At 44.9% G+C, this 60,948-nt stretch overlaps 2 protein-coding genes and 1 pseudogene across 5 annotated transcripts; 1 reads left to right on the top strand and 2 right to left on the bottom strand.

Moving 5' to 3' along the window:
* Nucleotides 1-9,190: 9,190 nt before the first annotated feature.
* Nucleotides 9,191-11,829, bottom strand: Rnf223 (ring finger protein 223). The gene is made up of 2 exons (XM_051173959.1): nt 11,484-11,829; nt 9,191-10,179 (listed from the first exon to the last, which is right to left on the bottom strand). Exon 2 carries the CDS (start codon nt 10,168-10,170, stop codon nt 9,403-9,405), a length of 768 nt encoding a protein of 255 aa, XP_051029916.1. The 5' UTR covers nt 10,171-10,179; nt 11,484-11,829; the 3' UTR covers nt 9,191-9,402.
* Nucleotides 11,830-15,139: 3,310 nt separating this feature from the next.
* On the bottom strand, nt 15,140-26,861 carry CUNH1orf159 (chromosome unknown C1orf159 homolog). Of its 4 annotated transcripts, XM_051173834.1 has the most exons (8): nt 26,772-26,861; nt 24,103-24,178; nt 20,619-20,714; nt 20,265-20,330; nt 18,808-18,942; nt 18,472-18,497; nt 18,350-18,380; nt 15,140-17,109 (listed from the first exon to the last, which is right to left on the bottom strand). In XM_051173834.1, exons 1-8 carry the CDS (start codon nt 26,841-26,843, stop codon nt 17,012-17,014), a joined length of 600 nt encoding a protein of 199 aa, XP_051029791.1. In that variant the 5' UTR covers nt 26,844-26,861; the 3' UTR covers nt 15,140-17,011. The 4 variants fall into 4 exon arrangements, with proteins under 4 accessions (XP_051029791.1, XP_051029795.1, XP_051029792.1 ...); XM_051173838.1 differs by lacking the exon at nt 18,808-18,942; XM_051173835.1 differs by lacking the exon at nt 20,265-20,330.
* A 22,115-nt stretch (nt 26,862-48,976) lies between these two features.
* Nucleotides 48,977-49,871, top strand: LOC127213451 (40S ribosomal protein S25-like; annotated as a pseudogene).
* Nucleotides 49,872-60,948: the final 11,077 nt, after the last annotated feature.

Below are 60,948 nucleotides of genomic sequence, written 5' to 3'. Positions count from 1 at the left end.
GAGATTGAGAGTACTGACTGCTCTTCCAGACATCCTGAGTTCAATTCCCAGCAACCACATGGTGGCTCACAACCATAAGATCTTGTGCTCTCTTCTGGCATGTAGGCATACATGCAGATAGACTACTACACATAATAAATCTTTTTTTAAAAATGTCCTAAATTGAACTGCAAATAATTTTCTGTGTGTGTGTATATGTGTGGGGGGAAAATGTGTTACATATATGTAGATCTACATACATATATAAATATGCATGCTTCAACCCACAGGGTATTGTAAGATTCTATATGACATTTTTGTTTTTCACGATAGGATCTCACTATGTAGCCTTGGCTGTCCTGGGACTCACAATGTAGATCAAGCTGACCTGCCTCTGCCTCCCAAGTGGTGGGATTAAAGGCACACACCACACTGGTCCTGCTCTCTTTCCTGATTTCTTTCTGCTCTCTCTTTTCCCTCTCTCTTTCCTGCTGTTCCCCTGTCTCTGTGTCTCTTTACCTCTTTTCTCTTCTCCATCCCCCCCCTTTCTAATAAAACTCACAAAAAAAAAAAAAACCCCAACAACAACAACAAAACAAAAACAAAAGTCATGCACCACTATGCTTGGTGTCTGGCTACATAATGCCTTAAGTAGAAGCAAGCTGGGAATTTTGCTCCATCCTTTTATTTCACATTTCCATTTTGATTATTAAAGGTTGTCTGGGACTTGATGAACTATTTTGTGCTGTGTATATCACTGCTTTATAACTTTTTTTTTTTTGGCATTTTTGAGACAAGATTTCTCTGTATTGTTTATTGTTTTGGAACCTATCCTGGAACTAGTTCTGTGGACCAGGCTGGCCTGGAATTCACAGAAATCTGCCTGCCTCTGAGTGTGTTTTGGTATTTCAAGACAAGGTTTCTCTGCATAGCTTTGGCTGTCCTGGAACTCGCTCTGTAGGCTAGAAGACCTCAAACTCAGGTCCACTTCCTCTGCCTCCTACGTGCTGGGATTAAAGACAGGTGTCACCACGCCCAGATATATATATATATATATTTACTTATTATAGATACAGAGTTCTGCCAGCATGCCAGAAGAGGGCACCAGATCTCATTATAAATGGTCTGAGCCATGTGGTTGCTGGGAATTGAGCTCAGAACCTCTGGAAGAGCAGCCAGAGCTCTTAATGTCTGGGCTATCTCTCTAGCCCCTTATATGTTATTTTTTAAGGTGAACTCATGTTATGGTTTTGTAAATGTCTGTTATAATGGACAGGAATAAAGTCACTTATTTGAGAGCTTAAAAATGAACAAATTTCATTATTCTCATTGTTTTTTTTACATATTGTTTAGCTAGTTATTAGGGATAACCTTGCAAGCAGAGCCTGAGAAGTTTCTTTGACCCTTGAGTTCTTCCACAAATCCTGCCATTGTGGTCTTATTTTATCCTGGAGGATGTTCTTTCTATTTCTTATCTCATGCCTATAGTTTTCCAAAGTTATGTGGCCACATCTGAGTCAGGAGTTGTACTTGAGAAAAGAATTGCAGATCATCTGTCTCTGACATCTCACCCTTCTGATTTTGTAGTGTTATGGTGGCATAATAATTTTTCTTGTACAGTTGATCCTCTCTGGATTCTTTGAATGACGAGACAACATATTAAAAATAATAAAAAAATAGCAGCTATTAATCAGGATTTTAGTAACTTGAACATGTAAAATATTAAAGAGATTGAGATGTTGTAAGGTACTTTGCAATTCATCTGCAAACTGTTGGTCAGAAATTATTGACAGATGAGAATGTTCTAATGAATGTATTTCTTTTTTTTCCCCCACCTCCCAATGAATATATTTCTTTCTTATTTTTATTTATTTATTTCTGGGTTTTGGAGACAAGGTTTCTCTGTGTAGCCCTGACTGCCCAGGCTGACTTTGAACTTGGAGATCTACTTACAATGCCTCCTGAGTTCTGGGATTAAAGGAGTGTGCTACTACCACCCAGCTATGAATATATTCATTTTTTTAAAGATTGATTGATTGATTGATTAAAGGAGTGTGCTACTACCACCCAGCTATGAATATATTCATTTTTTTTAAAGATTGATTGATTGATTAAAGGAGTGTGCTACTACCACCCAGCTATGAATATATTCATTTTTTTAAAGATTGATTGATTGATTGATTGATGATTGATTGATTGATTGATTGATTGATGCCTGCATTCCAGAAGAAGGCACCAAATCTCATTGTTGTAAGCCACCATGTGGTTGCTGGGAATTGAACTCAGGACCTCTGGAAGAGTAGCCAGTGCTCTCAACTTCTGAGTCATCTTTCCAGCCCCTGAATATATTTCCTTCCTTCATTCCTTCCTTCCTTTCGTTTTTTTTTTGTGTTTTGTTTTGTGTTTTGTTTTTTGTTTGCTTTTCAAGACAAGGTTTCTCTGTGCAGCCTTGGAGCCTGTCCTGGAACTTGTTCTGTAGACCAGGCTAGCCTTAAACTCACAGAGATCTGCCTGTGTCTGGCAGCATTTATATTTTCTGAAACCCGTTCTTCTTTTAGTTTATAGGAATCCGTATAATGGAGGGTTGTTTTAATATCTTAAATGTAGTGTTGAACGTACTATTTGTTAGGTCTGAAGTGGGTCCCAAAAATGGCAATGTTGGTGACAGTGTCCTAAACAGAACTCTGACTAGATAAGCAGAAGGATTAGTGTTGGATAAATAGAAGCCTAAATTCAGCGTTCCTCAGGAATCTTGAAAGATGTATTTCTGTTTACCAGGAAAGGCTTACAGTCAACTATATTGGGCAAAGGTATGTCCTTCCCGGTTAATCTGAGAATCCTGCATCAGTTCAAAGACACCCACACTGCTGACCGTCATATAAAACCCACTTTTTTCCCTACCAAATTGCTGCTCCCTATTCTATTCTCAGAGACAGCGTGGCAGTTTTGTTCCCCCCCAATAAACTTCTCTTTCTACCCATGGAGTGGCCCATTTCAGTGGTTTCACTGTGCCTCTGCTTACAATATTAATGCATTGAGTAATGTGACAAAAAATACATGAAATATGGTACAGGGTGTAGTGTAATGAAAAGAAGTTTGGTAAATGGGGTAAGAATAAAAAGTGACATGAAAAGCCAGATGGTGGTGGTGCACACCTTTAGTCCCAGCACTTGGAAGATAGAGGCCATCTTGATCTACAGAGTTCCAGGACGGCCAGGGCTACACAGAGGAACACTGTCTGGGGTAGGAGGGGGGGGAATAATATGAAGTAATATAAAGTTTACGTGCAGTTGAAATTCAGGATAATGTCCCTTTTTTGTTGTCTTCTGGTATCAGTTCACAGTATGACTTTACTAGTCCTGTTGGGATCCAGAGGAAGCATAAATGTCTGGGCTCCAATTTATGAAGGGAAGGGACCTAGACATTGGCTAGGTACTTGGGTGAGTTTACATAAAACTATGAAGTTGGATAAAACTTCATGTTTCTTGTGATGTTCTTTTTCCTTGTTCCTCTTCCTCCTCTCCCTCCTCTTCCTCCTCTTTCTGTAAAGAGTTAGTAAAAAACAATCTTAGTAGCAACGGCATGGTAGTTTTGAGTTTGCTTTTTTCACTGAAATCTGTTTGTGAGTTTACATATCTCAGCAGAAAGCCTATTAATGCTAAGAAAAGGCAAGGCCTGATGTTATTTATATTTGAAACATTTAGAGACCTTGTCAGAATTTGTATTTCCACCACTGAAAGAAATAAAGTGGTAGCAATCTCTTCATTATCTTATCTTTTTATAGCTTATTGCAGAAAATTAGCAAAGTCCATAAAGAGCTCTGTAGGTTTTTGTTAGTGAGAGAAGCCCCTAAGTGTGTCAAAATCAGGGACTTGTATTTATTTATTTATTATCTGTTTGCTTGTTTGTTTGTTTGAAGCTCATATGGCTGTTGATGAGCTCCATTGTTTGTTGTTTTTTTTATTAACCTATTGAGCCTCAGTTTTGAGACTTTCCTTTGTTTTGTTCTGTTTTTGTTTTTGTTTTTTTTTTTTTTTCAAAGCAGAGTTTTTCTGTATTGTTTTGGAGACTGTCCTGAAACTCACTCTGTAGACCAGGCTGGCCTCAAACTCACAGAGATCCACCTGCCTCTGCCTCCCAAGTGCTGGGATTAAAGTCATGGCATGCTGTCAAAGCCTCCTCATTGCCACCACCTGGCAAAAATTTACAAGTTGGTTGTAAGGAGGGTAATTCTGTCTCTGGGCACTCCTGTGAAGTCTGGTTTAGCCCTTACCTTAGACCTTATTTCAGCCATTCTTTGGACTTCAAAATTACTTTTTCTTCTTTTTAGTCTTGGTCACTTTTATCTGAACTAAAGGTTTCATGCTGGGTTGCTGAGGGAAGACAAGGAATTTTAATTTTCCCAGGAGTTTGTTGGTCCCTGGAGGGTATCTTAGCTTTGTCTCACAAGGCCTCCAAACCATCAGTATTCCAAATTCTAAAAATTTTTACAGGAATCATTCGCCTTGCTCATGTATTCATTCTATAGTTATTTCTGTTTGTAGGGAGCATGAAGCCAGACAGGCAGATGCCTGGCTGGAAGGAAATTAGGAAAGTGAGCATAGGCTTGTTACCCAACTACTAGAGGTAAGAAAGAAGAAGAGTGTGTATGTGTGGCAGAGTTTGATAAGCAGGTATTTAAGGACCAGCTCAGGCCTGAGAAACAGAGCCCACCATGACTGTCTGAAGGATACATCCTGGAAACTCTCCTCCATCTGATAAGCCAGTCCACTAAGCTGAAAGCTGCCTGATCTGATACCAGACATCAAGACCAGAGACCTGAGTGGACTCGCTGCTTGAATCCTGAGGAATCTTGAAGGCATCTCAAGCTGTGGCCCTGTGCCGGCTGGACAGGTATCCCAGTTGTGAGCCTAGTACCTCTGGTCCCTAGGACTTTGCTTCTGCTTGTGTATTTTGCTCTGATATAAGTGTGAAGTAAAATATATACTCAAAACCAACTTGCTGAGTCTGTCATTCCTCTCAGGTTAAAACCCGGTAAGTGCTCCTGACACTATTATCTGATAGTTCTTAGCATCTAATGTTCTCTCTTTTGTAAACTATGGATTATGCTCAATAATAGGGTCTATATATTGATCTAAATCATATTTATTCATTTTAATTCATCTTCAACATTTGATTAAGAAGCTGGGTGTGGTGGCACATACCTTTTATCCCAGCACTCAGTAGCAGGCTGATCTCTGTGAGTTTGAGGCCCCCCTGGCCTACTGAGTGAGTTCTAGGACAGCCAGGACATAGTTATATAGAGAAACCTTGTCTCAGAAAACGAAGAAGGAAGAGGAGAAGAAAAAGAAGCAGCAGCAGCAGCTGGGTGTGATATTACACAAGTTTTTTTTTCTTATTTTATATATCGATCCCAGTTCCCTCTCCCTCCCTCCCATGCCCCCCCCCCACTCCTCTGGTCCTATTCCCCACCCACTCCACAGGGAGGGTGATGCCTTCCAGGAGGGAATCATTAAAATCTGTCAAGTCATTTGAAGTAGGGGCTAATGCTCCCAAAGTCCTTTCATGCACCAGGGATCCATCCTGGTTCCACTGTCAGAGATCCCTTAGACTGCCCAGGCCTTCTAACTGAGACCCATGTTTAGGGGGTCTGAGTTGGTACAATGCTGGTTTCCCAGCTATCAGTCTGGGGGGGGTTCCACTAGCTCCCCCTTGTTCAGGTCAGCTGTCTCTGTGGGTTTCTGTAGCCTGGACTTGACCCCTTTTCTTATTATCACTCCTCCCTCTCTGCAACTGGATTCCAGGAGTTCTGCTCAGTGTTTAGCTGTGGGTGTCTGCTTCTGTTTCCATCAGCTACTAGATGAGGGCTCTATGATGGCATATAAGTTAGTTATCAATCTCATTATCAGGGAAGGGCATTTAAGGTAGCCTCTTCAATGTTGCTCAGATTGTTAGTTGGCATCATTCTTGTAGGTCTCTGGACATTTCTCTAGAGTCAGTTTTCTCTTCAAACCAATAATGGCTCCCTCTATTATGATATCTCTTTTTTTGTTCTCATCTATTCGTCCCCTGACTCATCCTTTCTAGTCCCACATGTTCTCCTCTCCCCTTCTCTTTCTCCTAACTCCCTCTCCACTCACTGCCCCCCTCCCCCATGGTACACAACTTTAGTCCCAGCATTTGGGAGGCAGAGACAGCAAATTTCCATGAGTTTAGCCTGGTCTAAATAGGGAACTCCAAGACAGTAGAAAGAGACACCCTGTCTCAAACAAAAACAAAAACATGCTTAAGTAAAGAGACATAGTGTTTCCAAACACTTTCTGATATCCCCATTCTCAAGTACTTACCTGTTTCAAGTCAGGGTAAGTGTCCTGGTAATACATGGAGACCCTTTTTTCCCTTGGTCATCCAGTTCCCAGTGAAGAAGTCAGGTCAACATGGGCCAATGTGGAAAACGAGGGCTGGCCCCTTTAAGAAGGACTGCTCCTTGCTCTTAGGGTTTTCTACCACCCCCACACTAGCAGATAACAACATTGGTACCACAGAGAAGCAGTTAAAGTGAGTGAGATGAGGGAAACTTTTCTATAAACCCAAGGTGATATCTGAGCTTTTAGGGTGGTCCATCAACAGTCCCTCTAAGTGATCACTTGTGGCTCATCTCCGTGTCCATCCACAAAGGTCCCAGCAATGCGTATTTCTCATCCGTGAACTCCACAACCGAGCACCAGGCTCCAGCTCAAGCCCTGGCACTGCGAAGCACTGGTGGTACTTTAGCGGACTCCACTAAGGCTGAAGAAGTCCAACTGGAGCCCGCCGACATCCTCAGCTTCCTGGAGGCGATGAACCTGTTTCAGGGCTGCGAGTCAAAGCCAGAAATAGTGTGTAGTGTACCTCAGGTGTGACCGGGGGAATGGGCCACCGGGATCCTTATGGGTCCAACAAGCTGCCAGTGGCTCTCATTGGACCGGTATCGCTCACACCAACAGCATCATCTAATACGCAGACTCCTGAGCCTCACAGCATAACCCCTACTAATTAGAGACCTCTTCCCTCTTCTGTCCCATGAATCCACCTCAGGACTCACCTTTGTCCGCTGGGTATTTCCCCAAAGAGCCACCTTTCTCTCTGGGTTCCGCCTCCTCCCTGACCCCACCCCGGCACCCCGTTCCTCCTCGCCTCTCTTTGAGTCACCATTTAGGTCACGCCCATCTAGCCTGCCCTTGCCGGGCCTCTCCCTCCACCCCCCTCCCCCGCCCAACTCTATATTCCCCTTGTTTGGACTAACACATTGACTTCTGGAATAATAAGCAACGACCACCACCGGTTCAGATTGAGGCTGGCTCAGGAAGGCTTGCAACTTGATGCCCGCCGCAGCGATAATACAAGGTCTGAAGCTGCTACTGTGAGAACAGGTTGGGAGGGGAGGCGCCAGCATGCAAAGGTGAACTGGCACCAAGTCCCTTCTACAGAGTGAGCACTGAGAATATTTGAATGGAGGCTTGGAGTTAGCTATAGCCCCAACCTCAGCAGTACCTGCAGCCTGTGGCAATTTGGGTGCCTGGGGAGTCTCGACGGGGATCAGGACCGGGTGCCAGAAGAACCTGGGCTCTACAGGTGGCAAGGGAACCCTGGGGTACCCCTTTCTGACTAGTCTTGACTAGCATCCTAGGAATCTGCTCCTCAGTCCAGATATGCCAGGGTTCCAGCAGCGGGAGGAGCATTTGTAGATCTCCGTGTCGTGGCCAGGTTCCTGGTACCCAGCTGAAATGTGGCAACAGGATTGTGACAAGTGACTACACGTGGACCTGTGCGAGTAGATCTGTGTGTGCCACAATTCCAGACACTGTGTGGTCCTGTGTGTGACCTTAGCGACAAGGATAGGGATAATCTGAGCCTGATTTGATCTGTACTTTAATCTAGCTTCCTTGTGCCCTGTCTTTAACCCTACATGCTTCAGGGTGGTCTGGGATCTCATCCTTGTGGTGACTCAACGTTGTTTTGGTCATAGTGGATAAGGCTTGTGGAATGATGGCACATGTGAATGTGAGATGCTCATGTGACCATATAGGCATTCTCACATGCTTGGCCCTCCCAGTGACATGGGTGTGGCCCCAAATGTGTGCATCACTGTGTGACAAGATGCAATGTCACTAACCCATGGGACATCAAAGAACCAGTCCCCATCACAGGTGGTCTGTGGCTTTGTGGCAACTGGTAAAGTTCTCTCAGTTCTGTATCTATTGGCACCAGGGCCTAAGGTGTATTGGGTGTTATGTGTCTTCCCCTATTCCCCCCACCCTCCGCCCCAGCAGCTGGACCCAGATTCTCTAGGACCTACCTAAACTTCCTGCTTGCCCTAGCCAAAGGCTCAGCTGGTTAGAACAGGAAGTACCTGGGCTTTGGGGTGAGAGGTGAAGAGGCTGAGACCTGCCCAAGCTGGAACTGGCCTGGGCTCTCCTGGCCATACTCAACCTGGTAACATAGAATTCTTAGAGCTAATGGCAGAACCTGAATGGATGTGAGTTGGGCAGAGATCCTTATGACATTAAACTTTGATGTTTCAGTATCCAGGCTGGCCCAAAGAAGGCTAAGGATCTTCTGGAAAGGTCCTATGGTCTACAGGTTTTCAGGCTACCTACTAGTTCTCAGCTTCATGGGGTTGGATAGCCGCCAAGTCAAGAGTTGTCCTCACCCTTCTGAAGCCAGGAAAAGATGAGTGTTGGTTCCTGCCCACCTCCCCAACTGTCCCAAGTTGGTCCTACTGTGATCCAGTCAGGATACCTGGGTGGAGGCTGAGTTGTGGGGATGCGGAGTGGGAGACTTTCTAACAATACAAACTGAATGGTGGGGGATGGAGAGACAGAACATAGAGAAACAATATTCATACAAAATAATTTATTTAAAATGTACCATTCACAATGGCCAGAGACAGCTGGCCAGTCGCTGCTACAGCATGGGCAGAGACATCTTGCTCTTTCATTTTCACTCTTATTAAGAGAACTAGCTGCTCAGCATCCCCACCAAGGGGAAAGGTCCAACCCTTCCCAGAGAAAGGAGGGATACTGGTAAAATGTCTTATGAAAGGAAGGGGATGCAAAATAAATGAATAAATTTAATTCAACAAAAAGAATTTTTTTTTTTTTTGGCAATTCAGTGTGTCAGAGGCCTGACCAGACACTCCTGGGTTCCTTTCCCCATCCGTCAGAGGGTCAGAGGGCAGTTTCTGGGGCTCTTAGAAGCCTGCATTTCTTAGAGGCTTTGAAGACCCTTTTGTCCCCATTGGCACCTAGCCCTAGAGAGTGAGGGACACATATGTGTCCTTGGTTCTGGGGGACCAACTTCCAAAGCCGTGTTCTTGACCTATGTAGGTCAGGATCCATCCATGGAGCAAGTGGGATAGCTGGCCTGGCCCAAGTGTTGACCCTAGTTGTTGCCTAGAGGTCCAAGAAAGAGGGCATTGGTAATGGGGGTGACAGTGGCAGTGGCTGAAGGTGGCCGGTTAATGCAGCGCAGATTTCCAGTCTTGAGTGCACACTGCACAGGCCAGAGTACCACACAAAATAGCATCAGCAACAGCACAGACACCAGTGCTACACGACGCCAGTCTCCAAATCGCGCCCAACAGCGGGCCAGATAACCTTGGTTGGGTTCAGGATCCTGGACAGGTGCAGGTAGGGTGGGCTCAGGTGGTTTGCTCAGGCCTACATCCACACACACAAAGTCATTGGCCTCTTGGCCAGAAGTGGTGGGCAAGGGGCGGCAACATAGTTTGGTGCCCTCAAGCCACACAGGCTCCTCCTTCTGTAGGTGCACTGGCATCTTGGCCTGTAGCTGTCGACTGGTGCGCAGTGCAGGAGCCCCAGCAGCAGGTACAGTTGTAGGCTGCCGGCAGAATGGGCAGGGCACAGCTTCTCTGCCAGGACGGCCTGCAGGCTGGGCAGCCGCCAGCCTAGCCAAACACTCAAGGCAGAAGACATGAGTGCAGGAGAGCTCCTTGGGCGTCTTGAAGATGTTGTCATAGCCTGAGAAACAGATGGAACACTCCAGTGGGGAGGCCACCTTCTCTGAGCCAGGAGTACCGGGGGATCTGGGGCTGCCAACTGTGCCAGGAGACCTGGGCACTGTGGCTGTGCAGCTGCTCTGGCGGGAGGGTGGCATAGCTGTATGCCACACCCGCTGGCTTGATGACATGATTCTGAGCTGTGGAACAGAGACAGGCCATCATGAGCTGCTTTTTCTGTTAAGCCAGCCTGTCATACCTCCTCTTCTCTTCCCCAGCATCAGACCCAAAGATTCCAATGACAGACACTATCCACCAGTAAGTACCTCCAAAAACTGTAACCTGTCCTCTTGCATTCATTACAAGGCCAACAATTCCATGGTCAGTCTAGATGGGTTTCAAGAACAGAGGCCATGTGCTAGACATGAAGCTGTACACTTGTTGCCCATCCTTACTCATGCTGATGATGAGAGTGGCCCACTGCCACTGCTATTTATATCTGTGCTCTGCAAGGCTGAACCCATGCCATGGAATACTTACAGCTCCATATGGAGAAGGCGACTTCAAGGTGGAGTAACTTAGCTAGCTAGGGTCTTCTGGACCAGAGCCAATTAGAAGCTGGGCCCTTGCAAGCTCATGAGCTACTTGTGGCTCTGGAACAGGTGGAAGGGGTTTGAATTTGGTCCTACTATGGGTCCCTGATTTGTATGGCATACATCTGAGTTGCCAGCAGATATGTAAGGATTCTGGGGTCTTTGGAACAGCTGGGTCCATAAGGCTCTGAGAAACAGGGAGGGCCTTAGTAGGGGCCTAATAATTTTTTTTTAACAGCTGTATCCTGGAATCATGGGCCAGCTTGTTTGTAGGGATAGGGACAAATGCCAGAGGCCAGGAATTAAATATGCTCCTTAGCAATGCCCACACACACACTTGAGCAGATAGACAGGCACACACATACACACATACATACACACACACCTGCCCTGTTTTGTCAATATCAAGAATCATATAGTTGCCTGTCAAGGAGAAGGTGGGATATAGAAGATCCAGACCTTCTTTGACAGCTCACCCCACTAGTATTGTTCATTAACCTCCTGTAGGCTACTTCAAGAACCATAGGCATCCTCACCAGAGAAGAGTATTTTACCACAAAAGTCTTGGCCTTATAATCCATGAGGCCCAGCAGCTACAGCAGATGACCCCTCTCCCTGCCTCACTGGTCAACCCCAAAAGTGTGAGTAAGAAGAATGGCTCAATGATTGCTGAATCATCACTGGGTCTATGTGAATCATCTGACATCACTGTGACATCATGAGGGCCCCAACCTTCTGGCATTCAGTGTCACCACTTCCTGGATGCAGCAGTGGTCTTGACAAGGTCTATCCTCCCCTGACCTATGCTGCTTGTAGGTCTGGTTCCTTGGCACAAGGCCTCACCTTCCATGAAGGGACCTCACCCTGAGACTGCATAGGTGAAAGGTGAGTACAGGCTGAGCTGGCCTTACCTGGTAGCTGAGAGTCAGCAGTTGCTGGGCATGGTCCTCTTCATCAGCCACAGCAAAGCTCTGTGCCTCTAGGCTGACCAGCTCTAGCAGAGTTTCTTCCTCCTCTTCAGTTCTAGCCCAGCCTCCGCTCCACCTGGTAGGTGTTCCTCCACAGGCCAGCAGTCAAACCTTCTTGTGGCACCGGTCTAGCTGGTGTGCCTCTTCTGTGTGTATGTGGGAATGGGAGGTAGGATGTATGTGTTCATCCAGGAGCAGGCTGACTGTGACAGTGTGAATTCTCAGGCCATGAGCTCTGAAGCAGGGTTATTTATACCCTCCAGGTGATGGCAGCTGGGGGTGTGGCCCTGAACACTAGAGATTGGCTGGTCTCTCCCTGGCAGGCCCTGAGTGGGTGGGGAGCCAGGGAAAGGGTTAGTCAGGATGGGTCTAGGATCAGAACAGGGCTCTGGTCTTAGGACTCCAGGCTGAGAGCAGATGCTCAGGTATTCAAAGCCCCTCTCTGTTGGAAAGCAAGTGTGCCCATCTCGTCCCAAGTGTACTCAGAAGGGATCCTTCAATGAGCCTAGCACACACTTAGACACAGCCCCATCTACCTATGTCCACCAATGTCCTGACCCTTGTTCTCCCATTTCACCTATATTCTCACAATTGCTTCATGCAAAACCCTCATCTGCTGCTGCTTCAGAACACTACTGCCTTTGGGAACCTCCTTGTCCTGGAGTGCAGGAAGTAGGGGTCAGAGGTCATGGCTAGTCAGGCCTGGGCAACCACCTGGATGGTGGGCCAAGTTGGTACAGACCTTTAATCCCTTAATTTAAATTTTGAAGGCAGTGGCAGATGGAACTCTGAGTTTCAGGCCAGTCTGGTATACAGAACTATTTCCAGAACAGCTAAGGCTACACAGAGAAACCCTGTCTTGAAAATCAAATAATAATGATGATGATGATGATGATGATGACCCAGGCTGGCTACCTGTAGACTATGGGTACCTGCGTGAGCACCATTTGTTCCACACTCCAGGAAGGAAGCTCCTAGCCTGTAGGTGTTCTTGGAAAGATGGCATCTCAAGAAACTTTGATCAGGTGACATAGAAGAAAGTGTTCAAAGGAGTTGGTGGGCAAGGAGCATCTAGGGGCAGGGAGTGCCACACTGGAGTGGGGTGGACTGGAGACTGTGAGCAGTAGCACAGGCAGCTACTGGCCCCCCAGGTCCATTGGGCTGAGATATTCTTGCTGACCAGAATTAATAACGCTGGTGGTCTTTTCTCTTCCCCATCCACTTTGGTCAGGCCAGGTTCTTCCCTGTCTCTGAGGTTTAGTTTTCTTCTGGCCAAGCACAGTGAATTGTGGGGTCCTGATATGGGAGCTCTCTATTGCTAGGACAGACCTCATCATGTTGGGAGGAATGGCTGCCTTTAGGTATTCAACTACCCGAAAGTACCCATGGACCACCCAATGGTCCAGATCCGCAGAAGCTGCCACAATTTTGCTCCTAGATATTTTTATGATCAAAGCCAACTTTGAAGGGAGCTAAGATATGGGGGAGGGGGTTTGTGGGAACCTGGGGATGATGTCCTATCAGAGGAAAGGGGCCTGAGCTTTGAAAGAATTGAGGCTCTCCTACCTAATTCCATGAGTGCTAGTAATCAAAAATGGGGCCCAGGTAATTACAGGCTCAAGGGAAAATAGAGGTCCAGAGAGCAGGTGGGTATCTAAGGAGGGAGATGAAGTCTTTGAAGGGTTCAGGATTGTAGAGGGTATAAGTAAGGGTGCTAAGGAGGAAAAGCTGCTACGGGCCCAGTCCAAGTGTTCTGTGTAGAGTATGACTCTGTGTCACATGCTACCTTTAGGAAGCTGGAGTCTCAGATGTTCTAGGAACAATCTTCAGAGGGCTCCTGGGAATATCCAAGCTCTGAGGTCACCAAGGCTACCCAGTGAACAGTCAATGTCCAGAGGCAAGTATGCTGTGAGGACTTAGGAATCTCCTAGGCCTGACCTCAGGAGAGTCAACTCCCTGCTGACAGAGGGACTAGGACTTGGAGGAGCTCCAGCCAGTACAGGAAGAACTTAGACTACACTGTCAAGGGCAGTAAATGGGGTCCATCTTGACCCTATCCTAACCAGCAGGCAAGTGACAGAAATCACCAAGCAAGTGATGTGTACATCAACATACTACTATCGTTGAGCATATGTATGCATTTGTTTTAGCATGTCCCCACAAGGCCAACCTTATTTCTTATCTCCTCACTCTGGGCCTCACATCCCTAGGATTAGCTTACTCACCCAATCCTTACCAAAGAGGTCATAGCCTCTCAGTAGTGCTCCCAAACCTACCCTGACTACGGTGCTCACCACCAAAGCCGTGGACCTGGCTGCAAGTCCCTGACTAGGGAGACTAGGTATTACTAGTGTATGAGGTCTTTTAAGACCAGGACCTTTTTTAGGTTCAGTCTTAGGCCCACCTCTCATCTCTGCTGCCTGGTGCTAGTCCTCTGCTGGCTAGTCTGCTATTTCCCAAACAATGGATATGGGAGGCTGCCTGCATATTCTTATTTGGTACTAGTTGCCCTATGGTCTGAACTCCTCCTGAGGTCTCAGCTGGTAGCTGAGTAGAAACTGGTTTCCCCACAAATAGGGTGAACATGGGTGCTGAGATGGAACAGGTAGACTCGGGTAGGGGGTGCCACTGGGTTTGGCATTTTGCCTCACATTTTAGGGCTGGATGTAGACCTGGTCTCATACTGTTTGGACATAGATGCCCTGACCAATGGTGTCCTTCTGTACCCAGTAGTGAGGACAAAGTCCCCAAAGTCCTATCTGAAAGACTCTTGTTTAGTACCATCTGGTGGGTTTGTCCTGTATCAGTTCTTCCAGTGCTTGTGACCAAGCAGGACCAACCCTGTCCTATCACTTTAGGGGTCCTTGGCCTGGCCTACCTCCTAATGCTCTTGTTGGTCCTTTCTTGTCCCACCCATCCTTAATGAGCTGGCTCTGGAACACTTCCAGTGCTGCCCAGTAAAAATCACTGAGCATATGAAGGAATGAGGTTGTAGGGACCAGAAAGTGGAGGGGTGGGAAATGGGTGACACATGGTAGTGGCTAGAATAATCTGAGGTTTCCACTTTGGAGTGCTTGGGCACTGGCTACTCAGGAGGAGCTGGGAGAGGAACAATCTGTGGTCCCAGACACTTTCTCATGCTGCCTTCCCTTGTTGCTGCCAATGTCCCTTTCCAATTCTCATTAGAAATCACACTGGGGAACCCTAGGCCTTAAGGTGCTTATGTTGGCTAGAGCTGCCAACCCTGCTTTAGGCCCTAGGGTGTCAAGCTGCTGAAAAAGAATGCTGGGTCAGACATCCTGCTGCTTATACTATTTCACATCCTGTCCCCTGGGCAAGGTCTTTGGTTTCAGAACAAAGAATCTGTGTCTAGAAGCCTACACCTTAGCTTGACATATCTTACTCCCCAGCACTATCTGAAATACGGCCAAGCATAGAGGGATGCTCTTTGGATGCCAAACTCCATTTCAGGGTTTAGCAGATGTTTTGGGCCACAGTTCTCTAACCAGTATATAAAGAGAGCTACAGAAGGTACAAAGCAAGAGCAGTGTCTTAGTCAGTGTTCTGTTGCTAAGAAGAGACACCATGACCTCAGCAACTCTTAATAAAGGAAAGCATTTAATTGGGACTCTTACTGTTTCAAAGGTAGTTCATTATCAGCATGGCTGAAAGCATGGTGACACACAGGCAGACATGGTACTGGAGAAGGAGCTGAGTTTCTATATCCAGACCCACAGGCAACAGCTAGAGCTTTTGAAACCCTAAAGCCCACCCCAGTGACATACCTCCTCCAACAAGGCCACACCTCCTAATTCATCTCAAGCATTCAGGTATACAAGCCCATGGGAGGGCATTCTTATTCAAACCACTACAGACAAGACTTCTAGAATCCCTATGCACTCATTTTGCATTCCTCCACTAGCCAGCAGACAAACATCTCCACATCTACTCATGGGCTTTGAGTGAGACCACCAAGCTGAACTCAGGTGGACAGCATAGAGGGTCCTGTTTTCCCTAAGGGTGACTTAGATCCATAAACTGTCAGTGGACCCCATAAAACTAGTGATGAATCTGTTGTTTTGCTTGTTTGTTTTTAAGACAGGATTTCTTTGTATAGCTCTGATTATTCTAGAATTTGCTTTGTAGAACAGACTGAAGTCATAGAAATCCACCTGCCTCTGCCTCCCAAGTGCTGGGATTAAAGGCGTGCACCACCACACAGAACTACATCTGTAATTTTATCTGCAGGACCATGGCACATGTGATTGGCAAGCTATCTCAAGTCCTAAGGAGCTTGGTAGTCACTTCATATAAGACAGCGTTCTGAACTGGCAAGGTCACAGATAGGGATGGACTGTGTTGTAATGCCAGTCTCACCAGACAACAGATGGCAGGTCCTGGATCCTGCTGAGGGGCCCCTCTTTGCTTCTCTGACTCCCTGTCCACTGAGCATGGCAATGGGGCAGTTGGCCCACACACATTGAATAGATGACACTTGGGGTAGGTAATAAGGCTAGAGGAGAGAAGATCTAGTTTAGTTTACTTGGTCCAGCTTTAAATCACTGCTCCTACCTTAGCCACTGGTTCAAGTCTGGGAAAGTAAGCTCATGTCCCTGTTAGTAAGATCAGATGTGGGCCAGATGTTGAAGAAGATGCTAGAGACCCTTGACCCATAGAGGGAGGGTGGCATTGGTTAACAGGGTACCTTCTTACACAGAAGCATATGGCCAATGCCACCACTCACACTAGCAGCTCACAGGCACTGCTTCTGGATGCTTGGAACAGCAAGGATAGGACCACTGACAAGCATACACTCACAAACTCAATGACACAAGTGACCTGCAAGTGTTCAGATATGGAGGCCTTGTGGGCAAACATTTCACTTTGTGTACCCAGGTATGTCCCTGGGACACTAGGTTCTGCTGGTATCTGGAATCAGGAAACCCAAGATACTCAAGTCTGCAACTCTCAGAAATGTGTGCCTTGGGGGTCAGCAGATAAATTAGCAGACCAATGATGGAGCATCCTATCTCTGGTACCAGTTTTCAGGTTGTTTTCTCCACTGTCTGGGCCTTTGTTTCATTCTTCTTAGCATTGTGGTGATAGAGTCCTGTCTAACAGTGGGCTCCACTCGGTGGCCTCCAGAAGTTTTGACCATTTGAATCAGGCCTGTGTTGTAGCTGTTACAGATGTTGGAACTTTGTTGTGACTCCTGAGGGGTCCAGACTCCGACTTGTTCTTGAGTCTCCAAGTCTCACAAACAGATGGTTAGTCCTGTTAAACCACACAGTAAGGGTGGGACAGAAGATCTCATGACATGGAGGTTACCCCCCCCCCAGCATTTGTATGTATCTGTCATTGGGAGCCAATTCTGGCCTATCTTAAGCCCCAGGCCCTGTCTTTGTTGAGCTCACTGGAGGGGAGCCTTGGGTCTCCAATGCTGTGCTGTGAAGACTCAGTTGACCTCCAGGTCAGACGTTGCTGATGTGGGCCTCCACTGTGGAGAAGGCAGAAGGATCCCTAGTCTTGTCTGGGTGCTGCTCACGTCTGATGTATCTTGGTTTCCTCACTGAAATGGGGTTAGAGATAAGCTGAATCAGAAACAGGTAAAGTTCAGGTCTTTGCCAGTACTATAGGCTCCCAGGAGCATAGTGAACAGCCACAGGGCACAAAGCCCATGTCATTCTAACAAGGAAGTGATTCTCATTAGGCTCTACTTGTGCAAAGGCAGTTTCTTCTGATGGAGGCATCCATGAGCTCAGCTGATTCTTATCAGATCCCCAGGGCCTGAATCAGAGCGCAGCTACTCCTTAATACTGAAGCATAGACTATCCCTGCATTATGCTCTATGGGGAGTTGGATGTCTAAAGACAGGGTCACATCCCGAGCTTTGAAAATTATGAACATAACCATAATTTTAAAAAAGACTGTGCAAATATAATTCTATTAGGATAGGTAAGATCATCCTAGATTAACCAGGTAGGCTCTAAATCCAATGACTATTATCCTCTTCAGAGGGAAAGAGCGACATGGATGATATGGCCACAAAGCCACAGGAGGTATGAGATACTAGGAGCTGGAAGAGACATGAGGGATTCCCCATCCACCAGGCCTTGGAATACATGTCTCTCACGTCAACATCTTGATTTCTAATTTCAGGCTCCAAAAACTATCAAGGGATACACTTTTCTTGAAGTGGCTAGTATGTGCATTTTGCTGTATGGTGGTACAGGTCACTGACAACACCTGTAAGGTGCTCAGGGGCAAGGCTGCTTTAGAGAACTTGAGACAGGTTGGAACAAAGTGGAAGAGAGAGACACTGCCACTGGTGTAGTCTAGACCTCTGCACAGTGAAGACAATGAGACAGGGTGGGGTAAGAAGTTAAATAAATCTGCTCTGGGGCTCACAGCTGTGTAACTACAGGCCAGTCAACCTCTCTGTGCTCATGGCCTCTTCTACACAGTGGGTTACAATTGTTCAGACAGGTCTGGCAGCGAAAGGCTCAAGAACTGACAACTCTCAAGCACTGCTAGACTTAGATATGACGACAGAAGAAGTAGGAAGTCTGGCCCTAAGCTGAGGAGGGAAAACAGCATGGAAACTACGTAGCTGATGGAAAAGAAGAGGAGTCATGTCTGCTGAGCACCTGTCCTTGCCCCTGCCTTATGGAACAGCCTATTAGAATGTGTGAAGGCAGGTCAGGTCCCTGAGAGGGACCTTCATGGGGATAAAACCATAGAATATGCTTTGAAGACTGGTCCACAGTAAACCCTTCCACCCAACTCCCATAACATGCTGAAAACTGTACCTGACGACTGTGGCAGGGGGACCATCGCAGCCTTAAAAAGAGAAAGGCAAAGTGAGACTTGGATGGCCTGGCACAGGTACACACAGCCCAGGTTGCTCAGCCTAGTTGGGTAGGTTACTTACTGTTTCACCAGGCTGCAGGACAGGGGCTGGGGAAGAAAACAACATGTCACTCTGCTGCCCAGCAGCTGCCTCAGCTCTGAGTGCCCTGAGCACCTGGAGCCTGGACAGCTGCTCAGCCACATCTCTTACCTTGGGAACTCTAAGCAGCAGGGCCCAGACTCACATTCTCAGCCATAAGAGCATCCAAAGGCCCTCTGTGTTGGTGAGTCTGGGCACAGTGGAGTCCCTGTGCCTGTTCTGTACCCACTGGGGACCATCTATACCATGAGTGGGGATAAACACTGGACAGTACCCTTGAGGTTAGGCAGGTGGAAACTTAGCCACAGGAGGAAGTACCTCTGTCTCTCCTGTAGAAAACCTCAGGAAGTTTACTGGAGCGCTTGAGGTAGAAGAACCCAGCCACAGAGAGGATGAGGCCTGTGCTGATGAAGAGTGTCCCCAGGAAGAGGGAAGCAGCCACATGAGGACCCCCTGCAGGCAAACCAACAGCTGCCAGGAGAGCCTGGGTCTTGGGGGATAGATGTCCAGTGCTCCCTGCTTAATCCCTGGGGTCCTCCATTCCCTAAACATACCTGAGCCTCTACTAGGCACCAGCCACATGTCAGAGTGAGGGCTCTGTACTCAGGCTCCTCCACAAGCCCAACACACCTAGCCACAAGACAAGGGATATCATACTGCCCACTCTCTCCTGGCCCAGGCTAATTCCAGGCTCTAGAAGTATCAGGCCCTGGGCTCTCTCAAATAGAATGGCCTCAGTCTCTTGGAGTGAGAATCAAGCCTCCAGCTTGGCAGCAGGTACTGCATCTGTTTCTGATCCATGCAGTGGCCTCCTGCACTGCTCCATTTGTCAGGACATGCTAGGGGTTGAAGAACAGTGTAACTGCCAGCTATGGGAAGATTCCATGGACCATGCTCTGTCTCATTATACTGTGCAATAGATGTGGCTAAGGTCTTGTTTATACTAACCCCACCCCAAACACCATTGTTCTATGTAACTGCCTTCCACTGTTGAGGATAGCACCTTCAAGTGCAATTTCTGGTTGAGAGGGGGGATGGGTTCTAAGACCCATGGGAAGGACTGAGCCCTCTTAGAACAGGCCTCCAAGCCTAGGACCCAGCACTGTTGAGCTCCCTAACCCATGGGGCTCCTCTGACTTGGGCATATTCTCTCTACCAGCACCATCCTAGTTCTCTCTCTTGCTTGCCTGGCCACACTGCTACCCCAGACATATTCTAACATCCTTTACTCCTCAGGCCATCATTTAAGCTAGGCTTGAAGACTCTGGAGATACAGACATCAGGTAGACAGGGGCTGTCCCTTCCTTGAAAACAGATCAGGGCCATGTGTTTGCAGTCTCATCAGCAGTCTACATCCTATAAGAGCAAGTTGGGATGTGGCGATTCAATCCCCAGAGCCTGGGGGTCAGAGTGGACATAGAATGAGACAAAGGCTAAGCATAAGTATGTAGCAGCAATGGCTACTATTAACTGAGGCTAAAAAGGGAGACCTTGAAGTATCTTCCTCTTATGGAGCCCCAACTTGTACCCACACCCAACCCAACTGATCCCAGGCCCAGGGGATTCTGGACTCCAGACTTTTTCCTTGACCACAGCTCCTTGCCAAAAAAAAAAAAAAAAAAAAAAAAAAAAACTTTACCATCGATATGTCTGCTGTGGCCTCAGTGTTTCAAGATTAGCATTGATACAAATATCAGCTCTGATGATGAGCCCCAACCCAAGCCCCAGATCCTAAGCAGAAGCACAGTTCTGGACTTATGAACTAAGAGACTTACCAATATGTGGCTGTCCAGGAGTCCCTGTGCTTCTGTTCATGGGAAACTGCATGCCCCGGCCAGTGACTATGGGAGAGCAGAACTGAGGGGAGGCCTGGGCCAAGCCCAGGACCCTACTGAGGCCTCCACATATGGAACTAAGGGACATCTCAGTTTAGAGATGAGAAAGCAAGGAGCAGTTCTCACCCACAGCTGTCCTTCGTGAACAGAATACTCAGGGAGGGACCCAAGGGGCTGCTCACTGATAAGGTGGGTACCACCATTGGAGAGGACAAGTACAGTGTTCTCCCCAAATTGGACATGAGTACCCTTGTCAAGTATAGGGAAGATAGGGTAGTACAGGAGAAGACATACGAATTCTGCACTCAGAGCCGTTGTATGTCGGGAAGGTTCCATTCCAGCACCGGACACAGCTAGCACTCCCATCTGCATTCCAGTGCCTGTAGCAACCTGTACGAGGAGGAGACAGGGTTTTTCAGCTAAAGTAAGTCAGGTCATCACTGTCTTCTGCAAGCTTTTCTATATTATAAGTTGGTAATTTTCAACTCAGGAACATTAACATGATGTTGAAAACTGTGGACACAGGCTCCAATTTCAGAAAAAGAAATAAACTCAATAGAAAGCATAGAGCTCTCAATCAAGTTCCTGTGGATGTCTGTCACTAAGGCAGTCATTTCTTTTACTGGATGCCTCTGGAGACTATTCAAAGGCGCTTAGGATAGAAATCTAAAATTAATAGGTATCATGCGAAGATCTAGCCTTATCCACCAGAACCACTTCTTCCAGGATACAAGGTAGCTGCCTACCTACAGCAGAGTGTACCCTCACTTGGACCTCTACACTGGGGCAGGTGCACATAGGTTTGTTTGTTGTCCCTGTGCCATTTCCCAGTGTCTCTGTAGCAGGATCAAGCCAAATTTCTATCCAAGACTGGCACTAACCAAAGCCACACCTTCATTCTAGGAGTGACCCAGCCTGTAATGGCTAGTGATTTATGGACAGCTATTTGCCCTCTGGTCAGGGCATCCTGAAGGCCATCTCATACCTTTACTTCTAACATCTCTAATACAGACATGTCCCATAAATGTTGATGGAGTACTAGAAGCCAAGGCCGGATATTGGGCAGGATGTAGAGCTAAACCATGAGTCACTGGACCTTAATAATGGAGGTTGTAATGTCTGATCTGAACAGATGGGTTGTGATGAGACAGAAGCCTTTCCGTGGTGGCTGAGATAGTAGCAACAATGGACAAGTGGTCTAAGAGGGACATCAGCCCATTCCAGCTCTTCCAATGCTGTGGGTAAATAATCACACAGGAACAAAGTCCAAATGCTCAGTTCTACTTGGGTGGAATATTTCTGCTCAAACATGGAATAAGAGGAGGAATAGGTCTCCTACAGTGGCCTAACTTTATTCCTCTTATCAATTCAAGGATTGAGTAGATCTCATGAGAGGTATATGTGTCTACTAAAGGTAAGATCAAGGAACATGGGGTACTCAGTATAAAACCTAACACAAAGAGTGAGAATCTCAGCAGGTGTGGTGGTGTATGCCTTCAATTCCAAACCTTGGGAGACAAAGGCAGGTGGATCTCTAGAAAATCCAGGCCACCCAGAGATACATAGTGAGAACTTGTCTCAAAAAATAAAACAAGCCAGGCGGTGGTGGCACACGCCTTTAATCCCAGCATTTGGGAGGCAAACGCAGGCAGATCTCTGCAAGTTTAAGACCAACCTGGTCTACAAGAGCTAGTTCCAGGACAGGCTCCAAAGCTACACAGGGAAACCCTGTCTCAAAAAAAAAAAAAAAAAAAAAAAAAAAAAACCCAACCAACCAACCAAACAAGAGAGATTCTCCCCCAGAATCATCCCTTATACTAATTTCCTATATTGGGATGTATCTGACTCTATCACAGACTGCTGCTGCTGAGTTGCTAAATTATAATGCAGGGAAAGAAGGTAGCCAGAGAGACAGACATGTGGTAGTCCTGAAGGCCTATGGGGCTCCATGTCTCCCTACACAAACTTGGTTATCTCCATCCCTGTACCTGTGTCCAGAGCCACCTTGAACTTTAGATTCTCACTTTACATCCATCCTTATTCTAGCCCCTCTGTGGCTAGCATTACCTTGGCCTAGTAGCCTGAACCTACTGAGCCATCTTTGGACAGTTTGAAGCCCCATGAGATGCCAGGTCCCAGACATTCCTGTTAATGTGAAGGAATCCAGGAAAGTTCAACTTCCAGAATTGTAGGTTAGAAGGCTGATGAAGGCTCTTTGGCATCTGTGGTTTGAAAGAAAATGGCTCCCATAGGAAAAGACACTGTTAGGAGATGTGACCTTGTTGGAGAAAGTGTATCACTGTAGGGGCAGGCTCTGAGGTCTCCTATGTTCAAGAAATCCCTGGTGTGGCACACAATTCACGTCTTATTGCCTGCAGATTAAGATGCAGAACTCTCAGCAACTTCTCCAGCACCACATCTGCCTGCAGGCCACCATATCCCACCATGATGATAATGGACTAAACCTCTGAAACTGTAAGCAGACCCAATTAAATGTTTTCCTTTATGAGTTGCCATGGACATGATGTCTCTTCATATAATAGAAACCCTAAGACAGCATCCTCAGATTTTTCTCTGCTCATTGCAAAACAATGAGTTCTTCCCTTGTCACTACACTCATCCTTGGTCCCCACCTCCCTTCCAGTCTCAACATTTTGTTCATGTCCTCCTCCCATGATACCCAATCAATGTTTTGGGGTGCTTCATTTCCTGAGCAGTCTGACTGGGCTCTTGTAGTCTTGAGTGTAATGCAACTCAGGACAGGTGCCAAGGAATGCCTCTTGACAAACCCAGGGACAGCTCTGGGCTAGTCTAGTCTAAAATTAATACCAGCCCAGAGTCACCCCACTCAAAACTCTGTGATCTTTATCACAAAGATTTCTTGCCTCAGGACAGGCCAAGACAGTAGGTGGCCCTGGCATTTCACTTTCTCTCCTAGATGCCCCTATTTGCCTTCTCTCAGCAGCCCTAACCTCTGTTAGCTGCCTTCACAAAGTTCTACCTTCATAGCCTCCTAGAACCTTTTGTGGCAGAGGGCTCTCACCTAGGACATGCTAACACTGGGGCTGGACTGTCCTCTGTGGTAGTCATCTGTGTACTGAGGCTAGTGAGCAGCACTCTGGCCTCCACCTCCAGATGCCAGGAGCATTTAGCACCAGCTGTGATGACCAAAATTGCCTCCAGACATTGCTAGATATGCCACGGTCAAGATTACCCCCAAGAGGTGCTGGAGAGATGATTCAGCAGTTAAGTGCACTTGCTATTCATAAAGGAGACCTAGGTTTGGTTCCCAGCACCCACTGAGGCTCACAATCATCCATAACTCCAATTCCAGAGGACCTGACACTATCTTCAACTGAGGGTATTAAGTATGCATATGGTACACATGCACACCTACAGGCAAACACTCACACACAAAAATAAACATTAAAAAAAAAAAAAAAGGTACCCCAAGAGTTGTTAAGTTCCTGAAAGTGCTATCCTGGCTTAGTCTCCTTTTGAACCTGTGCCCCCTCCTCCTCCTATGAACCTCCTTCTCTCTGTGCCTCAGCCCTTTACAGAAAACAGTCCCCCACAGGATCCTGCCTGGACCAGACAAGGGTGTGGTTAGGTTGCTTAAGAAGGAAACCCAGGTAGGCCTCCTTTGCACAATGCCACAGCCTGTGCTGCCAAGTCCCTCCATCCCCTCAGCTGTCTTGTCACTGAGGAATAAGAGACATCTAGGAATGCTGGTGGGGTGGTGACTAGTCTGCTATCTACTTGCAACAATGACACTTACCTGGGCCACATAGGCCTGTGCCTGTGCAGGTAGCATTGAAGTCTACCACATCCATACAACACTCAGGTTGCTGGGCCTAGAGGAGAAACATCAGTGAGACAGGTTTGTAAGTGCCTACCTAGCTCATGCCAAGGACATCATTGATCATAACAGGATCTTATCTTTCTCATTACCCATAAATCCCAAACTCTCTATTGATGGTGGAGGTCCTTCTGTATGCTGTGAATGTTTCTCTTATTGGTTGATGAATAAAGCTATTTCAGCCAATGGACAGGCAGGATGTAGCCAGGTGGGAAGGATAGGGCGGGGCTACCAGACTAGGAGAAAGCTGAGAGGAGAACTGCAGAGGAGTCTCGAGGGAGATGCCATAGAGCTACTAGGAAGATAGGATGCCAGACATTCTCCAGTAAGTCAAGACTATGTAAAGATACTTAGATTAATAGAAATGGGTTAATAATTAAGAGAGAGCTAGCCAATAAAAAGCCTGAGCCATGAGTCAAACAGTTTACAAATAACAAACACCTCTGTGTTTATTTGGGACTAAACAGGTTTGGGATCTTGCTGGAAAGAAACTCCATCTTCACTCTAGGGTCAAGTGGCATCCCTTCAATGAGTATTCCTACTCTACTACTACTGCAGCCATGTTGGCAAAGCAGATGGGAAACACCAGCCCTATACATAGAGACCAAACCTGGAAGTTATTGGTACAAACAGAGTTGGGGCTATCTCCCTTTGGGGATATTTCTATAAGCACCTGGACTACCCTCCTGTCATATCACATGAGTCTCTACCCAACAGGTCCTTCTCCTACTGGCTCCAAGTCTAGACTATGCAGAACCTGTGGCAGTAAATATTTGATGACTCAATAAGCCACCAAATGTTAGGCTAGATTCTGGCTATGGATATTCAACACCAGCTACCCAGTCTCCCAAAGGTCAGGAAGGGTAAGACCTAATGAATTGGCCTGGGGCCTGGGCCTTGGCATGGTATGGCACAGAAAAAAATGCCCCAAAATAGAATACTTTTGACACTGGAGAGAGCTCAGCCTTCAAGTAAAGGCTAAGGCCCTCATAGAACAGTGCCCTCCCTGTATTGAAAGGGTAGGTCCTTGTCTCTGAAGTCATAGGGACAAGAATCTGATCATCAGCCTGGCTAGGTCCCTAGTTAATGACCATGAGATCACACCCTCTGTCCAATCACACTTCCTTAGAAATATCCCACTTCCCAAACCCTAACATAAATACACAAGTGTTCTTACTTCATTATAGAAGCACTCAAGAAATGTAAAACTTAAATTAAGTTTGCCTTTTTTCTATTTTTAATTTCTAAATTTTATCTATTATTATTTTTGCTTTATTTTGAGACAGAGTTTCATTATGTAGGTTCAGCTGGCTTGGACTCATTGTGTAGGCCAGGGTGGCCTCAAACTCATAAAGATCTACCTGCCTCTGCCTACAGTGCTAGTATTAAAGGCATGTGCCATAACATTCAGCTTTTTAAATTCATTTGTTATTGTGTGTGTGTCTGTAGATAGATAGATAGATAGATAGATAGAGAGAGAGAGAGAGAGAGAGAGAGAGATATAGATAGTATGGGCATGTATGTACACAGGGGTCAGAGGACAACTTTTGGGAGTCCTTCAACTGTGGGTTCTGTGGATTCCAGGGACAAAACTCAGAGTAAGGGCAAAATGTGCCCTTACCTGCTGAGCCATCTTGTTGACCCTGTTTGTTTGTATTTAAGACAGGGCTCTTACCAGGTTGTGGCACATGCCTTTAGATCTCAGCATTCTGGATCTGAGTTTGAGGCTGGCCTAGTCTACAAAGCAAGTTCCAGGACAGACAGAGAAACCCTATCTCAAAAAAAAAAAAAAAAAAAAGTATCCATTATATAGGATAGGCTGGTCTTAAACTCACAATCCTACCTTGTGGGGGGTGACATATGCCTTTAATCCCAGCACTTGGGAGGCTGAGGCAGGCAGGCAGATCTCTGAATTTGAGGCCAGCATGGTCTACAGAATGAGTTCCAGAACAGCCAGGGCTACACAGAGAATTCTACTGTCACAGTCTCCTGTGGGACAGGACTAGATTCTTATGCTCTAAGCCTGATTAATAGTAAGGAGTGTCTAAAGGACAACAGGGACACAGCGGAGTATCATACCACCATGGGAAAGATCAAGGCCCAGTGTACAAGCCATCCCTTTCAGTACCCATGGCCAAGTGAGTAAGGAATTCCCCCAACCAGTGAGCCTCCATCCTGCCTGGCTTGAAGAGAATAATGGCACCCCAATTCCAGATACCAAAACTCAGCCCACTGGAGTGTCACTGGCTTTATTCAACTACTTCTGGTGGGAGCCAGAATGCCATGTGTGCCTATTCCCAAGTAAGCAACAACTGAGCAGGTAACTCTGGGGCACAGGCAGTTCTGGAGGGTGGTTCTGCAGAGACTCTAGGCCAACTACAGCAATAAGTAGGTCTGGCAGAGAAATTTCCAGAAAGCAGAAAACAGGTGATGGGCAAAGTTCAGGTATTTCCAACACTAGTGGTAGATTGTAAGTGTAGGCTAACATCAGTGAACACTAAGTTCAAAGGCTAAAATTTTTATGGGATGAGGATCCATTACCTCTGAGGAGGCTTCAACTTATTGCCACTGGGCACAGAATTACCCACCTTGCTTTCTGTGGACCTGCTAGTGCCTCCCATCAGGAGGCCAGTCAGGATCATGAGGTACTGCAGTGTCATGCTGGGGAGCTGACAGAGAGATCTGTAAGACAGAACAGTGTGTAGGGAGGAAGTACTGGTAAAGGTGGGCAGGACCAAGGCAGGGGGGCTAGGGACTTAATGGGAAGAGTGGGGCAGCCTCTCAGGGAAGCAGTGATGCAGTCAAAGCACCCTTGCCTGCCCCTCCAGGGTAAGAACTATAGACATCAGCTCCTCCTTACTTTGGAGATCCGTTGTTAGCATAACTAGGGTTGTGAGGAGCTCAGAGGCCTGCACACTATAGTTTTAAGACTCAAAACTCAGGAATCAAGGCAGGTGGGCAGAGCCTTGATTGACAGGGATGACCTGATGCCTCCTTCCAATAACACCATGCTATCAGGATTCTGAAAGCAAGACCATTGTACATCTGGTTTCCCAGAGTGTAGACACACTGTCCTAGTGAATCACATTTTAAGCACTACTAACAAGATTTGTTTTCCTTGGTGGGTAGCTAGGGGTTTGGGGTGCACATGAGTTCATTGGGAATGTTCAGTGACGCAGTGTTCTGCCTTTCTGAGTAATACCCAAACTTAAAAACGTATTGTCACAAACCAGGCATGGTGGCACATGGGAGGTAGAGGCAGGTGAATCTCTGAGTTCCAGGACAGCAAGGGGTACACAAAGAAACTCTGTCTCAAAAAAACAAAAAAGAGTAGTAACAAGAGGAAGGATCTAGAGACCAAAGAGGAGCACAAATACTGCAATGAGATTTAAACCTTAGAACGCCTGGTGCCTGAAAACTGCTGGCTTAGTGCTTATATGCTTCATTTTTAATATAATAGAGGAAAATATGTACCTGTCACAGAGCCTTGAGGTAAAATCACTTGTACAGTTTTTTTTATTTATTTTTCTTATTTTACATATCGATCTCAGATCCATCTCCCTCCCTCCCTCCCTCTTTCCCACTCTTCCATCCCCCCAGACCACCTCCCACGTGTAGTTTTTAATACTTTTTTTTTCCTGTTTGAGGGATAAGGATATGCTGGTTGACTTTGAACTTAATCTGTACCAATACTAATTTTTTTTTAACTTTTAAAATTTTTTATGTAATGTATATGGTTGTTTGTTTATTTTTAATGGTTTTTTGAGATAGGGTTTCTTTATGTAACTTTGTAGACCAGGCTGGCCTGGAACTCACAGAGATCCACCTGCATCTGCCTCCCTAGTGCTGGGATTAAAGGCGTGTGCCACTACCACCTGGCATGTATATGGGTGTTTGCACGCTGTGAGTATGCCTGGCACCTGCAGCGGACAGAAAAGGATATCAGATCTACTGGAACTAGAGTTACATATTGTAACAGTTACAGTTGTGAGTTGCCATGTGGGTGCTGGGAATAGGTCCTCTGCAAGAGCAGTTAGTGCTCTTAACTGCTGAGCCATCTCTCCATCTCCCTCATCTCTCTTGCTTCTACCACCTAGTGCTGTGATTGCAGATGTACAATATCAACCTTAATTTACACTAGACTAGGGACTGACCCCAAGGCTTGTGCACACTAGGTAAGCATTCTATCAACTAAGCTACATCCCCATACCTTCTAATTTCTAATTTTTTCAAAGATTATTTTATGTGTATGAATGTTTTAACTGTATTTATATATGTGCATCACATGTGTACTTGGTGCCTGCAGAGGCCAGAAGATGACATCAGGTCCCTGGGACTGGAGTTGTAGATAACTGTGAGCTGGCATATGATTGCTTAAAATCAACCTGGGACCTTTGCAAAAACAACCAGGGTCCTTACACTTAACCACTAAGCCATCTCTCTAGTCTCCTTCTTCCCCAAATCCCCTTTACAACAAACATTTTAACTTATAAAGTTAAAGTGGTACTTACAAACCAATCAAAGTCCAAAATAAGAATATTTTTTGCCCCAGAGGTTACCTCTTAAAAAACAAAAAAAGTTAGCTGGGTGTGGTGGATCTCTGTGAGTTTGAGGCCAGTTTGATTTACCTAGTGAGTTCCAGGCCAGCCAGAACCATATAGTGAGAATCAGTCTCAAAAACAAAAGCCAGGCATAAGCAGTGGGAAATACCCACTCATGAGAGAAAATACAAACAGGAGCAACTGATCTCTACAGCCAGCGTGCTCCGTGGCTCTGTACCCTATCACTCATGTGGTAGGTTGGCCTGTTGAATATTAGTTATCCTGCTGTATTTCTCATGGCCCTTGACACTTGAGCACACACTGTGTAAACCTGTATCTCTGTTTCTCATAGGTGAATAACCAAGGAATTTGTATGTTTAACCTGTCAAATTTTTTCCCATATAGTGGTACCTCTTTACCTTCCCACCAGCAGAGCTCAAAGGCTTTGAATCCTCACCAATATTTGATAATGTACTGGTGGGCTCAAAATGGTATCTCATTATTAGTAGTTTCCTGAGTAGTAATGGTTGCCATCTTTTCATGTCATTATTTACACATCAAAAGTCCCTGCTGAAGTGTCTTTTCATATCGTTTACCTGTTTTAATTGGACTGCCTTTCAATTAGTAAGAAATGGCAGTTATTTAACATGTACTTCTTTATTCACTTAGAGTGTGTGTGTTAAGCACATTAGCATGATTAGTATGCACATGTGTCACGAATCACATGCTATAGCATGTGTGGAGGTCAGAAAACAATAGTTCTCTTCTTTCACTATGTGGGTTCCATAGATCAAACTGAGGTTGTCAGCCTTGGCTGTAAATCCCTTTACCCACTGAGCCATCCTATTGGCTCAGCAGTTACATATGTAATTTTTGATTATTTTATACACACACACACACCTGCTATGGCATGCATGGAGGTCTGAAGACAACTTGTGGGAGTCAGTTCTCTTCTTTCACTATCTGGGTCCTGAGAACTAAACTCAGCTTTGTGAAGCTTGGTGGCGAGCGCTTTAGCTGCTGAGACATCTCACTGGTACCTTATATTAATTTCTGTTGAGTGTGGTGTATATACATGTTTAGAAGTCTGTGTAAGCCAGAAGTCAACATGCTCTTCTTTAGTCCCTCCCCACTGTACTCTGGTGTTTTCTGTTGTGTATGCACAGTGTGTGTATAGGTTCACTCACCCATGGCACACATCCAGAAATGGATGACAGGTGTCTCCTCTATCACTCTCCACCATTTTTGTTTTTGAGACAGTGTTGCTCAGTGTAGTTCTGGCTGTCCTGGAACTAGCTATGTAGACCAGTTGGCCTCAAATTTACAGAGCTCCTCCTGCCACTGCTTCCCAGGTGCTGGTATTAAAGGTGTGCCACCATGCCAGGCCCTCCATTGCATTTCTTGACAGGCACTTTCACTGACCCAGACCTTATCACTTTTGCTGGATGGCCATCATGCCTGGGATCTGTTTGCCCCTGTACCCACCCAGGTGTCACATTACCTGGTATTAAAGGTGTGCCACCATGCCAGGCCCTCCATTGCATTTCTTGACAGGCACTTTCACTGACCCAGACCTTATCACTTTTGCTGGATGGCCATCATGCCTGGGATCTGTTTGCCCCTGTACCCACCCAGGTGTCACATTACCTGGTTTTTTACATGGGTGCTGGGAATCTGAACTCAGGTTCTCATGTTTGCACAGGCACTTAAACTATTTAACCAGTCCCCACCCACTGTATTTTTTGAGACAGGTTCTTTTCATTGAACCTGGAGCTCACCAGTCAATGAGCTAATCAACAAGCTCAAGAATCCACCTGTCTCCCTTTCTCACATTTATGAGGATGCTGTGGATATAGGCTCAAATCCTTACGCTTGCTCTGCAGGCACTTTGACCTGAGCTACCAAACCCAGTTCCTTTTTGTTTTCTGAATTAGTTCTCATTATGAAGTTCAGGCTATACAGACCAAGTTGGTCTTCAACTCCCGCCTCTGTCTCCCAAGTGGTGGAATTATAAGCACGTGCTTATTTACCACACCTACCATTGTGTGTTTGTGGTCTTATGTATTTCAGGCTGGCCTCAAACTCTGTATGTGGCACATGATGACTTTCAAACTGATTTTCTTTTGAGATAGATTCTCATCACTACGTAACTACACAAGAATTAACAGTCTTGGAGGTCACTGAGGATTGACCACTCTGTTGTGGAATAACTGTTTACCCTGTGAAGATGTGTCTTTGCCAAGGAGGATTCTGATTGGTTTAATAATGAGCTGAATGGCCTACAACTAAGCAGGAAGAGGTTAGGTGGAACTTCCAGGGACAGAGAGGACTGTGGGACGAAGAAAGGCAGAGTTGACAGGCAGATGCAAAGGAAAAAAGGTGTGCAGGAGGAGAGGTAACAGCCACAAACCATGTGGCAGGATGTAGATGAATAGAAATAGGTTAATTTAAGCTATAACAACTAGTTATAAACAAGTATAAGCTATCGGCCAAACTTTTCAAAATTAAGTCACTGTATCTTTACTTTTGAGCTGGTGACCCAAAGAAAAGTCCAACTACACCCTTCCCTCATGGTTGATTAGGCACCACCTCCCATTTACCTGGTAACACTAGAAAGTATCTTGACTGTCCCTCCTCAGGCATCCAGTTCAAAAGGCTAAAATACATCTGGCCCTGGGTAGTAACATAACATACTGACATATGCCAAAGATTAAAATGTCACAAACTATTGTATTCTCCCTTAAAAGGTAATCAAGGCCAGGTGTAGTGGCTCACACTTTTAATTCTAGTACTTGGGAGGCAGAGGCAAGAAGATTTCTGTGAGTTCAAGACCAATTTGGTCTACACAGTGAGATACTGTCTCAATAAATAAATACATAAAAAGGTAATTTAGCTGGCAGTTGAAGAACTGAGAATAAGCATACTCAGTCCTAAGTAGGACATCTGTTTCAACCCTCCCCTACCCAAGGCTCAGGTAAGATTGTAGAAGAGAGGACAGAAAGAATTTAAAAGCTGAAGGATGAAGAATAATGTTGGAAAATGCTGACTTCTGGACATGACATAACTATTATGGCTACTTGTATAAGATCAAGTCAGCAATGATATCAGTTAACATTCCAACAGACAGCATTAACTGAATTCAATGAACCTACAAAAATAAAAAAGAAGTCCAGGAGTGGTAGTATAGGCCTTTAATCCCATTCTGGAGGTAGGGGTCGATGGATTTCTGAGTTTGAGAATAGCCTAATCTACTCATGGGTGACTGGTACCTGCAGAGGGCCAAAGGCTGCCAGATCCCCTGGAACTGGAGTTACAGAAAATTGTAGGCACCATGTAGGAACTCAACCTTGGTCTTCTCCAAGAGCAACAAGTGCTCTTAGTTGCTGAGCCATCTCTCCAGCACATAGTTTCTTTTCGATTTGTTTTTAATTATGTAATTACATGCATGTATATTTATACACTTAAACATAGGTGCCAACGGGGGCCTGCATCCTCTGAAGCTGAAGTTACAGGTGGTTGTGAGCACCTGGATATGAGTGCTGGAACTAGAACTCACATTTCCTTGCTGAATACTTGCTCTTAACCACTAAACCATTTCTCTCATCATCATTATTACTTTGGGTTTTCAAGACAGGGTTTTTCTGTATAGCCCTGGCTGTTTTGGGGCTTGGAAATCAGAGATTTGCCTGCCTTTGTCTCCTGACTGTGGGAATTAAAGGTATGTACCAAGTGATGGCACTGTTCTTTAAATGAGTCATTTTATAGATCTAAATTAACATGGAGAATAGATGCAAGCTAGTTTAGAGGTTCTGTGACAGATGTTGCCAGTGAAAAAGAGAACTCACCCAGGATGAGCTCAAGCTCATCAAAATATGTGCTTGCATTGCATTGAGGAAGACTACTGAAGCCAGGATATGTAAGCCAAGAAACTACCTGCATAATCCAGGCCTTTAGTTCCTTCTACAAGCTTTGTGGTTAGTAAAAAATAAAAAGGTACTCAAATTGTTGTGTGGCTCTTAATTATCAAGTACACACTCCATCAACCTGGATCAACCTGGGAAAGCCAGCCATGGATTTCTTCAGGATTTATGATAGAGAAAAACCAGGGGCTGAAAATGAAGAGCAAGGGCCTAAAATGTGAGAGGCCCTAGAGTTAACTCCCCCACCCACACCCCCGGGGCCCCACACACAGCACAGCCAAGGGGGCACAAAACAGAAATGAAGAAGAAGAAGAAGAAGAAGAAAAAAAAAAAAAAAAAAAAAGACCTCCTTTCTGCCTTCTATGTACAACAAGATTATGGGCCACTAGAAGCAGGATGATCACAAGTTTGAGGATGGCAGGGGCTACATGGCCGGACCCTGTCTCAAATCAACAAAAACAAAATACCGGGCCAAGTTTGATATCTTTAATAGACCTACTGAATCGAGAATTCACTGAGAATAAAGGCCAAAGGCCGTAATGCGGTAGGAAACGTATCGCACTGATATAATAAACAGTAAGCACAGCAAAGTCCTCAAGAAGACCACATCCCGTGGCAGGACCTCGACCGTTTCCTGACACCAACAGACCAACGGAAGACCCACATCTCCCACGTCCCGCTCCGCTCCAGCGCACCCCGTGCAGCCTGCGGTCCATTCCCCACGCTCGGCCTCCCCCGCCCCTCTATCTGTCCATTCGAGCAATCACCACGCTCCGCTCCCGGCTCCTCCCGTACCGCCGCATCGCTGACAAAAAGGCAGCGAGACAGGGTGGGCACTGTTCCGCTGGGTCTTGGGCGAGTCCTGGAGTCTGAGCTACCCGGAGCCCCGCGGCCTTTATCGCGTTGTTGCAGCAGCCACCTCGGTCAGAGCAGGGCCCTCACTCACCATACACCAGGCAGGCGGGTTCCTCTTTCGTACCGACCGCCCAGCGAATGCCCCGCGAGCGCACCCTGGGACTTGTAGTCTTTGGTCGACCCCCGCCAAGGCGTCGACGGGTGTCGCTTTGCACAAAAAAACTACAACTCCTAGCGGCCCCCTCACCCAAGTGTGTTCGTCCGGGACTCCTTCCTGGAAGCTGGGTTGTGCTCGGAGCAGTGATTGGGAAACAATGTCTGAGACTTGTACTGAGGGGGACGGGAGGGGAAGGTGGGGGACTGGAGAGACGACACGACACGACTCATTCCCCAATGTCCCTAGCGGCGGACAATCGGTGCCTGGTGTCTGGGCAGGTTGGGTAGGAGTTGTGATTTTTGAGTGCCTTGCCAATTCGCCTTGGAGGATCTGAAAAGATCTTAGATCTTCCACTCAAAGCCACGGTAGCTTTTGAAATATTTAACTATCCCTAAGTTGTGACTGAGATGGGGCAAATGTACTTCAAACTCACTTAAAACATATGATGTGATTGGCTAGCCCCATTTCAAAAGTAAACACGTACAGAGTTCAAATTAAGCTTTTTTTTTTCTTTTTGTAAAAATCTGGGGATTCTAATTTATCTTGGTGCCTGCTTGGAGATTTGGACTCCTGTCTCTCTCAAGTGGGAGCCACACCAATTCTGAGCTAAAAAGCATGGGGCGTCTGAGGTCATCGCAGGGAACGCTTAGGAATCTGTCTCTGGTACCTGGTCTCCTGGTCTCTTTGAATTTATAGGACTGGGCAGCTGGATTTCTTAACGGAAACTATCCTAAAACTCCTTGTTCGCACCACCTTGACACAAGGAGAAGGAAATGTTTTTTGCAGTGCATCAAGTTACGTTTTCTCTCTGAAGTGGGGTTGGACCACAAGGCAGCACCTGGAGACAGCACAAGGGTCTGTTTTGAATGAAGGTTAGAGAGCGTCTGGTTTTGTTCTGTGCCTGCATCGGGACTGGTTATTCACCCTGCTCAGGAGCGGTCTCCAGTACAGTGTCGCTGCCACGCCCTAGCTCTCCACCAGGCTTCCCTCGCTTCCTAGGTACTGACGTAATCTCAGTTTCTCTGATCTGGTAGAGCCGGTCAAACAACTCAGCATTCTTTGTGTCATCTCTATTTACTCTTCCCCGGAACTCTGCTCTAAGACTCAGCGGCTCTAAGAATTCAGAGTTAGAATTGCTGGCCTTGGCCAGAAGCAGTGACCACTGTGGCACAGGGTGATGGGACTGTGGTACAGTGGGCTGTATTCTTCCCAGATGAGTGACATCAGGGCAGGCACAAGTTCTGCTTGTGTTGTTTTAGATTCTTCCTCTGGGCTACCCCAGGATCTCTAGTATTTCTCACAGATATTTTTAAAAAACAGATGTCCTTGAAAGGGTTGTGTGTGTGTATGTGTGTGTGTGTGCTCACCAGAGACTTGACATCTGTTGAGAGCTGGCTATGCCAGTGAGTATGAGGGGATGAGACATAGGTCACTAGTGCCCCTCCTCCCACAACCCCCCCCCCCCACGAAACCCTTCACTCTGGGATGATTTGATTGGTCAGCCCTTCCAAAGAGCGCACTCATAAAGTTGAAGGTTTTTCTAAAATCTGGGCTTTCTACATTATCCTGGTGTCTGCTCAGAGATTTGGATTTGCAGTTGCTCATTTTCCCATGACCTCTGTCTGTTGGCCACCCAGCATGAGTCCTATGATTGATTATAGGTGCTGTCTCAGTATTTTTGTTCAAGGTTTAAATATCAAAAATTTTTCTATGAAAATAGAGCTTTGGCCTTAGAAAAGGACATCATTCACTTGAGTTTCAAATCCCTGTGTGTCTCTAGGACTTCTCTGGCAGCTGGTGATGTCTTTTATCTCCATGAATTATCTTAGAGGTAGTTCTGAGTACTTTTATCCATCTAGTTAATCATCCAACATACATGGGACCTGGGTGTGGGGAAGACTGTAGAAGAGGCAAGAGCTATGTAAAAGAATTATAAAGGTGGCAGGGTGGTGGTGGACGTGCACACCTTTAATCCCCCAGCACTCCAGAGGCAGAGGCAGGCAGATCTCCGTGAGTTTGAGACCAGCCTGGTCTACAAATTGAGTTCCAGGACAAGCTCCAAAGCCACAGAGAAACCCTGTCTCAGAAGGAAAACAGAAAGAAAAAAAAGAAAGAAAAGAGGTATAAAGGGTTAAGGATTTTGAGGCTTGTGGCTCTGCACTTTGATGGGGGGGCATTCTTCTGTATTTATGTTTCTTTTATTGGTTGATGAATAAAACACTGGCCAATGAGGCAAGAAGATAGGGGGGAGTAGGAGACAAAGAGAAATTCTGGGAAGTATAGGCAGACCGGGAAGAGAGGACATATTATGTAGTCTCCTGTAATCCAAGACCATGTAGAAATATATAGATTAATAGAAATGGGTTAATAATTAAGACAGAGCTAGCCAATAAGAAGCCCAAACCACTGGCCAACAGTTTTATAATTAATATAAGTCTTGTGTGTTTATTTGGAGCTTTCAAGGGCAGCGAGACCCAGCTGAGACTAAGAACCTCTATGCATAGATCCTTCTGCCTTTGTCTCCAAGTGCTAGGATTAAAGGTATGTGCCACCACATTCAGTGTGGACCTGCACTTTTTCTTTTTTTAAGATTTAGTTATTTATTATGTATACAGTGTTCTGTCTCCATGCCAGAAGAGGGCATAAGAGCTATTACAGAAGGTAGTGAGTCACCATGTAGTTGCTGGGAATAGAACTCAGGACCTCTGGAAGAACAGCCAGTGCTCTTAACCCTGAGCCATCTCTCCAGCCCTAGATCCACTTTTAAGCTCAGTAGCTACTTTCATTTTCAGGAGTGCTTTTCTTAACAAACGACCTCTATTTCTAACCATGTATACCCGGTTCAGTTCTCTGTCCTTGTTTTTACAAGTGCCTCAACACTTAACTGGGGACTCCGGGATTCAGAACTGTGCCTACAATACTGCCATTCCTACAATACAATAGATTGTATATTTACATGATTCTTGTTGTCACAGGGTGATGATTTTGTCTTATGTGTGTAATGTTTTGAATTTTGAGTGCTGGTATGTCAAGAATATACCACAAACCCATGATTTGGATGTGTTTGTGGGTTTTGTTTGTTTTTTATTTCAGTACACCCTGGGGACAAAACCAGGATGCTTAGGAGACTGGTAAAGACCAGGAAAATCTCTTAAAAAAAAAAAAAAAAAAAAAAAAAACAGATAACTTTGGAGTCCTTACTTAGGGACTCTGATCTGTCCCTTACCTCATGTTTCAAAGTAGAATTTTCATCAGATGGAGAATTCCTTCTATCCTTTTTTGAATAGAGTTTTCTTTGTTGTGTGTTTGTTTATGTAAACATACAAGTGAGCACAAATAGTATGCCAAAAAACATGCAAATATCAGAAGAAAACTTATAGAAGTCAACTCTCTCTTTCTACCATATGGGTGTAATGATATTTATGGTTTATTAAAGCTTGCCTGAGAATTCAGAAAGCAAAAGCCTCAAGCTATAGAGGTCAGGCAGGGTGATACACACCTTTAATCCCAGCAGCCAGAAGGCAGGAGGTGGTGATACACACCGTTAATCCTAGGACTCAAGATTAAAAGGTAGACTGGTTTCAAGGCCACACAGACTACACTAAATTGATTCAGGCCTAAAGAAACAGCTCTCACAAAGGTAATCTTAGCATTTGGGATCACATGCCTTTAATACCAGCACTAGGGAGGAGGAGACAGGAGATATGGCTGGGCAGAGGAAGGAATATGAGGAAGAGACAGGATCTGAGAGCCTTTTGCCTCTGAGGATTCGTGGAGACAGGATTGCCATTTCAGTTGGGTAGAGGTAAGATCTACTGGCTTGGTTGCTTTGCTTCTCTGATCTTCATCTTGAAACTTGAACCCCAATATCAGTCTCTGGGTCTTTTATTTTCCATGCTACAAGCAACACATATTCACAGCATACAGAAAGACATGTGCATCATCTCCTCTTTTCTGTCTAAATAAAAAGGAAGGTTTTAAGTGTAACAGTAAAATTATATATAACAAAACAGTTATCAAGCAAGGATTATAGTTACAATATGTAGTCTATTTGTATTTGTCAAATTAAGCAAAGTACTCTATCATCTATCTTATTTTTGTGAGTCTAAAGTTTTATATCTAATTTTTTAAATCATAACTAGGGAAAACTGTTAACTATCTGTTTCAAACTCCATCAAAGACCCCAGAAGGATAATAGACATCTGGCTCCTTGGACAGTTATCCAGTTCTTCTATAATGCTGGGGTATCCATCTTCAGCCTACAGCTTTTTTTTAAAAGCAGGAAATTTGAAGATCTGTTTTGTCTTGTACTGAAAAGATTCGTCAGTTGCCTTTTTTCTGTGTCCTGCAGAATGTCTGACAGTTTCCTCTATGAAGCAGGAACCCTGAAGGACCATCCCATCCCTTGGCAAGTTCAGCAGTTACTTTCCTGTGGGTCCTGTTTGTCCAGTTTATACAGCATAAGGTCAAGCAGTATAGGCAACAGCAGATTCTTGCCCAAATGGCTAGTCTTGTCCATCATCCTCTTTGAAGTAATTGGTGCTACCAGGAGTAGATGTGTCTCATCGTCATGAAAAGCCTAAGTTAACAACCATTTTAAATGTCATATTCTATAGGTCTTTGAAAGGTTTGAAGAATATCAGTCTTAAATATGATTATCATAACTGACTATTAATTTGTATTTCTTAACTATGCATTACATTTTTAATGAATTGTATAAACACAACACCTTAAATAAGAGCAGAAATATACATATAACAAAATTGACATTAAATGTATGTCAATAACCCAAAATGCATACCAATGTATTCATTTCTATTTCATATCTCCTTTTTTTTTTTTTTTTTAGAAAGAGATTGACTGTGATCATCAACTAAATCAACAACAAATATTTGTAAACAATCATTTTGGGAATTTGGGTGTAGTTTTTTTATACTACTTTCTGTTGGTCGGGAGTGTTGGTAATCACATCTTTGATCCATCTCAGTCAGTAGGTTTTTGTTTTGTTTTATTTTGTTTTTAAGATGTATTCATTTATTATGAATATAGTATTCTGTCTGTATGTATCTTTCCAAGACAAAGAGGGCACCAGATCTCATTACAGATGATTGTGAGCCATCATATGGTTGCTGGGAATTGAACTCAGAACCTCTGGAAGACCAACTAGTGTTCTTAACCACTGAGCTATCTCTCCAGCCGTCAGCCAGCAGTTTTGAAGCTGTCATGAATGTTGAACCATCTGGGCCATTGCTTTGGACCACATTAGCCTGGAAGGAATCCATTGTTTTTTATTCTCTATGGAAACAAAAGTAGAACCTCTTTTTTCAAAGAAACATGTCTTTAGACTTAAATCTTGAAGTCAAGATACCTTTAAAATATACATGTTGGTTTAGCTTAGCAGCCTGTGCAATCAAATGTCTCTCTGTATTTAGTTCATGAACCATCAGAAAATTTAAAGAAAGCATAATATACATAATCCAGACTCTTTATGTATTTTTTACTTTTACATGGCCAATTATAATTTTTTATATTATTTTATTTGTCTTTTAAGGACCTTAGTTTATTATTGTTGAATTATTTTTACCTATGGCTCTGTCTATCCTCTATTTTTTTTCTCTCAAGGCTATGTACATTTATTAAACATACTGTGTCTTTTTGTCTGAATCTGTTTTTATTGTGTATCTGTAATCATTGTTTGACCAGAAGAGTTTTTAAAAATGGTAAGTGGGCTTAGTTAGGACTAGAGTGGCTGGCATGCTGGGAGTCCTGCTTACCAGCAATTCCAGCAGCCAGCCCACAATTTTTCTTTTTCTTTTTTTTTTTCTTTTCTTTTCTTTTCTCTCTCTCTCTCTCTCTCTCTCTCTCTCTCTCTCTCTCTCTCTCTCTCTCTCTCTCTCTCTTTTTGGCATGAGTAAAATTTAAACCTGCCAAGTAACTTGTAGCACACTGCCCATAAACCCCATTCAAATACTCTGTAGTAGAACCTCCCAAAAGAACCCTGCTACCACCAGCACAAACCAGAAGGTGATCTCTTAAAGGAGCATGCCTCTGCTTGCCTCTAGCAAACAGAGCCCATCCAAGAAAATGCTATTACCAAGAAATGTGTTTGACTCTGTTGTTTTGTGTTTAGAATCTCTTTTTAAGCTTTTGTCAGGCTTCATGTGGAAATACTTGCCCCATGTTGGGTGCCAGATGTAGCTGGATGCTTTTCCATGTTCTGCTCAGTCTCCCAGGACCAGTTCCTTTCCTGTTCTTGGGCCCCCACAGTCAATTATGAAATAACACTCTGAGGCTTAATATCAATAAAGACAATAGTTTGGCCAATGGCTCAGGCAAATACTGACTAGCTCTCACAATTAAATTAACCCATTTCTATTAATCTGTGTATTGCCACAAGGCTGTGACTTACCAGTGATGCTCCATGATGTTACTCCTTCGGCACCTAAGATGCATCTCCCCGAAACTGCCTGCCTTCTCTTATCTTTGTTTGAAATTCCTCCCTAGTTATAGTTTGTCTATTGGCCAAAACAGCTTTATTCATCAACCAATAAAGGCAATGCATGTTTGCAGCATAGAAGGACATCCCATATAAGTGAAGTAAAGACCATCCCCTGAGATGGAAATATTTAGGGTAGAGAGCAGGATGAAAAGAGCTGAGAGGAGCCATAGGCACTGAGTAAGTCTTGTCCCAGGTTACTTTGGGATCTGACATTCCAATCTTGTCATTGATGATGAGCAATGTAATCACTCCTATAATTTCTTCTCAGTTCAAATTGGGGCATCACTGTTGGGGGTAGCAGGAAGGCTGGAATATTGGTCAAAACTGTGAATGTGCCCAGGTTCTTCTGAACCACCTGAAGTACATGCTATTTTGGAGCAACCTGGGATGCAGAGGCTCAGGGTAGTTGGAAATTCTGTGAGGAGCACTTAGGGATGGCACTTTGGAGGCAGTTTTAGAGCAGTTTGCAATCTGGAGTTCATTTGAAATTTTCCTCTCCAGATATAGACTAGGGACAGAAGGTAAAGTTAAGGAGCTTAGGGGAAAATCTTTATCTTGGGTGTACACTTGAATCTTCCAGGCCCATGATCCTGGTAGTTGAAGAAGAGGGTGAGTCTCACGACCAGGGACTCACACCCTCGAGGATAGTTAGTAGGGTGGAAGGCTTAGACTGTTGATTGACAGGAGACCTTTTGACCTATGTCAGGTGTATCCAACTTGAGACTCTCTGAAGCTCAATTTTTAATTTAAGCTCTGAAACTTAATTTTTAAGTTTATAAAAAGAGGCAAGAACTAGAGAGATAGCTCGTCTGTTAAAGACTAGGTTCACAACCAAAAATATAAAAAGAGACAAAAGTCTCTGTCGTTTCTAGAGTTTACATATTATCCTTCTGTGGTTTTTGAAGACAGATGGTTATGGTTATAGTTTTCCTTAGTTAGGATTAAAGATAAGTTACATATAGAACTTTAGACTTACAAAGATAGGATACATGATGGAATATTTTCTTTAAATCTTGCTAAATGTTAATGGACTAATATTTTTAACTATGGTTCTTACTTGATAATTTTTATATATTTTGCTATGTTAAGGTTAAAACCCTTTTTATTTTAGACAGAAAAGAGGAGATGATGGGAGATGTCATTCTATAAATACGTTTCTCATATTGGTTAATGAATAAAGTACTGTTGGCCAATAGGAAAGAAAGATAGGTGGGACTAGGAGAGAAAAAGGATTAGGGAAGAGGGTAGGAGGAGTTTCAACATTTGGACCAACAGGATAGAACTCTGGATCCTCTGTCTGGTAGGATAAGACCACGTGGAAATACTTAGATTGATAGAAATGGGTTAATATTTAAGACAGAGCTAGCCAATAAGAAATGCTAGTAACAGACCAACAGTATTATATCTAATACAGTGTCTTACAGTGTCTCTGTGTGTTATTTGGGGCAGTGGGACTAGGCCTACGGGTAGGGAGTGGGGGACAACTCCTAATGTTTTTGCACAGATTTTTAAACTATCAGCCTTTTTTTTTTTTTTTAACCAGTTGTTTGTTTTTGTTTTTGTTTTTCAAGAAAGAGTTGCTCTGTGTAATAGCTCTGGTTGTCCTGGAACTCACTTTGTAGCCCAGGCTAGCCACGAACCCACAGAGATCCATCTGCCTTTGCTTCCAGAATGCTGGGAATGCCCAGGTTTTTGTTACAAGTTTTAAACTAACTTTTTGCTACAGATTTTACAGATTCTTTAACCACGTCCAATGAATTTACAAATCTTGAGGGAAAGAGTTTACACAATAGTCTTAAAAGATTTCTAGATAGCTGAGCACAGAGAAATGTTGAGACAAAAGATTTTGAAGAGTGGAAAGTAGAAAAAGCTTAACGATAAGAGTTTTGGGAGTGTAGAGCAGAGAAAGTTTAGATATAAAAGATTTTGGGGGTCACTTGTTTGTGCAGTGACAGAAGTTTTTACCATATAAAAGAATTTGAAAATCAAGTATCCAATCTTTGACCATTGCTTGATCTGTACTAAGGCCAAATCATTTGCAGTAATATAGTGAGGCTTTAATGAAATCTCTGAGTCCAAGGAAGAAACTGAGTCTGCAAAGAAAAGGAGAAAGAGTCACAAAACAAATGCTGTGAGACAGATGGTTCCAATTAGGTCCTAGAGGGAGCTGAGAGAGAACGGTGTATCCATGAGGGACAAGGAAGCAGGCAGGAATACCCACCAAGGGAGGCTTCCAATATCACATAAGCCCAGGGGGGCGTGGAACCCTGCAGAACTGAAGCTCTGAAGGGGAGGCAAGGAAGGAGCTGAGAACAATGGGAGCAGAGATAGCAAATGTAGTGGTGACAAGGTTGTCAATCTGGGGCAGCTCCAAGCAGACTGAAAGACTTGCCAGAGAGAAATGTCCACATGTTGAGAGCAGCTTTCTGGCACATTGGTGTAGCCTTAAAGTCACAGATAAATTCTTGTCTCCATTCTGTTGAGGACTCACATGTCCCCTCTCAAAGGCTGGGTGGTCCAAAATGCACTGTGGGGATTTGAATGAGAACGGACCCTTAAGGCCGGGATGAGGTGAGCTGTTTAGGGCTATGAGGTGTGGCCTTGTTGCAGGAGGCGTGTCACTGTAAGGTGAACTTTGAGGTTTCAAAAGCCCATGACATTTCTGTCAGGTCCCAAAAATCTCATGACAATTGACTAACTGTGGCACTTATTAGTATACTAAAGTGCTTGGCTTCTAGGGTCACTCAGTACCTGTGGCTCCTCCCAGCACTTCTCATCCTACCCCCTACTCTAAACCTCTCTAGCCCAGAGGCTGGGCTTAACTTTCCTTTCCCCAGCTTCTCATTGCTATATAAAACTGCCATTTTGGCCATGGGCCAAAGAGTGGGAGATCAAGAGAGCCATGGCCAAAATGGTAAGTTTCCATCTCTCCCCATTCACTCCTCTGGTTCAGTCTACACTCTCCTAGATGTCTCTGTCCATACTCTCATAATTACAATAAAACCTCAGCCATACTTGGAGCAGGCATGTCCCTTTTCACACATCCGGTGCTCCAAACTATGGAGGGGGCATATATGTGCCTCCTTCCAAGGGACTCACCTCTCTCCTAACCAAAGCAAGTTGTTGATTTGGCTGTCCTACGGTATGAATGGATCATTTGTTTCTGTTGGCTTCTGCCACCCATCAATTTTGACTCCAAATTTTAGAGTCCACATCTTCAGCTGCTTCTTCCCTCCAATGTACTATCACCAATCACCTTTCCCCACCTACTAGGTGTCTCCTTCCCTCCACCTGCTATCACCAATCACCTTAACTTATCTACTAGGTGACTGCCTCTCTGGCTCCTGGACTCTGCTATGCCAAGCATCTTGTCAAGGATCTCTCAGTCTCTCTGGCTCCTGGAGCCTGCTGCACCCTCCATAGGCACCTGTCCCCTGGGCATCTCTCCATTTCTCCTGCCTGTTACACCCTTGTAGGCATCTGTCTACTAAGACACTTACCTCTCTGCCCCTATTGGCTATACCTTCTTGGGCCTATACTTGTGATGACTCTGCTCCCTCTTAGCTCTCTCCTGGACGTCTGGCAGGTTCTCTAAGCCCTGTTGGGTTCAAAAGACAACAGAGCTGCCTGCTCTGTCTTCTGCTTATGGCCTTTTGGGCAGCTGCAACATTAAAATCCTCCTTTGGGTGTCATCCCTCCTCATGACCCTGCTCTTTGTCTCTCAGCTCCCTCTTAGATCTAATGGCAAACAGCAGAGATCATTTTAGGACCCTTTCTCCTTTCTTCTTCTTCAGATTCAGAGATTTCATGAAAACTTTGCTGCTATTAAAAACGGTGTGGCTTCAGTACAGTTCAATGGCCAAAGACTGAACACTTGATGTTAAAATTATTTCATATGGTAACAGCTGATGTCATTGCACAAATGATCCCAAAACCTATTATATCTAAACTTTCTCTTCTCCATACTTCCAAAAATCTCTCTTTAAGGTTTTTCTACTTTCTACTCCTTTTTTTTTTTTTTTTGTTTTGTTTTGTTTTGTTTTTTGAGACACGGTTTTTCTTTGTAACTGTCCTGGAACTCACTCTGGAGATCAGGCTGGCCTCAAACTCACAGAGATCTGCCTGCCTCTACCTCCCAAGTGCTGGAATTAAAGGTGTGCACCACCACTGCCTGGCCTTAAAAATCTATTATCTCTACAATTTCTTTGCTCTCTGCTGTAAAATATCTCAGGATTTGTAAGTTCATTGGGTATAGCTTAAAAAAAATCTGTAAAACTTATATTTTTTTTCTTATAAAACTTATAACAAAAGATTGATAGCTTAAAAATATATACGTAGTGGGGAAAGATGATTTGAGATGGAGGCCGTTGCCAGTATCCAAGGGGTCCTAGGGAGCCTGGGAGACCCAGGGTGGCTTTGAGAGGAAACATGACACCTATACCCACAGTATCGCCAACTAAAAATAAGGTAGTTCTAATGGGAAGATGCTCTTAAAAAGTAGTTTCATGAAACTGAGGAAATATATGGCAGAATGGAGCAGTGCTCAAAAGTTTGAGAAAAGTGGAAATAGAGATGCAGCAACAGGGACAGATATGGGAGCGCAACAAAGGAGCATGTCATTGCCAAGTAGGGCCAGCCTAGAAGCTCGGGCCAACAGCTAACCCGCCTGGCCTGTGACATACACTCACCGCTGCTGCTGATGTTCATGCTGTTCACCGCGCTGGGGGAGGAGAACACAGGGTGGCTGTGCTGGCCTTGGGCTACAAACATGATGGTTGTGCTCAGGGCATCTAGCACCAAGGACAGGGTAGTGTACAGGTCCTACCCTCAGACATGCTGCCCTGTCTTATCACCCTGACTACTCAACAAGATATCCAAGATGAAAAATGGTTCATTTTCTGGATTAAGCCTCCTCCAAAGACTTTGGTGTTCCATGCTGCTGCTGGAGGCCATGTTGATGTCCATGGTCCATGATGAGATCTGTAATCAGGGATACCACCAGAGACCATGTTGATATCAGTGATCCATTCTGCTACCTGGGTCCAGGTTGATATCCATGGTCTGGGCTGCCACCAGCTGCTATAAACAAAGAAGCTTCTTTTGCAATTGTACCGATGACTCAGACTCATGACTGAAAATGGGAGACATTGAAGGCTTTCATTGTAAGAAAAACCAAACTGAAGCCATTTTGGATAGAACTTCCATTTTGAATAAAGGTCAAATAAAGTTTAAGTTCCCAAGACTTCCCCAGATCTCCCTGGGTAACTGACATCCTGGCTGGCAAGTTGAGACATGAATGCCAGGCAAGTTGCCTCACCACAACTGAGTAAACCAACCAATGAGGACAAGAAAATCGTACCACAAGGAAATGTTCCTAGGAAAGTACCCTATCCCTGAATCCTGATTGGTGAAAAATGTAACTGTAACTTGGCAAAGATGTTTGTGGTTTTTCTCCTTAAATACTTGCTGAAATGAACATTTGGGGACACAGTCAGCTCCTGAGTCTGTTTTTTTTTTTTTTTTTTTTATCCCTGACTGGACTCTTGTACCTGCTTTGGTTGATTTGACCGTTAGACCCCACAACACTATAACAAACTTCCATCTCCCCCAAAAAAGAAATAGTCCAGATAGGAAGATATTGAAGATATTGAAGAAAGTCCTTAAAAGCTGTGATAAAGATGCTGAAGCATAGCTCTTCGCAGTTGATGGCTTCTGGCAGGTGGAGGGGTCTGGGGGAGGTAAGGAGTTTGAGTTAAGGGGCTGGCCATTTGGGAGTCTGAGCATGCTCCAATGAATACATGGGGAACACAAATTGGACTTGGTGGTTTTGTTTCTTTGTTTTGGAAGGTACCAAAGAGAGAAGGTGGACCTGGAAGGAATGGGAAGTAAGCGTGATCATTGTGCATTGTATGAAATTTCCAAATAATTGATAAAAATATTATGCTGGGGGAGAAAAGAAAAAATTACAGCTGGGAAACAGGTAATCCTAATTTTCTTTAACATGTTATATGCGATTCAAATCTTGTTTAGGAAAATAGGAATTTTAAAATTGCCACGTGTCTCTCCTCCATCTTGGTTAATGGTCTCATGAGGATGGAAGCAAACTTGTGGTTGGCAACCACCTTTACTAACCTTAAAAACAAAGCACATGTGCCAGGCAGTGGTGGTACATGTCTTTAATCCCAGCACTTGGGAAACAGAGGCAGGTGGATCTTTGTGAGTCAGAGGCCAGCCTGGTCTACAGAGTGAGTTTCCAGACAGCCAAGGCTGCACAAAGAAACCTTATCTTAGTCCTCTCACACACACCCTGCCAAAAAAAGTTTTAAGAAGTACATGCAATGTAACTTCACCACTATCTTGATTACAGTGACCCTGTGGTATAAACCAACTAAGGCAACAACCATAAAACTTAGTTCTACTGAACTGTAGCACAAAAATAAATATAAATAAATAAGTAAATAAGTAAATAAATAAATAAATAAATAAATGACCCAGAGACTGATACTGGGGTTCAAGCTTCAAGCTGAAGATCAGAAAAGCAAAGCAGACAGCCACTGATTCTTACCTCTATCTCAGACTGTAAGGCAATCCTGGCTCCACCAAACCTCAGACTGAAATCCCAGACTTCTATGTTCTTCTCAGTGTGGCTGGAGAATGAATGCCAGTTCATCCACTACTTTCTCTCCCTGTTCTGGATTCTTCCAGATGCCTCTGGCTGTACTCTCTCATATCTACAATAAAAACCTTCTCAACCATACCTAAGAGCAGTCCTGTTCTCATTTTCATTCAGTTCCTAGTTAGTGCTCTCTCTCTCCCTCCCTCCCTCCCTCCCTCCCTCTCCCTCCCCCCCCCTCTCTCTCTCTCTCTGTGTGTGTGTGTGTGTGTGTGTCTGTCTGTCTCTCTCCTCTCTCCGCCTCCCAATTATTGTCTCAATATGTAAACGCTTGGTTATGGCTCCAGTGCCATACCTGCCTGTCTACTTCCTGTCTCCATGCAATGATGATCATGGACTCAGCAACTCAATTAAATGCTTATTTTATGTTTCCTCATATCTCTTCACAGCAATAAAAAAAAATAACAGATTTAGCATGCCTCCCACAGTTCTACCAAAAGGGCATATGCATACCCTGTACAAGAGAGATGCGCATCCAGTTTGTTTAGAATGTGTCCTATGGCAGAATGGGGATGGGGACAAAAATATATAATATTGGAGTCATATCTAATGGTATAACTCTTGGTTCCACAGAGAAGAAGGAAGGCACCAAAACTGTTAGGGATAAATTAGTTTACTCACATTAATGGCGAAATGCTTCAGTGGTCAGGATAAGGAGTTAGAATATTAATAAAACCTGGTTAAAGTAAATTAGATCTTTTTGTGTTTTAGTGTATTTTGGGTAGAACTGACACCAAGTTAGTCTAAATTGAGACGGGAAGAATGGACATGCAACTACAACTGTAACAGTGAATTCAATGAGGGGATTCAGGGTTTAGAGGAAGCCATAAGTAAATGTGTATGTTAATGGATACCGCCATGTTGAGGACACCCAACCCTCAGAACCATGGAAGAATTAATAAAGCCATTATCCATATGGGACAAGCTCAAGAGAAATGCAAAGCTTTTCTTGGGAGTCTAAGTATGAGTGTTTATGGGTGATTGATCAATGTATGCAAAGATTAGCAACTTCAGCTTCATCCCGAAGCATGTTTATAGCCTAAGACTACTTGCCTCTGTTGTACCAAATAAACATGCTGAGGTTCCAGGTTATGGTGGTAGTATAGCAGCCTTAGAGAACTCCCCCTGATCCCAACTACACTGTACATGTGTCTGTCATTCATGTTTTCACTGCCCTTTGCCAGGGTTCCAGGACCCACGCTTCTCAAGACTTGGCAAATACAATACCAAAGCATACAACAGCAGGCTGGAGGTATTACTGAGAGGAAGGCTCAATATGACACATCAGAGGATACCTGTCTGCCTTTTTAATGCCTGTTTTTAGAGTCTGCTCAGCTACTTTCCGTGTTTTCCAACAAGTTCAGTCAGTTTCTGTAGGGGCTCTTTTCTCAGTGGGTATCTTCTTGGCTCAAGTATAGTGTGTTCAGCCGTCTCGGCAGTGTACAGCACTGTCTTTGTGGCTCCCCTTCTCCCCGAGTGGCATCGGTGTATCAGTTTGGTCTCCCATTTCCATGATTCCATTAGCTATCCAGGAACGTGAAAATAAAAAAAAAAATCGAGAAAAGAGAACCAGGACATGTGACTAAATGGTTGTGATGTTAGAAATTCTAGGGGTGTAGTGAAGGTTCAGTAGCATTGGGAAGCCATGTAGTGCATTAACTAAGAAAGTGGTGACATAATGTGGTTATTGACATCATTTAAAATTTTTGTGTTTTGTTTTTCAAGACAGGGTTTCTCTGTGTAGCTTTGGCTGTACTGGAACTCACTCTGTAGACCAGGCCACTTCAAATCAGAAATCTGACTGCCCCTGCCTCCCAAGTGCTAAGATTAAAGGCGCTTGCTACTACTGCCCGGCTGGTTACTGACATCTTGATGCTGTCACAAAGCAAAATGGTGGGACCTTTTCGGATCCCGTGGTGGGGGACAAACATCCCATCAGGAAAAACTTACATGGGAAGGAAGTTTTATTGGGAAGGGAGTGGGAAGTGAGGAGAGAAGAAAAAGAGAGAGAGGGGGACAGAGGAGGGGTGGGTAGACAGAACAGGCAGGGATCTGTCTGCCTCTTCAGAGGGATGGTGAAAAGAAAGGGGAGGTGGGCAGAGTGCCCCTCTTAAAGAAATCTTTGCACCTGTGTGCAGACTATGGAGGACCCTGGGCTGCCCAGGCTACTGCCCGAATCCTCACAGTGAAAGACTATATACTTGTTTCCATCTTGATGATGTCACCAGACAAGATATCAACAAAGCAACATGGTTACCTATTGCTTATGGTGAATTCAGCTCTATAATAAAATGAGCACATTCTCTATTAGGGCACAAGTCCTTGGAATATCCATGCATATTGTAGATTAAATATGGATAGTTACCACCTTTCCTTAAAAAAAAAAAGAAAAAAGAGATCTTAGGGAGGCTGCAGTGGTCGTCGCCACTCTCCAGGCTTCATCATGCCGCCTAAGGATGACAAGAAGAGGAAAGATGCCTGGAAAGTCGACCAAGAAAGACAAAGACCCAGTAAACGAGTCCGGTGGCAAGGCCAAAAAGAAGAAGTGGTCCAAAGGCAAAGTTCTGGACGAGCTCAATAATCTAGTTATGTTTGACAAAGCTCTGTACGACAAACTCTGCAAGGAAGTACCCAATTATAAGCTTATTACTCCAGCTGTGGTCTCTGAGAGACTGAAGATTTGAGGTTCCCTGGCCAGAGCAGCCCTTCAGGAGCTGCTTAGTGAAGGACTTATCAAGCTGGTTTCAAAACACAGAGCCCAAATAATTTACACCAGGAACACAAAGGGTGGAGATGCCCCAGCTGCTGGTGAAGATGCATAAACAAGTTCAATCAGCTGTACATTTGGAAAAATAAAACTTCATTAAATCAAATGCATGGGTGCTTTTGGATGGATGAAAAAAAAAGAAAGAAAAAAGAAAAGAAAAAAGATACTGGCTTGTATAAGCTTGGAGATAATTGCCTATGGCTTAGGCATGTAGGCCTGGAAAAGCAAAGAAACAGATTTTAAACAAAGAAAGATGAGTTCATGTGTCTTACACAAATTATAATTGTGAGTGCCAAGCAATGTGTCTGGATCTTGTTTTGACTGCTTCTCAACTCCTAGAAACAAGCTGTTTCTGAGAAAGGGGACCCAGGAAAGCCAAAGGGATGAGAGAGCCAGACAGTGTTGGCACACACTCAAAATGCCAGCACTTGGAGGCAGAGGCAGGTAGATCTTTGTGAGTTTTAGGCCAGCCTGATCTATCCTAGGACAGCCAGAACTACAGAGAACCCTGTCTTGAAACAATAAATAAATAAATGGGGGGAGGGAGGAAGGAAAGAAGGAAGGAAGGAAGGAAGGAAGGAAGAAAGGAAGGAAGGAAGGAAGGAAGGAAGGAAGAGTAGATGTATCTAACACCCATAGATGGTGCTGTTGCTCTGGGAGCACATGTAGAAACTGGGAAGGAGAAGGTGACATTGGCACCATTTTGTCCCACCTGAGAAAGAGAGTTGAAATCAGATCTGTGAATGCTGAATAGGGTGGGAGCCTCTGGGCCTACCACAGGAATTGGTTACTCCCTGTATAGGAGAATAGCCTTTTGCCTAAATTGTTTCCCATCTTGGCTTTGTGCCAGTTAAACTATCAGTAAGTATCCCAACCCCTACTGCCCCATAATGGAGGTTTCTTGCCTTCTGATTTCCAATGCTTTATCCATCTCCAACCAATTCCCTCATGGGAAAGTGTCAGGTTTATCAGAAGTCACCAAGGATAACTACAGAGCTCTGGATCAGGACTCCACATTTGCTTTGTGTCAGTGATACTTCTTATTCTCTAGAGTACTTTGCCATTCTTTTCCTTTCCTACCTTAGTCAAATGCACAAGAGATTCCTGGCCTCTGTGGTATCTTCTTGGCCCTTCCCACATTGCCAAGATACTTTTATCCTGGGATTTGTTCCAAACACTCAAATTGTTGTAAAAGAATAATCTTAGTGTCTCACAAAGGAGCCCATGAACAAAGCAAAAGTAACCCAGCACCGTAGTCTCTGTGCACCAGGGCCACACCAGGCTAATGAACTCTGTGAGAAATATCAAATATGAGTTTCTTCTATCAAATACTATAAAACTTGTGTTGAGGACAAGGAATTAAAATCTCCCCTACTTTGTAAGATTTTATGCAAATGTTTTAATCCTCCCCACTCAGCAGAACTCTTACTTTTGAAAAGGCCCACTGCTCCATTCTAGGAGTTTGATGACCTGGAACAATGACCCCTTTCTCCCAGGAGCAGTGATCCCTTTCCCCCTCCTCCATTTCCTGTGCACCAATTCCTTCCAGGCTACCCAAATGAATAAAACTGTAAGTGCCAACTCCAGCCAACGGAGGGAGAAAAAAATACAACCACCACCTGAGTTAGAATAAAAGCCAAATGTGTGGCCCATTTCCTGTCCTGATATAAGTTTACTCTTTCTGAGCACCTCCTCTTGATCAGGAGTGAAGTTTGCCTTGTCCAGACACTTTAGTTAGAAGGGAAGTCTCTTTCTTTATGACCAGAACTTATTTCTAACAAGTGTAAGGATTCAGGCATTATGCTGGCCAGCTCCTGTCACCTGGCAGAACGCACTCAGGCAGTACCTGTTGTTATTCACATGGGACAGACAAGACTTTTCCTGTCTCCCACTTCTCTTCTGTCCTCTCTCTGTCTCTGTGTCTCTCTACCTCTTTTCTCTTTCCTACCTCTCCTTCCCTTCCTAATAAAACTTCTCACTAAGTTCTGTCGGCCTGGCATGTCCGTCCCCCCATCCCCCCATCCCCATGCCTGTCATGAAATCCGCCCTCACACTTTTTCATAACAACAAGCACCCACGGCCAAGATGGCCTCTGTCTTTTATTCCTAACATAGGTGGTGACTATATTTCATCCCATAAATTGGAGTAAGAAACTACTATATATCCAGTTTAATGTGACTGGCTAATCAGTGTGAAGGAAAAGGGGGAGGCTCAAGGAATATGGTCTCTGTCAGGCTTATAACCTTGGGCATTAAAAAAGTTTCTCATAAATATCATTGCCATTTAGAGATGTACATTAAGAAAATGACATGTTGCTGCACCAATCAGGAGGGATAAAATTGAAAACAATTGTCCCTGTTGCCAAGGACTCCCACATGTTGCTGATAGAATATAATAGTCTTTTGTCCTGGAAATTGATAGCCCCTTCTTGAACACATATTTACTACATGGTCCAGAACCATGCCCCAAAAGAATGAAATTTTACTTCCCATAATCCCCTATATAGTGTTTATAGAAGCTTTATTTTTATGGACCCAAACCTGAAAACATTCATAATGTCCCTTCATTGAGGCAATCACCCAAGACCATCACAGCATAAAAGTGAACCAGTCATCCAAATCCACTATGACTTGAATGCTACCTTCTACCAACCATCCCTGAAATGTTAGACGATGGAAATGGAGCAGATGATGGGGAAAGGATGGTGGCAGGGGACAGAACCATGTTACGTCTAAAAGGTTTCAGATGGACGGGCTCAAGGGGAAGCTGTGTCTGGTGTTAGGGTCTGACCTCTCCTTGGAGCCCCTGACATGCTGTTGCTTCTCAGTCTGTCTGTCCATGGTATTAATAACTCTGCCAATAAATTCCCTAGTGACCTTCGTCAAATAGCAAAGAGGAGTTTCTAAAGAGGGGAGTCAACCCACATAGCACATGAGAGGCCTGTTCTTAAACCTTCCTGAGGATGGGGGAGGAGCTCGCAGCCAGGGTCTCTAGTTCCTAGGCAGGAATCAGGGAAGGTGATGGGGAGCAGAATGTTTCCCTGAGAAATACTCAACTTGAAGTGAACTTACTTTTGAGGTTAGGGATCCTGGCACCAGGAAGTCTGTTAAATATAGACTCACTGTCTCAGTAGGATGCCATCAGCATCTGTGAAACAGGAAAAGTTTCTGCAAATACTGGGGCAAAGGGATTCTGACATTATATTCTTAAACTTCTGCCTGTATGGAGAGGCGACCTGAACCATACTGGTGTAACATCAGCTTCTGGGTGGTAATTGTACTCTGCAAGATCTGCCACCATGGGGTCCAGAGCTCCACAAACATCCAAGAGGCTGCCTGATCCTGCTGGTTTGGCTTCTATCTCTCTTCCTTTCTCTACAAAGAGGCTGTTTGGACAGAATCCATAGTCCCTGGACTAAATGCCACATCAAAGAGAGGGACAGCCAAGGCTGGAGAGAGGGGGCTCAATGGTTAAGGGCATGTATTATTGTTCTTCTTGACCATACTTTGATTCTTAGTGTGTGGGTGGCTCACAACTGGTCAGAATTTCAGCTCGAGGGGATCTGAAGCCTCTCTGGGCACCTGAGCTCATGTACACATATCCACACATAGGCACACACGATTAAAAATAATACAAGTAAACTTTTGGGGAGCAGGTGAGACAAGGTTTCTCTGTAGCTTTGGAGCCTGGAACTCACTCTGTAGAGCAGGCTGGCCTCAAACTCACAGAGATCCATCTGTCTCTGCCTCCTGAGTGCTAGGATCTAAGGTGTGGTCACCGCCTGGCTAACAAGCAAACATTTAAAAAGAAGGACAACCAAGGCAGAACTCCTGACAGCTCTAGGGACCCTTCTGAAGGCTGCAGAACTGGCTCAGCTGAGTGGCCAGTTCATCAGTTTCCTCAGGGGTCCTTGGAGACAGTAAAACTCATTGTGTTGTGTCACATCAGGAAGGAGGGTCCCTGGGGTAGACGTGCCTAGGCTTGCTGGCTCTGTGTAACTCACAAGGAAGCAATTATCCTCATGTTGTTCCCAGAGGCTTGCTCTTCCTGGTCCTCACTGGCTCCTAGGTCCTGTCTCCAGGACAAGGTCATGTAGCTTCCTGGGAAGGTGCCTCAGGGTTGATCTGGTAGGCCCAAACTGATGGTGCCTAGGGCCTTATAGAGCACAAGGAGCCCTTGGCCCACCCTAGCACTCCCCAGCTATATGCAAGTCTGAAGCACCTTGTACCCTCCACCCCTCCTACCCACACCACCAGCAAAGCCCAGAAGCCCCCCACCCACAAGGGAGGAATGAATAGGTAAGAATCCTTAGTGCTTCCTTCCCAAACAGCTGGAGCTGAGGGAGGCTCAGTTAACAGGCTACATAATCCATGTAATAGAAGGAGGCCCTAATTGCTGTGTTTACCTCCCACCCTCTCTAACCAGGCTTGTGGCTATAGACTTGAACATCTTGTGTGGAGTCCTTTGAGGGAGGACACAGAAGGAAGCAAGCTAAGTGGGCTGTGATAACTAGCAAGCCCTCCTCCTGTGGCCCAGACTGTTCTACAAACTACATATGACACCTATTGGTAACCAACAGGGCTGGATGGGAGTGAGAGTATCTCTAAATGGCACCTGCTTTGCAGATGAGGCTAAGGGATACACCTGAGCCTCAGTCAGAGCCGAATGAACTTGACATATATACACTCTTCCTAGATAGGTGCTGTGCTTGCATGGGTAAGAGGAATTATATGAGGTGGGCTGTACAAAACGGATAATTAACACAGGTCTGGGAGGGAAGAGCTTTAGAGCACTGTATAGAAGGAGGTGCCGGCATTATCTTTAGAGTGTCCTGCTGAGTCCATAAATCCTGCTAACCCTCAAAGCCAGCAAAACAATCAGCAGGGCTAGAACCTTGGAGCTAGAGGAGCTTGACCATACTTAGGTGTCCTAGCTCCTATGAGAGTGGGCATGATAGTTGTCAGCAAGGTTCAGTCACCGCTGGATGGCCTTAATCTCATGGCAGGTTGAGAGGATTGCTCATGGTTGCCACTGGACTCCACTGGTCAGAGAAAGGACACTGCTCTAGTTGCCATCACACTCACCCAGCTTTTTCTATGGGGCCTACACAGGGCCTATCCTCTTCTTTGTCCTCAAATGGGTTTTGCTTCTCAGTTGGAAACTCTGACTCACATGCTTCAAGGCCATGGGGGCAGAAGTTAGAGCATCTGGGAGCAATGGATTCCTGAGCTACCCTGCAGGTGGCATCCCTCTCCAGCAGCTGTCCACAAAAACTAGGCCAACACTTCCAGTCACATCTCTGCTTCAACTCTATCCACTTGGACTAAGAAAGAAAGGGCAGAGAATAATCTGATTCCTTTCCAGGACCCCCAACAACAACACCCAAAGAACATGGAGGTGGCCTGAGGGTTGGGGTTGCCTCAACCCCTGGGCCAAGTTGGCTTTGTAGGAAAAGCAGAAAGTGAACCTGTCATCATCTCTTCTCTCCTTCTTCCTGGGAAAGCGTACAATACCAACCCCTATAGCCTCAAATGGCTTCCAAGTGTCCCCAGATCTCATCAGCCAGCAGAGAGAACCTCCAGATTTCTAGAGACACATTTACCTCTTCTTACTAATACAACATATTGCTGATGTATTGGGTGGCACAGGCCTTTAATCCCAGGCAGAGGTAGGCAGATCTTTGAATTTCAGGTTAGCCTGGTCTACAGAGTGAGTTCTAGGACAGTCAGGATAACACTGAGAAACTGTCTGTCTTGAAAAAAAGAACAACAACCAAAAAGAACTCAAATCAGAACACTTTGTGTTCCATGAGCATTCTTTGCCCCACCCCCACTCCTGGCCTGAAAGTTCTGTTTTTTTGTTTGTTTGTTTGTTTGTTTGTTTTCGTGTGACCTATGCAGGCCCCTCCATCACTGATGTGCATCACTCTGAAATGTATAGACAGCTCGTGTTTGCTGTAAAACAAGTCAATGGTGTCACTAGGCCTTGATGCTGGGAGGATGTTATTTAAACTAAATAAACCATAAACACATTAAGTAAGTGAAAAACGAGCTATTTTTATGGAAATTAAGTGGGCTATTTGAAAAAAAAAACCAGGCGAAAACTAGGCGTGGTGTCATACACCTTCAATCCCAGGATTTAAGAGGCAGAGGCTGGTGGATCTCTGTGAGTTTGAGGCCAGCCTGGTGTACATAGTGAGTTCTTGTATATCCAGGGCTATGTAGAGAAATGTCCCAAAATATATATACATACATACATACACAGAAAGAAAGAAAGAAAGAAAGAAAGAAAGAAAGAAAGAAAGAAAGAAAAGAAGACCAGATGAAGACAACATGTACCACAATTTGAAGCAGTACTTGAGGATTCCCAGGCCTCTGAGTGCATCTCCCTGTAGTCTGCTCTCCAGGACACACAGCAGGTGGGTATGTTCTGTGTATTTGCATATTTAAGTTAAAACAAAATGTGGGTCTTTTCAAAAGTCCTCAGGCTTTATACTCTTAACCAAACAACTGATAGTCCATCAGAAAACACAGACAAACCCATAAATAGGATGCCTGGCTTCTAGGAAAAAAGCCAAAGCAAGCAAAGTTGGTAGGCCAGGATCCTGACCAGCAGCTGCCCTAAATCCAGGACAGTTAATTGTGGCAGCACCCCGAGTTTCTCCCTCCCCATACTCCCACATCTGCCCACTCCACTGGCTCCCCAAATACACTTGCTTTTGAATAAGTATAAAATCTACAGGCAACTCATACAAGATTGTGTGATAGAAAGCATAAAGCTTCATTTTGGGGTGTGTGTGTGTGTGTGTGTTGTTACTGGAGATTGAACTGGGGGCCTCAAGCATGGTGGGTAATCAATCACTCTACCACTAAAGAATATCTTCACTTTTTTTTTAATTACACTTATTTGGTTGATTGGTTAATTGTGTGTGTATGAATACATGGCTTACTTGTAGGGGAGAACTTACAGGAGTTGGTTCACTCCATATACCACATGAGTCCTGAGAATTGAACTCAGCCCATCAGGTTTGGTATGGTAAGTACCATTACCCCACTAAGTCATCTCACTGGTCCCCCATCCTGTTTTTTTCTTCTATTTTGGTAGATCTTAAACATTTGATTCTCAGCTGGGTAATGGTGGCACATGCCTTTAATTCCAGCACTTGGGAGGCAGAGACAGGCAGATCTCTGTGACCTACTACCATTGAACTTTGGGATTATGGCAACCCTGTCCCCATGTAGTCCAGCCTCCAGTTACATAGACTCCACTGGTTCCTAAACCACAGAACAGAAACAATAAATGTATGTTCCCAACCATTAGGTTTGGAGGTACTTGTTATGCAGCAGTAACTGATGAAGGATGCCACGTGAATTTAGGGTAGAATGACTAATATGGCTCTCCCATAATCCTTTCCCCCTAGTTTACCTTGGTGATTTCTGATGTTTATGATGGGATCCCATGCATCCTGCATTTCTCAAGTTTTCCCTGGCCTTCATCCTTCCTTTGGGAACTCATGGGCCTGGGTTCTGTGTTCAGGCAAATTGGTTCTGCCTTCTGGAGTTTTTGTGCAGGGTGTCAGGAACACAAGCTACTTCAAAGGCTGGAGAAGTGCAAGTTAGGTCAGTTTTCTACCATGTTCCCTCACCCCTGAGCCTCTGTGGTACTGCCACAGAATCCTTCCACTTTAGGCCCATTTAATACTCAACCCTGAGCACTAAGTCGCACCCTGTGCAAATATTTATTTGGCAAATAATGGCTCACCAGGATGAAGGCCACGGCCATAGCAGCACAGAAATAAACTAGTGTCAGACTGTACCAGGAAGGGTTTGTGAGTATGAGGAGAAGGAAGCAGGAGAAAAGGGCAAGAAGAGAGTGTCTGAGGCCTCTCAGCCATAGAGGAAGCTAAGATGGTGTCAGTGTTATAGAGACACAAAGCAAAAATGTCCTATCTGGCAGGAAACAGGAATGGGGGACTTTAGATCACACCCCTTGTACAAAGGATATGGAAACCTGAGTTCCAGTGGTTGGGCTGGTGGCTCAGACCAGCACAGGATAGATCCCAATGTCCCTTTCATCTATCAGCCTGGTCTCTGTGTTCTGATGAGGCGATAATGGAAAGGAAGATCATTAAGGAGCTCAGAATGGTACTGTCAGTGTATGAGGGCTATGATCTGGAAAGATGCCTAAGGGTAGCTTTCGAGAAGATAGGCAGGGAGCCGTGGCCCAGAGTTACCAGGCACCAGAAGTTCTTTTTAAAAAAAAATATTATCATTTATTAATTATTTTTTTATAACCCAGCTGCTATGTCCCCTCTTCTCTCTCCTCCCAGTTCCTCCATCCACCTCTCCTCTGCCTCCCTGAACCACTAAGTTCTTTAACACCGTGGTAACTGTAGGAGCACAGTATATCTGCTCACTTCAGAAGTGGATCCTATGGCCAGGCATTGTAGAGTACTAATGTAATCCCAACACTCAGGAGGCAGTGGCAAATGATTAACACAGATATACACTGTGAGAGCTTGTTTCCGTCTTCATTCCCCACCCCTTACCAAAAGTGAACCCTAGAATTCTGAATACTGTGAAATGTGATGTCTTCCTCAGACTTTCCTAGTAACTCCACCTGCAGGTCTTGAAGCGTCTGCAACAATCAAGATATGCCCTTACAATGTGCTGAGTCAGGGAGGGGATTGCCTCTGATCACCTCTGAGTACCCCTTCTCTGACCTCTGACTAGTAGAACTGGGCCACCATGTGCAGTTTGTAGACACTGTGGGGCTGCCTGGATTGATTCATGTTCAGCTTTGGCATGAGCTTGGATTTAAGAAAAGTCAGTGTCCCTTCCTCTCCCCTGCATTTCCCCAGGCAAGGAGTCAGTCAAGCCTGAGACTGAAAGAATCCTTGGTTCATGCTCTGACCTTGAGCCCACTCTTTGAAGGTCTGGAAATCTGGAAAGCACAGTTTTGGAGGGGGTTGGTGGCTATCAGGGCGTACAGCCTGGGGCAATGGACACCAGCTCCAATCTGACCCAAGCTCTTCCCGGAGTCAGAAGGAAGCATCTCCACCAGTTCGGGAGGGGCCTGTTTCCAGTGACTGTCTCTCCCTGATAGAGAAAACCCACAATTCACTGGTGCTAATGAAGAGGAGTGCATCAGCTTTCTGGTAAGCTAGAATCTGTCCACAGACATTACTGGCTTCTTAAGCACATGGGGGTTCCAACACACCTGTCAGTTTGGGGATTGTGGGAGGGCAGAGCACAGGCCGTCCTCCCTGAGAAGTTCAAACCACAGTAGAATCCATCTGGTAGACACAGAGTGCTGCTGTGCAACTGATACAGCTCTTTACTGTCCCATGTTCAGAGAAAGCGCAGCAGTTGAAGGGACTTGCACATACTACTGCTTGTAAATCAGGGTGAAACACCATAGATGTATAGGCACGACTGTCACCAGTTCTGAATGTTGGGCTATGACCTTATCCTTGGATTTCTGGGATTGAAGTATTTACCCAGAAGCCAACATAAGCAAATTTTCTGATGCACATGTAGCATCACCACAACACCCAGAGATTAAACAGTCTGCCAGACATGTAAAGATATAGTGGAGAATCTGCCCACCTTGAATAGTGAGAATAAAAGGGATTGTTTAGCCCTGTCTTTATTTCTGTCAACGCACAGAGCATCCCTCTGGGGAGAGTAGTTTTTTGAAGTAGTTTTTTGAAGTTGCAGAAACTCCGAGTGCCCTACAGACCTTGAAGCCTTCTCCATCCCATGTCAATCTATATTTGTGCCTGAGATTCACACTTTCATCCTAGGTTGCTGAACTTTAAGTGGTCTGGGGTCTCATGGAAAGAGATACCTGGTGTATCTGACTTTGGGCCTTTGGATTCAGCTGGTTCTGATCTCTGGCTGACCCTAGCTTCCCAAACATCATATAACCCAAGTCAGGAGCCAGACAGCATCCTCCTCAGTCAAAGGACTAGAATTAGAATTGGCCAAGTGGCATCTGGCTCTGGTGGTCTCCTTTGTTGTTGATATTGTTTTTTGAGATAGAGTTTCTCTATTTAGCATTGGCTGTCCTGGAACTTGCTATGTAGACCAGACTGGCCTCAAACTCACAGAAATCTGCCTGCTTCTGCTTCCTGAGTGCTGGGATTAAAGGTGTGCATCACCATGCCCAGCTCCTTGCAGTCTCCTTTATGGGAGGCTGGTAGAGTGTATCAAGAGGCATAGCTGCATACATGCACATAGCATGCATACACACACACACACATGCATAGCATACAAGGTACACATATGTATTCAAAAGCAAACACAGACTCATGCAAACATGTATTCATATGTCACACAGCATAAACATTTACACAGACTTATATGTACACATACACAGACACATAGGCATACATGTATAAATAGACACTTAGGCTCACACAGGCATACATGGGTGCACACACATGTCTAATGCATTCATCCCTCTAGCATCCTTTCCTGCTGCTTTTTTGGATTCTAGCTACCACACAGTTTAGGAAGTCTAGGGCATAAGACTTCCTAGGGCATAGGACAGTTTAGGGCATAGGAAGTCTAACCTCAGTTACTCTAGAGCTGAAGAGGCCTCCAGGTAGATGCTTCCTCTTTTGATTGTTTGGACATCTGAAGTAATTGTGAACAGAGGGGATGGTCCCACACACACAGGACAAAGAGCAAGCACTGCCTACATGCTCCTCTCCTGCTCTTTGGCTCAGGACAATACACGACCTATGCAGGGCACATCTGACATTTCTATAACCAAGTAGCATGGCAGTCCTTTGTAGAGACATGGTCTCTTTCTGGTGTAGATGAAATTTTCTGTCCTGCATAATCTCACAAACATTTAGTCCCAAATAAATACATAGAGGCTTATATTAATTATGAACTGTTTGGCATATTGCTCAGGCTTCTTATTGGCTAGCTCTCTCTTAATCATTAACCCATTTCTATTAATCTGTGTATCTCCACGTGGTCTTGACTTACTGGAGATTGCTCGGGTGTTCTACCTTCCTGTAGCTACGTGGTGCCTCTCTAATGACTCATTCTCTGTTTTCCTCTCTCCCAGAATTCTCCTAGTCTGGTAGCCCTGCCTATATTTCCTGTCTGGCTACATCATGCCTGTACATTGGCTGAAACAGCTTTATTCATATATTCACAGCATAAAGAACATTCCCCATCACTCTGGCCTTATCTGACCTAACCCTGCCGGCTACTCCACTCTCAGACATTCCCCTAGAGCAGCACAGCTTCTTTAGAACCCTGGCTGCAGCCCTAACTGCCTTGTTCCTTCCAAAGCTGAGCTGCTCATCCTCCTAGATCTTATTCTAGCTCTTTCA

This window comes from Phodopus roborovskii, unplaced genomic scaffold (assembly GCF_943737965.1).
Source record: "Phodopus roborovskii unplaced genomic scaffold, PHOROB, whole genome shotgun sequence".
Classification (NCBI taxonomy): Eukaryota; Metazoa; Chordata; class Mammalia; order Rodentia; family Cricetidae; genus Phodopus; species Phodopus roborovskii.
The sequence above is the reverse complement of the archived record's forward strand: the minus strand, read 5'-3'. Positions and strand labels throughout refer to the sequence as shown.

Bases quoted from the DNA above. Each gene is read 5' to 3' on its own strand.
- Rnf223 (XM_051173959.1), bottom strand. From the start codon at position 10,170: ATGTCATCAAGCCAGCGGGTGTGGCATACAGCTATGCCACCCTCCCGC.
- CUNH1orf159 (XM_051173834.1), bottom strand. From the start codon at position 26,843: ATGACACTGCAGTACCTCATGATCCTGACTGGCCTCCTGATGGGAGGC. The intron at 24,179-26,771 runs GTGGGTAATTCT...TTTCTCCTCTAG, and splicing joins GCAGGTCCACAGAAAGCAAG to GCCCAGCAACCTGAGTGTTG. The intron at 20,331-20,618 runs GTATGTCTTCTC...GCTCTCCCATAG, and splicing joins CGGCTCTGAGTGCAGAATTC to TCACTGGCCGGGGCATGCAG.